We start from the raw sequence: 72,089 nt of genomic DNA on the forward strand, positions 1-72,089 counted from the left end.
TAATCCGGAGGCCCCCACAACGGCGTGCTTCATAATCACGTAGTAGTTTTAGCTAGTAAAACACCAGAATTTCATTAAATAGCAATGAAGCTCCCCTTCGACTTAGTGTAAAATAATTTCTTTCTGCTAAATTTCACCTTCCCGATGGAAATTCTACGCGAAATATTGCTGTATATCATCGTAACAACTGTCTGTACACAGGAAAAAATTCCGGCTTTTTTGCAAGTGTTTATATTTATTTTAACATCTTTAAATGAGAAAATGGGTAATTACTTTAGAAGAGAGAATCAAGTTTGTTGCTTCCAGGAGGGAGGGTAACAGTAATATATATTTTGCTCGACCGTTCTAAGAAGAGACGTCTCAAAGCATGCAGGACATACAGGCCTGCGCGTTATCAGCTTTGTTGTCGATGGCACATGAATGGTAGATTAATTTCTGACTGCAAGGTGTCCACGGAAAGCAATCGAGACTAGACACTGCCGATCGACCAATGTTGCTCCAAACGTACGAAAGACATTGATTGCCATCAGATAATTAGAGTATTCTTGTTTTCCCACTTCGCAGCGTCAGCTTAACGATTTGAATTTACAGCGCTTTTAGTTTCCTTTACATAATCTTACCTCGCTTGCTGCCCTCTGTTGGCACCATCGACACAAGTGGCAAAGGGGGCCTTTACAGGCTACACCGTCATGCACAACAGACGTACACGTGTGAAAACAACTTTTATTAATTTTTTTAGATGACAATTTAATAAGCATGTAGTGCCTACGCGACCTTCATACATCGGCGAGCATTACAGAGCAATACTCGCTGTTCTTATTGTGAAATGCATAAGACTTCCCGCTGATATTCTGAGATCTCCTCTTGAGCCTGCGCACAAGATGCTTGCGACCCGTCACGCTCTCGTATTTCCGAGTGTTGTGCCTGGAAATAGAAAAAAAAAAGGATACGGGGCAGGGGAAAACATTATGGGATAAAAAGGCACGACCTCACAAGCGCAAAATACGATGCTCGTTGACTGCGCGCGTACGTATGCATAAGACACGTTGATGCATGAATGTGGCTTCAAGAAACAACCACTCAGCTAGAAAAGTGCTTCTTTGCCCATTTTATGATATATATATATATATATATATATATATATATATATATATATATATATATATATATATATATATATATATATGGCTAATTTGAATAATAAAGTTACGTACGAGTCGAATCGAATACCTTTTGAATATTTATCGAATGCGAATACTATTCGCTTTTGCTTTTTTTTTCGCTCACCATAGATTAATAAAATCAATGTTATTGCACAGCAAGTAATGCACAACAAAACTATGCTTTATACAATACTATTTCTGCACAAAATCACAACTACAGTTATGTAATGCCGTCATGAAAAAGGGATAGCTGCTCGACATGTTCGGGAAGAAGCGACACCTTCCTGAATGTCAAAATTCACCCGGACATCGAAATTAGCCACTTGTCGCATTAATACCTGTGTTCTGGCTTATCATTGTTATATCCACGTAGCACATTATCGCGATCGGAACGAGCGATATCCGTCGCGAGTGCCTCACTGTAGGTCAGCCCTGAATATTGACAGGTTCCCTTATTTTAAAGCATTCCTTTTTTCATTTCATAATGTTAGCATCATTCTTTCCTTCCAGATAATTTCGCCACTCGGTTGCAACGGTGCGCTCAGCAAAATGCACATTGCCACGAGCTGGTAAGTACGCAAGAACATCGGCGGTCAATGCGAAACATTGGCGTAGCCAGGGGGGGGGGGGGGGGGGGGGGGTTTCGGGGAAGGAGGCGCCTTTTCTGTCGTGTGGTCTTTCTTCCTAACCAAATCCGTGCTCCCCTATGCAAGAGGTTGAATACTTCCCCTACCCCGAAATTTTTCAATTTTGCAAGCGTATATATACATGCGCACATACAAACGCACGCACGAACATACATAAAGCATGGTTGAAACTCCCCCCCCCCCCTTCCTCGAAAAAAAATTCTGGCTACGTCCCTGATGCGAAAGTGCAATAATCGGCTACTATAGCATCGTTAAAGAAGCGGCGCAATTCGTCTGTGACTTCGCAGTTAAAACGTGCCCTGAATATATTATAAAATTTTGGGACGTACGAATATTTCGAATGGTGAAGGTGCATTTCGAATCAAATACCAAAGATTCGAATTGAATATTAAAACATTAACGACCACAGTGTTCCTGTCAGTATTTATGAATTATATATACGGATCGTCGTCAGTGTTTCTAGCTCTTACTTGAACTGGTATAGCGCATCACGGAAACGAAGAAACAGCTGAGCCGTCCAAACGAAACGACAGAGCTAGAAACACAGGATTTCTAGCTCTCCGTGTGTCTGCTTAACGGCAAGTCTCCTTTTCAACGGTGAAAGAAGGTCGATTGTCGGGGTAACTTGCGCGTATAGCAACAAAAAGCGAAGCAAAAATAAAATATAAACAAAAACTGGGCACGTCCGAATTAGGTTAGTAAAAGCGGAGTGTCGCATACATAATTTCTGCACGCGCCGGCTGCTTCACGCTGTTTTTACCTTTACAGTCGCGCAACACGGGCCCCTCACGCGAGTAGTTTTAAATTACATCGCGTCAGAACCAACCGCTTCATTGGGCCGAAAGGATCGGTAAGTAAATTACGCACGCGTATTCATAACAGGCTTACTGTCTACGCATGTACCAGGCATCGCCACCAATGCGCACACTCACTTTCCTGAAGCGCCTTGTCGACCGGCGTCGGAAATCGTAATGGTATCGAGTAATGCACTATAGGGTCGGAGCGACTGCAGCGCGGTTTCGACTGGCGTGAATTCGGTATGGATAGTAACGCCGCTCCTAATAAATGCAATGATCATGTCCCAATTAAATTGCCTAATAACCATAATGGCCTTAATGCACATATTGCCACAGCGCCGACAACGCAGGGCGTTTTTTTTTTTTTAATACAATATAGATATTTTATAAAAACGCTGCGACAGCCAGGCTGTGAAAGCTCCTGTCGTTTTTGCACACGAACTCCGCGCTGAGGCGGAATAACTTTGCCACAGCTAAAATGACATAGAAGTGACTATTCAACAAAAATTCGTTCATTAACTTTTTATTTATTAACTTGAAGGAAGTTATTTATATAGGAATGTTCTAAGGAGTCACAGTTTATGGCATATCCACCTTTTAGAAATTGAAAAAGTTGCATGTAATTCTAGGTATTCATCATCAAATTTTAATGGCGATGCCGAAACTGACCACGTCCGGCGCGCAGGAATGCGCGGCAGCTGTGTTATGTCAGACCGGAACTATATACCGTGACGAAATTTGAATCAACGCGCGACGCGGCAGTATCTGGTCAGGAAAAAACAGCGAGTCCTCTGTAATATAAAAGTAGACCGCTCATTCTTCGCGTGCGATGTGTGGTGCTTATCAGTTTCTTTCGCGCTGTGCGCAATAAAACCGTAATATACATCTTTTCTTTCTCTATTCAGCATAAAACCCAGGGGCAGCCACTGCGGCGCTTCTTGCAGACAGGCGAAGAGCTTCTTGTGCCTGTTTATAGTTTAAGAAAGAAAAAAAGATAAGCGCCACACATCGCGCACAAAGAATAAGCGGTCTACCTGTGCATTTCAGGAAACGTGCCGTTTTTCCTGACTAGATTCTGCTTCGACGCGCCTTTATTTCGATTTCGTCACTTCCTCATCACGGGTATAGTTCCGGTTTCACGCAACAGGGCGGTCACGTTTTCAGCGCGCTGGGCGCGGCCAGTTTCGATATCGCCATTAAAATTTGATTATGCATATCTCAAATTATCTGCAACTTTTCTGATTTTTAAAAAGTGGATGTGCCATAAATTGCGACGGTCTACAAGTTTCCCATATAAAGAACTGTCCTCAAGTCAATAATTAAAAACAGCCTTTGTTAATTGGTTACTTCAACGTTGCTTTATCTGCGGCAAAGTATTTTCGTTTCGATACAGAGTTCGTGGACGAAACCGTCAGGGGATTTTTATTTAAAAAATATGTAGCTTGTAAAAAAAAATCCCGCCCTCGTGCATTTATTCGTGTATTCCAGATAACAACACAGTATTCCTGCAGACGTTACTCAAGCCAGGCGCGACCTGGCGACGCCATAAAAAAGTGCGTTCAAAGCCGCTGTGAAAACGAGACATTTGATCCGTTTCTTCTCGCTTTGCTAAAAGTTATTTGTATATGATATAGGTCCAAATAGGCGGGTAGCACAGCAATATCAATTAACACTTCGTAAGCGCCTCTGGGAATTATATGGTTTATTATGCGGCGTATGTTTTCCGCTGCCGTGCCAAATTGCATTCAAGCTCAAGTCTGCATTTATTAGGTATATCAGGGTTCGCAACCAACGCCAGTTATATATATATATATATATATATATATATATATATATATACACACTCCTACCTTATATATAAATTTTCCTACCGAAGCGCGCTCAATGCTGCAAGCAATTAGGGGCAAAAAATATATATTTTCTGCCCCTCATTGCTTGCAGCATTGAGCGCGCTTCGGTAGGAAAATTTTGTAGGATCATACAATACAAAAATGTAAAACTTTTGCGCGTGCAAAGGTTTCTGCGAGAACGAGGCATATCAGTTAGTTTCCTTTTCAATAATAAAAATGCATTCATATGTTTCTCCCGAATACGACAGAGGAAATATTGTTACGTAATTCTGGCTACAAATCCTGCATGACCACATTTTTTCGCTCGAGAGCCAAGGATGAAAAAAAAAGTCATGGGGCATAAAAATGACAGTAAATTTCATGACCCTAACTACGCCACGAGGCTTAATTGACAAAATGAGTCATTTCGCTGCAGCTGAGCGAAAACCATCGAAAATTATGCTTCCTCTGCATCGCCCCGCGAAACGTGCCAAAAAAAAAAAAAGAAAAATGAAAGAAGCTTCGTTACCTTGAAACGTGCGAAGCTGAATGCAGTTCAGCAGTCAGAAAGTTAAACAAGAAAAACAGTAACTAAAAGACAATAAATGTATTCAAAGAGTACGCAAACTAACTCAGCTTGTTGCATCAACGCATCCTGTCCAAAATTTGTTGAATTTTCATAGTACCAGGAGAAAGACCAACGACAGAGAGATAATGTACACGGCATGGTTGGAAATTGGCAGCCCTGCTATGAACAGCAGCGAGAATAAAATAGAATTACTGAGCAACCAGACGTGCTGCTTGTGTGAACGAAGGTACTGCATGCGTTGCCCACATACCTCTTCGATGCTTCTGCAGCTGGAATTAGGTTTGCTGCACTAAAATTTATTCGAATTCACGGTCTTTTTTTTTTTTTGTCAGCAGTTCATTCCGACAAGCCTCATATCAACGTATATTTTGCTTGCTTTGCAGCAGAATAACAGCCTATATAAACAGAAAGTGTGTTGCGAGGACGCTTAATTTTTTGTTTTTTCTTTTTTTCCCCTTTTGCTAGGAACAACATATAAGCGTCATTAGTTGACGGAGAACATACAGAGAAAATGGAAACAGTGCCCCCGAAAGTTCTAACACGACATTCTCACTTCTAAGTGTACAATAGGCCCGCTAGATTCGGTACACGCAGAGCCTGTGAAAATACAGTTGAAACTCCATTTAAGTAATGGGGGGGGGGGGGGCGCTCGAATTATTTCGTTAAATCGGGAATTTCGTTAAATCGCGAAAGGTATTTTTTGGTCCTTCGAAGTTTAAAATTCTAAGGTAGCTGCACCCAAAAGCAGCCACGGCATTTTTTCTATCGGCAACCCGTGCCTGCGCGTCTGAAAAGTCCGCAAGAGCTGCCCGAGGGTGGCCCAGACGTAAGGGACACCATGTCCGGGTGATGCGGGCCAGGCCACAAGGAGTTATGACCACCTGCCGATATACGATGACACGGAGAACGAATGCAGTGACCGTTTGAGCCGGCCGAGAGAGAAAGATGGGAGGCGGTTATCCGTGCTATCCGTAGCATAAACCATGAAATAACCAAAGCAACTACAGCCGAAGCCAGGGACGTAGCCGGGGGGGGGGGGGGTTCAACCCCCCCCCCCCCCGAAATTTTTCATTTTGCTTGCGTATATATACACGCGCACATACAAACGCACGCACGAACATACATAAAGTATGGTTAAACCCCCCCCCCCCCCCCCGAAAAAAATTTCTGGCTACGGCCCTGGCCGAAGCCATATAGCACCATCCGGTATACGTAAGAACGCTAACGGCTGCCGAGTCTATTGTTCCGTGCATTGGCGTGGCGTGCAGCCTTGTCAAAGAAAAGCTAGGGCTGTAAATATGGCACCTAGAAAGTTTTAACGCGGCAGCGTTCGAGCGCACGCTCGAAGAAAGACCCGTCTCTGTCGATACTTCTTTAGCGCTCAAACATGCACATTGCCGTCTCTGTCAAAATTAGAAGGAGATCACCGCTTTTTCACTCAGTTATTTCAGAAAAAACTTAGGTTAAACTGGGTTTCGTGGCCAAATTAGTTCATTAATTCGGGTTGATGGCAACACCGAACCCTAGGGGTATTTGCCGGGGAATGAAAATTTCTTCGCCTGATCGGGAAGTTCGTAAAAACAGGTTTCGTTAGATCGAGTTTTAACTGTATTGCACTTTCGCCCGGTTTAAATTCAGGCACGCGCGCTCGACCGCAGAGACCGGACGTGCACGCACCTAAGGACGACGCCTGGCTGTGTCATCTGGATGCACATCTTGTACGGCTTCTCGTAGAAGTCGAGGTCGGTGACGAACTCGAGGTGCGTGTCTCCGGCCACGTTCAGCTGGACGTGGCTGGAGGCTGCGTCGCTGTTGAGCGATGCCGACGCCTGGATGACGGCCGCACCGCTGCAGTGGGACCAGCAAAATGAACGTTTAAACAATGGCGGCATTGAACAATAGGTTTTGGCAATCGCACACAGACAACTACGTCCCGTAAATAAAGGGGCGACTATTCGTGTTCACCTATTAACTGTGACTCACATTCACTGTGGGGGATCGGCCAAGAATTGAGCGGTTTTATGCATCTATATGAAACTTAAGAATAGCGTAATTTATAGAGCAGAAACTTGACGAAATTATAGAGGAAATCTTGGAGCACGATAAAATGCATTAAAGAAACAAAGATTTAGTTACAAATAATAGAAATAAATAAATACACAAGTGAATAAATAACCTTAATTTTTACGTAGATAAAAAAACAAGAGTAACGTGTCTAAGTAGTCAACCGATTGGTTCCATTAAGATAAACTTTCGCATTCCAGAACCCAGAAATGGAGGCTCGAAAAGGCAAAACGGCAGAGACAAATTACTCCAATAGCACGCGCAAACAATAAATTTCCTTGGTGGGGCTGTGAATGTGCTATATTGACGTCAAAGAAGCCCACCTGCTCTTCTTCGGGGAGGCGAGAGCGACAATAAAGAAAAACTCGCAGGGTTCCTCATGCATTTGACTATGATGACTCGGAGGCGATAACCACCACCCACCATCACCATCGCCGCAGTTTTCTCACGGTTCCTGTTCGTCAACAATTTATGCCGAGTTTTTTGTTTAGTTTTTGTAATAGGGTGTAGGGCAAAGTGCGAGCCAACGACTCAGTCAAGCTAAACTTGCCTAATATTAACGACCGCGTTTCAGCCGCGATACCGTACGCGACGTCCCTCACATTGTAGAATGTGAAAACAAGGCACACATTTTTTTTTTCTTGCAAGGTGGCCCCGAAATGCGTTGATAATCCGTAGAAATAAATTCTACAAAAGAGGTATTCAAACGCTTTGCGAAATGCATCAAAATGATTGGGCGCACCTGGTCTTAACCACCGAGTGCGAGTTCCTGTTCCACAGGGATATTTGTATGGAACCAGTCATGTCCAGGGAAATGACCCCCTGGAGTTTCAGTTCCAAGACAAGGCCGTTGAGCAGGGCCACATACTGGTGATGGTCCATCATCATGAGGTTGCCCTGCAAGATGATTGCAACTGCGAGTGAGTTTACCTTATTGCACTCCTTCTCGTGGGTTAGAAACCATTGCGAAAAGGTTTTCGGAAAGGCTTGGGAAACGCGTACGAACAAAAATAATGCTGTCAGTTCAAAAGGATTAACATATGCGTTTCGGAACACTCGCGATGTTTCTGCTTGCAATAAACAGGGTGACAGCCGCATTAATTTTTGCCCCGTTCGTTCTAAACAAGTAATCGGTAACGACTTCAAAACGTCATTATTTTTTTTTCAACTTAGTGAGACATGCATTCTTTACTTCTATGTCACCCGACTAGAGCTCATTTAGTCAAACCCACGATAAAATATGCACGTTCGTACTTGCGTTCATGTCGTGCTGGTTATAGTGCTTTTTCGCGGCTCGCTAACGTCAAAACAACAACCGGATAATGTCCAATTGGTTTTATTTCTGCCGCGTGCTCTGAAACCGACTTGAGCAAGCGCGAGACTCGTTTCCCACACTGGAAAACAAAATTCCAGCCTCGAGGTGCGAGTCAGGCATACTTTACGCCGGTGGAAATTGTTGGTCGCAGTTCGTGCACGAACGGCAACGAAGCCAACGCGACTCCGACGAGCGTTCAACCATATACCGCCGCCACATTCCTCGAAGCTTTTTCATCGCGGTTCGCCTTTCGCCGGCGCAGCAGCAGCTCACGAGACCGCCGTAACGGCATGGTCGAAGGAGAAAAAAAAAATGTAGTGGTGGTCAGCACGGCATGCTAGCTTCGGTTTTCAACGGAGCGAGTGCATAGCTCACGTTGGTCGCATACGTGGAACGCTTCGTCAATCAATTATTTCGCTCCATAAAAAAAAAAAACAAGAGGCAAAACCCCTATACCGATCCCGTTTAAGACAGCAGAATGTCGAGACCGAGAGCAGCGCGTATGACTAAAATGGACAAGAGGAGTTAACCGATTTTAATTATGAAGCGCCGATAACAGTTCCGTGAGGTGGGAAAATTGATCGCGCACACTTTATACGAAGATTGTACGTCGTTGCTTATGGCAAGCTATACGTGGCTGAAAACTTTTTTTTATATTTTAACGTCCTGCGCTCCTCACAGTCAACGAACGTACGGCCCTTGCAGAAATAACCATGCGGGTCCATTATCCGAAGCATACCTGTAGCGCCGGCGTGGGCTCGCTGCCAGTTCCGGACCAAACGTGGCTCATGAGCTCAGAGGTGCCCACGAAGAAGACGTACGGCCGCAGCTCGTAACCGAGCAGGCTGAGTCGCATGCCAGCCATGGCCTCTTCCTCCTCCGAACCGCCGGACTCGTCGCCTCCGCCAGCAACACTGTCCAGGCCGCCCGCGAACAGGCCCACCTGAAAGAAGAACGTCCGTGTGAAAACCGTTTGCGGTTTATATGTACATGCAGTCTACGCATCGCGCGTCACCTCGATGGGGGACTATGCACAAGAACTTTCCCGTGAGCGAACGCGCAAACCACGCGTCGCTTCGAGCAGCAGGACAGGCACATTTCTTTGCGACACTTGTCGCGGCCACCTCGGTACATACTATTCTTGCACTTCGCGTGAGGTACACGTTTGTCAATCCCTTCGTTTCTCTTTGGTAACCTAATTAGGGCGGACTTCGCGGTGTGTGTAGATATTTCAAAACAGGTATACATTCTGTAGATGAAACGTGGGCTAATTAATTTTAATAAGCGCGGAATGTCCCATGTCAAATAGAACAGTCAACAACATATACAGGGTGCCCAAGCTACCTCTAGCCAGAGTTTAAAAATATAGCGACGCACTCAAAGACGACGCGATCGAGCGCGATGTTGCACCGCCGCCGATGGATGGGCGATTTGGGGGCAGCATGCATCTGCTACGCCAGTGCTGCAGAGCGCACAACTTCGTTGAATTGATACACAAAATGAGCCGGGGTCCGAGGATCAAGTTCATTCAAGTGAAATAGTCACTATTCAGAAATTCGTTTAACTGAAAGATTTTTGCATAGAATGCATAGGAAAACCGCCGGGGATTTTCTAAAAGTTCGTTATTCTGAAACATTCGTTAAAATGACGTTCGTACAAATGAAAGTTCCCTAGTGTGACTTACTCCATGCAATAGTCGCCAACATGCATTTGGTCGCGCCATCATATAGGGCATCAGCATATTTTTACCCTGGCGAGAGATAGCTGGGGCACCCTGTTTATGCCGCGCAGGAATGCGCCACGAAATGGGCCGCGCGCGCAGTTATGCGCGTCTATTCATTTACCATATTAGATACCCCAATATTTGCGCAGTGCGACCCTTGCTTTGCAGGGTGTTTCCTGGCCAAAAAAAAAAATTATTACTTCTTTATTCTCAGCGTCTGGCCCGAAATCCACGAGGGCGGAATGTAAAAAGGTTCAACCTCAGATAGCCGGAATCCATCCGGAGACCTCGTGGAGTTTGGCATAGCCTCCGAGTTGTTTTGGGACGTTACACACCGTAAGTTCCTCACAAAAGAGAAGAAGCATCAACTACTATAGCGCTCGCGAGAAGAATCGATCTCGATAGACATGGGCGCTGATGAGTCAAGGAGAATACTAGGCCCATTCTCCCAGAATTCGAGTTCGTATTTTCACGATCTGAGGGCAAAGTTGGTAAAGCATCGTCACGCTTCGTACATGCTTACAGAGATTAGGTTGAGGGTTTCGTCTTCAGTTTCGAGGTTAAAGTCCAAGGAGCTCTCCTTGAGCAGTCCACCAGGTATGAGCTCCATGTTGACTGCATAGGTGGAGTTCAGGTCTTCACCCTCTACAAGAGAGAGAGAGAAAAGTCGACAATGTTTGGAACCAACGATCGGACAAGAAGGCAAGCTGCATTGACGTTCACAGACTTACTGCTCAGGTATTTGGTGAATGTGGCAGACGAACCAGAATGAGCCAGGTTGTAATAATTTCCGAAGGTACTATTACTGAGAACCTTGCCGGCAAACGACCTGTGTGCGTAAAAAAAAGAAGAAAAGAAAAAATGCCACTTTTAGACCATAACTTCGAAAGTGCAGCGCGAAGTAGAGACGCGGACGGGAGTTTTGCGCTTAAAGATATGAGGAAATTGAACGCTGGCCTATCAAAGGAAGATTATTAGCAGTGATCAAATTATGACCGTGGTAGTGCGACAAAAAATGAAAATGTTTTGTTTTGAGGGAGGCTCAAAAGTAAAAAAAAAATTGAATAATTAATAGCTATATTTGTGAACGGGCAGCGAGCGAACAATACGAAGAACGATGCACACGAGCGCTGACCCATGCTTGCGTGTTTACGGAAACAACCATGCTTCAATGGAGATGAGTAGACAGCGCAGGATGTTCGCTGAACAGAGCGAGCGATGATTTGGGTGCACCTCAGGCATGATGGCATATGACTTTTATTGAATGAAGCGGAACTGCCCGGACATGGCGTGCAATCGCAGGAGGGCCGCCGGGATAAGTCAACGATCGATTTTGCCAGCCTTTATCGCAACGGTCCACAGAGCACCGTGTTACCGTTATGCAGTCTCAGCTTTCCTCTCTGCACTCCCATGTTAACTGAACCAAAAGCTGGCTCCGCGCAGGGTACTGAAGGTTGTGCGTGCTCTATAGAAATACCGTGACGTCGGGTTCCGTGGTGCGAAATGTTCGGCCGCGCCCTTGAGGCCGCGGTCGATCATCTTCCGCACGAGCCTTTCTGATTGGCACAGCGCATCCCTTAACTGTTATATACTCGTGCCTTAGAGGGCAAAGGCTGTCGGCGAGACAAAAGCAGGGAGAGGCGTTCGTATGGTGCTACACATTATTGAGTAACAAAAAAAAAAAAATGAAGCTAGGTCAATTCTCGAAAACGCTATTATTTTTTTTAAAAAGCCGCAACTGTGAATGTGATGCACTTACGCGCACGAAACTGACCGACCACGCTCTTTGCGTCATAATGTGGCGAACGCGTTGATTGGTAAACAGAGCGCACACGTATGAACGTGTCGCCAACCTGCACAGCCTTTAGACTCCTTCCACGTGTGACAACTATCAATTTCCGTCGCACCGAAAAAAAAAAGGCAATACGAGTATGCCGTATTAAAACACCATTTTGACTGCGCGTTCCATGCACACATGGTCATGCTGCGGCACACTAACAAGGACACCAATACCTGACTCGGTCCGTGCGATCGACCAGTTCGAACAGCTTGCTGGCAATAAAGGTGGCCAGTTCTGGAGCCTCGACCCTGGGAAGAAGCTCCAGCGTGCGCTCGATATGCCGCAGGCTGGAGCTGGAGAAGATGAGCTCGGCGGCTAGCGCACGGGCCGTGGTGTCGTGACGCCGGTCAACCTGCCCGTACACTTTCTCCAATGCGTCGAGCACCTGCGACCAAAGACGGGCGCATATATTTGGAAGTTCAATTGCAGAGCGGCAAATCAGGCCATGCTTTGCCAGCAAAAGTGCTCTCTGTGACTCCTGCAGGCCGTTTCCAGTGCGCTGTGTTTTGCTTGTTATCGTGGTTTATTGTTTTGGAGTGGGAGAGAAAAATAGACGTTGTATCTGCCTCATGTTTGAGCAAGACACCTGAACTACAGTGTACTAGAAAGGGCAGTGAAGCGGGCGGAGGCACCGACCCATAGGGGCAGGTGACGCCGCCGCTGGCGAACGAAGCGGCGGCGCTGCAGTCGCTCAATCTTGAAGGCGGGTGCCTCGTACCGCCGACTCCTTGGCTGGAACGCGCTTGTTTGGAAGTGATTCTCCCGCTTTTCTCTCAATGTGTGATGCTATAACGTGCGAATGGCTCCTAAAAAACAACGCTTGAACCATTTCTTCGCTCCTGGTGCAGCACAGCGTACTCTCGAAGCAAACAAACGGCGAAGCTTTCGTTGTTTAAAGCGCCCGCAGACCCAGAGCGAAGAAACGATTGGGAACGTTATTTGCTACTGAACGTTATTCAGTGGACGCAAACTTCATAGCGAGAGTGTTATGGATGTGTTGCACATGATTCATCATGCTTCCCCATTGCAGGTCGATTAAAAAATTCACGCTAAGAGCCTATAACAGTACGCAGTTTGGGTTTTACGTTATTATATGCTACTGTACTTTTTTTTGTGAAAGGCGGGAATAAGTCTATTCTGCTGAGGAAACAATTTTGCCAAGCACCTCAAACTAAGCAGGCTAAACTAGCTGCATGGCAACTCTCTCAGCATGCATTATACTTTTGCCTTCCTCACCTGCTGTTATTTCTGAGATTTTCTGAGCTTTACCTTGCCAGCTGTGAGGATTTGCTGAATCAAAGCAAGCGGCTTCCCTTTTGTACAGTAATTCAGTTGTTTTTCTACCCATTACTATGGTAATGCTCTCATTGCATTAGTGTGAAAAACAATGTCATATATCAATGCTCTGTGCCCTACTGCCTCATGTGTGTACTCATATTCTGTGATGCATTGTCTGTGATGCATTGTCATATTAATTCACTGATTACGGAGACCATGACCTTGTGTCCCCTTTGTGAAATGCTGTAGCTCGTTTAACTGCTCGCCGAAGCCTGCACGGTCCCTATCAATAAAATCGGCTGCTAATTGCCAGTTTAAGGAAGTTCCCACTTGGCTTTCTGCATGCATCAGTGCTGTGCTAGACCTATTTTTTAGCTTACTTGCCTTGTGTTTCGGGCATGATTTCTATAAATTGTTGCTGTGGGCGTATATGACTGTTCAAATTCGTGCACAAATGTTTTATTATAGCTGTCTCAGCAACGAGACCAGCTGATTCTGCGTGACGTTGTACATTTGCGCGATCACTTTTTTTTTTTCATTTTTTTTTTCAGGCCTTGTGCAAAGAGAACGAGCGCACTGTGTAACTGTTTAGTTTAAACTTACTTTGATAGTTGCGGCGACTAGCTACGTTTTTAATTCTTTTCTCACACGGCTTCCCTATTGCGATTACCCAAGATCCGAATGTACTCGCTCTCAGAGATTCGTCTGCGCTTTCAAGTTCTGTAAGCTAAACAAACTCAATCCTGATTGCTGAAACGGTTGAATATGTTCCAATTGGGCTCAACTGCGATGGAAAGTGTCCGTGTTTTCAAGAGCGTGGCTCTATTCAAGCGGGGAGTACTTTCTCAAAATTCGTTTTCATCTGTGGGAAAACCAATCTCTCTTGTAGCTTCTGGTCCTTAGCAGATAATACAGACTAAATAAGCGAAGTGCTTACGCGCAAACACCTGAACCACAGACACAGCGCGCGCATAGCACATGCGAGCGTCGCCGTGGTTGCTACGTTTCGCGTGCTCCTCTTCAAGATTGGTCGATCGCAGCGCCGCCGCTGCTGGCGACGCCGCCGGAGTCACGCGGAGGCTGCCGCCCGCTTCACTGCCCCTTCTAGTACACTGTACCTGAACTGTTCCGCTATCAGGAAGGGGAAAGTGGAGAGACAAAAGGTGTCCCGAGACCTCAAGCTATATATTCAGGTTTTACAACCTCCTGACTCCATAGAAAGAGGATAAAACTTGATGAGTAAAGAATGACATTATGAATAGACAAATTTTTTCATATGTTCTCACCTTTAGCTTCCAGAGCGATTACGTATATTTTACCTTCTCGGTATATCTTTTGTGTCTTTCGAGATCCTGTATTGGCGATCGCGCATATACGTGTACAGGGGAAATGCGGAAACGGGTTTTTTTTACACTTCAGACAGATTCCCAATACTCAGTATGATGACGGCACCGTCGCTTACACATTCAATTTTTATCCAATCAAACTCGGTCTGTTCTCATTTGTAGTTCCCAAATAGTAATATATCCGTACAGAGCCATTTATTATTTTCCTTTTTTTTTCAGTATTCATAGTATTGTACTTCCGCTAGAATTCTAAATTTAAACCTTTTCGTTACGTACTAGTGTTTCCTTTCAGAAGGAAGGCATACTTTCTGTATTCACGATGTCTGAATGTCGTTATTCAGCAACAAGTGCCTAAACGGCGTAAATTATTTAGAATTCAGTGAATTTGCGCGCTTATGTTTGAACCAACGACATTATGTTGCTATAGATGTTAAACACAGATAAACGCAGATGTACGTGTACCGTTGGCTCAGTTTACGGAGTGCGTGGGTGCCGACAAAATGTACCGCGTCGAGTGCCTGGCCTGCTGTTCAGACATCGTTATGCGCACGCGTATTCCATTTTAATAGCGGGCCACAGTTGTCCTCTGTCATCTCTTCGCAAACATATGAGCATTTTCTTTCCATTAGTACTTCTTGCGAGCATTCCTTCTATCATTATCATTTGTTGCGCCGACAAGAAAAAGCCGCAATAAGAATCAGTGGTTACACCGAGCTCTTCACAGGTCACGCTGATATACACGCTGCTGCGTTTGCTCTTGTGTTCGCGTGTTGCCCAGATGACTGTATAGCGCGTAAACGGGCTACTGCATTGCCGTTGCTTAGAAAGGTATGCAACATACTTTACTAACATGCGAGGACTTGTAATGCGGTCCGTCGTGTCAGAGGAGAGTGGATGCACCTATGCAGTGGCGTAGCCAGCACTCAATTTCATGTCTAGTTTATCCCCACATTGCGCAAGGAAGGGGGTATTTTGAAAACAACTGGAACGCCAGCGCATTTCGCGGCACACTTTTGCGGCGGAATCTCTGAACGGGCTCAAGCCTTGAAATTTAGTATGACGTACTTTGTAACTGCTGGATTCAATTCAGCACTTGCAATATGTATGCTAAAAGGAGTTATAATGTTAATGCACAGTTAATGTTAACGGCACAGTATACACAAGAACAGAGAAAACACGTAAGCGCTGATTCATTATAAAATATAAGAACTTCGATTCGTTGTGCATGCGTTTTTCGCTCGTGTATTCCTTCTTAAGAAAAATTAAGAAAAAAAGTACGCGACGGGATGGCCTTCTGAAACTCTCCCCTGATGGGGAACAGTATGTCATTCAATCATTCAGGTGGCGCAGATGTTCAAAAAATGTGATGAGAACTGCCACTTATTCTACTTGCTTCAAGATGCTAGTGAGCCCCTTCTCTTTTTCGAGCTTTCTATAGTTGGACCTCCTCATCCCTTTGTCTGGATGATTGCTGGCTTGGCCACAACCACGACAACAGTAAGTAAAATGACGCGTTAGAGTAGTTATTGGTGCGTGGAGATTTGCTTTTCTTTTTCTTAGACACGGGGGTCGCGAAATGAGAAGTGAAACAACTGTGTACCTGGTCATTGAAGTGCTCGCTGCCAATCTTCTTGAGTGCGCGCAGGGCGGTAAGGACGGATTTCTTGCCTCCATTGCGGATGGCGTAAAGAAGAGTGGACAGAGTGGACGGCTGCGCCGCGTTCTGCAGCCCACGCAGGTACATCTGCCAGCAGAGCTCGTCCTTGCACTGGCGCAGCTGGCCCTCGAGGAACTTCAGTGCCGCGCCCACAGCCTGCGAAGGCGTCCCGCGCGAATATGAGCTTTGTCCTGTTCCAATCGCCATGAGATGTCGGCGACTACTTCTCTTCCACATCACCATTTAGGTAACGCCTCTTTCGTCTGAAACTTATTTCCTCCTTCCTTCCCGAGTACATAATACCTAAAAAATGCTTAATCATACATTTTTAAACCACGAGATTTTTTTTACGTTATGTTAAAGCTACATAGAAATCTGTCCATAGTCGGTTTACATAATGACACGTTTCGGGACTTCCTAATGACAGACATTTTCAACTCTCTAACTGTTTACGACTTTACTAAACAGAGATGTAGTGATTAATGAAAAAAGATATGCAAAACATTTCCGAAGGCTTTAGCAGGCGGCATTTTGAGAAGCTCGTTCTAGGTGCGAACGCGGGAACGAGCGATCTAACAAGTCTGGTCGACGTTATAGATGCACTTTAACATAGCTCAAAAAGTCGCGTGCGCTACCTCGACACCCAGTGGCATCGAAGTGCAACAAGTGAGAAGGGACGCACCTCGCTCTTTGAGCAGTCCCGGGGCCCCTTGCAGTACACGTTGACCAGGGCTCCGAGAGTGGCCACGGCGGCCGCTTTGTTCTTCACGTTACGCATGTCCTTCTGAGCGACGCCCTGCGAAATTATAATTCACACTGTGTACGAAGCTTTCATCGTGACTTTTTGTAACTGAAGTTGGTGAAATGTTCTTGAAAAGTGCTGGGCGCACAGAACGACAGCGCATATCATCAGCGGTAGTAGGGCGCCTGCAACCTTCTTCACCCAGTCAATATTTCATGAGCTGGGCTTTGAACTGCCAGGGGAATTAAAGAGGCCAAACAATAATCATATCTAGTATATCTGAAGATAAAAAGCATCCGACAAATAGGATTTCACAAACAATTTCTATGTGGTTATGGAGTATGCGCCAAATGAAAACGCTACCAACTAACTCTACAAGTATACCCCACTTGTTCTCGTGCTGTTAGTACAGTTCAGTCGCTAGCGACTCCTGGTGCCACATTGGTTCTCATAAATCAGGGGCGTAGCCAGGATTTTATTTAGGGGGTGGGGGGTCGGACCTCTGCATGATGTGCGGCTGTGAGTGTATATATACGCAAACAAAATGAAATTTGAAAAGAAAAAAAAAAATATATATATATATATATATATATATATATATATATATGCGAAGTGATATCAGTGCTATTGTCGGCGTCAGTCTGCTTACCAGGATTTCAGTAACGATGCCGGAACTTGGGTGAGATGTGGCCAAAAGGCCAACAAGAAAGCGCTCGGCAAGGTCACTCTCGGAGTTGAAATTGAGAAATCTAAGCGCCGCCTTGACGGAGGCCATCGTTTGCGCTGCTGCTGCCAGGTCCAGAAGCTGAGGCCTGCGACACAGGGAAACGGACACGTGCTATTTTGCGGGTGAGACAGCCGCCGTAATGACCACAGCAATGCGTTCATTTACATATTGCTATAAAGCGTGCGGGTTTTTGGGCTAGTTGGTTACAAGCAGTTATTGGGACCATCGAGTTCAAGCAACGTGGACAAGGAAGACGACAAACGACAAGGACGTGTGCCTGTATTTGTCGTCTTTCTTGCCCACGTTAGTTCAGCGCTATGCTTATAATAATCGCTAAAGAAATCGACACACGTACTCAAGATATCTCTTCCAGCGAGAGCACAAAGACGACAACGTTTACTGCTTTTCATCAACCTGAATTTCATGTATGCAGGTGAATCTCAGTGCCGTATTTCGCTGCTGCTCCTTGTAGAGTCAGCTGCTAGAGCTAATATATAGTGGTGCCCGAAAGTACCACCCCATTTCCCCCAAAGCAGATACGTATTTTTGGCGTTACGCACGTACCCATTCTGTGTGCGTCTTTCGCGCTTTTTTCCCCAAACTAGATAGACTGCCCGAGCCTACACGTACGTGATGTGCTTGTTTTTGCTGCTCTTGAGGACGGCATGCACTTCCTTCTCGGAAGCCTCCCGGAAGCTGTCCAGCAGCCTGAGGAACGACACGGCGGACTTGAGGGTGGCCAGGCTTTTCGCGCGGAGATTCGACTCGAACAACTTGATGTTGTCGGCCAGCTGGGAGAAGCAGAGAACAGCGCGGTATTCATTGAAACCGCAGGCGTTCTTCTGGAAACGGACACTTTGGGCAATGTTATACTGGAACGCACTGGAAAGTACCACGTGCGGACAATTCGCTTTGCTCCTGCACGTCGCCCCCCCCCCCCTTCCCACCTCAAGCCCCCTTTCGCTTCCCCGATATTTGAGCCATTGCCCTCCTTGCCCCCCTTTCTCCCATATATGATTCATTGAGTCAAACTGCCAAGCTTTACTAAATGGTCTTCGAAAACTACTTTTATTTAATCGATGTTTGTCATACGTCGTATAAATGAATGCGTGCAGTAACGATACTCTTCATAAAAAGGCTGCGTAAGTAGCCGCTGGAATTTATCGCGCATAGTGAACTGTTCGTAGACTGTGGGCTGGTCTTTCCACATCCTAAAACTTCTAGGTTCTTTTTTTTTCTTCTATTACCGTATTTAATATAGGCACACTAAATTCATAGTGTGGCGAGTTTCGGCAATTTAATTAAGCGAGAACAGTCTATCAATGGCTTGTTTCCCTTAACCGAATATACCTTGTAAGCGTGCACGTTAATGGGTTGTCGGTATGTTAAGCGTAAATTGAAACAGTTTTTTCACATACAGACTTGCAGTTTTTGGTGCACTTCTTCAGCTCCGGCCTTGCGACTACGGTATCCTCAGTGACTTTTTGACCTGCAACAACAGAAATGCCAACCACGCGAAAAAATTACTGCTATAAGTATAAAGAAAGACGTCCATGCACAAAAATTGCGAACTTTTTTTTTGTGTGTGTGTTACTCCGCGATCATGAAAGGGAAAGATTGTTTTCGCACACTTCCCAACTATCTTGCTTCCCAATAAAATTCTCAGCTAATACATAGCTTTTCTGTTGTAGATGCTGTTTGAAATGCGGATGCTGAATTTTGTGATGGTGATACGGCATGACGAAAGCAGGCTTCAAAGACAGACCACAGCAGTATACTATATATGTAAACGAACACAAGTGTTTTATGATGATAACCTTTGCAGCCACGCACCTCACACAAAATAGTCCAATAACATTTTTTTTTTCAATTGAGATCGCAGTTTTCCCCGGAAAACGACGCAATGACAGCGATATCATTGTATTGGACTATAACATGAAGTAAGAATTGTAGTTTTCCCGACATGTATGTTGCAGTAAAAATTACCTTACTAACTAAAGTAATTTACGGCGTCACGCCCGCACAGGCAAACATGAACAGATCCCACTCAGTGACTGCGAACAGACTGCCATGAACAGCGCGGCCAGAGCTGAGCAAGCGCTTCGCGTTTTCTCTCGCGTCAACGCATTTCCTAAACTTTGAGATCACGCAACCTTCAACACAAAAGCACGCGGGAAAACCGCAGACACGAAGTAATCTAGACTAGCCCGCCCTTTGCACTCGTCGCCGATAGATTACCTGCAAGATATGGCGCGCGGGCCGTTATGCGCTAGGGCCCTACGGCCGGGCTAGAAAAAAAAACGGCCACCCACCCACCACCTCTCTGCATCCTCACTGTAGTAGTAGTATCTGGGATTTTACGTCCCAAAACCACGATATGATTATGAGAGACGCCGTAGTGGAGGGCTCCAGAAATTTCGGCCACCTGGGATTCTTTAACGTGCACCTAAATCTAAGTACATGGGCCTCAAACATGTGCATCCTCACTGGTCGCGTTCGAAGACTGCATGCATCAAGCGACCATCCTTGTCCATTCACCCTCGCACGCTTTTCCTCGCACCCACATCATACGGTTCGCTAGGCAAGATAAATTATCTTATCAAGCTCGGTGACGGAGAAAATTCTCTTAAAATGTGTTTGAAAAAATTTGCAGTGGCTTAGCTCGGCTATGCCAGGATATACGTAGCGTTAGCAAAGGTTCAGCTGATTATTCTTAGCTTTCCAGATTGTCTAGGATTATTAGCCTTCTGCTGTTCATTCTTCGTACGCTGAACCGCTAATTGCCAGGCAACTACTTCGGGATCCGATGTGATAAGCTTCTCGGCTCTTCTGCGCCGTCGAGCAGCATTTGCGCTCTCCCTCTCCATGGCGTTACCCACCAGCAAACGCCAGTCAGAGGCGCTATCAAGCGGCTCCAGCCAAGGGCGTAGCCAAGGAAGGGGGGGGGGGGGGTAACCCCCCCCCCCCCCACCGAAATGTTTCAATTTTGCTTGCGTATACACTCTAAGACAAAATCGAGTATTTTGGGAGTGTTTCTGCCACACAACAACGATCGTCATCCACCTTGCGTACTTTGCTCGCGTTATCAGCGCGGTCGCGGCACTTCCCGGTCACGAACGGCACGCGCGTTATCAGCGTGACATAGCATTCTTGACAGGAAAGTGACGAGAGCTGGGTTTTCAAGAAAGGAAACGCGAGCAAGCCAGATGACGATTATTGTTGTGTGGCAGAAATACTCCCCAAATACTCGATTTTGTCTTAGAGTGTATATACACGCACACATACAAACGCACGCACGAACATACATAAAGCATGGTTGAACCCCCCCCCCCCACCCCCGAAAATATTTCTGGCTACGCCCCTGGCTCCAGCACAGTGTCAGACGGCGACTGCACAGCGAAGGCGAATAGCTGCGCGCGCGCCGGCGACACTGTGTCTGGCTACGACGTCACTCCTCTCGAATGCGGCGCAGACCAGCAGCGGCGAGCCGCGCGCGGCGGTGTCGGATAGCGCGTGAGATACCGGCTCCGGTGACCCAGCTGTGTGACATCACTGATTCTCGCGCATGCGCAGCACGGCTCATGACCCTCCATGCGAAATCGGCTCCGGCTAGGCAAGTGTAGCTGGGTGCGTCCAGATAAGATCGAACACGAGGTCCCGGTCACCATTCCCGATTTTGATGAAATTTACTGTAGGTCTAGGCATTACACCCAGAACAATGGTTTTGAAGTTAGTTTTGCGGAAAAAAATTTTGTTCGCCTGAAAAACATATACAAATTTTGGCCACAAAAAACACTTTTCCGCCAATTTCGCAATTTCTGAATGTTGAGCGCACCTAGGGAAAAAACGGTGCACTTCTTCGTCACAATATTTATTCCCCTTAAAGAACAAGCAAAATGCAATCTTATGAGTTTATTATTTCCCTTGCTTGTCGAAGCACTTTTGAAGAAAAAAATCACAAACTTGGCAAATTGCACAAAATACCTGTACTTCAGGAATTTATTGCTGCAAGCAAATTAAAGTGAAAATAATAAAAATCGGTACATAATAACTTTGAGACTTTTGCTCTCTTTTAAAATAATTTTCATGGTTTTATCGCGCTCCGTTTTACTCCATGATTGGGCTGAAACGTGATTTACCAAAAACAGGTATTTTGTGCAATTTGCCAAGTTTGTGATTTTTTTCTTCAAAAGTGCTTCGACAAGCAAGGGAAATAATAAACTGATAAGATTTTATTTCACTTGTTCTTTAAGGGGAATAAATATTGTGAACAAGAAATGCACCGTTTTTTCCCTAGGTGCGCTCAAATTCCAGAAATCGCGAAATTGGCGGAAAACTGTTTTTTGCTGCCAAAATGTGTATATTTTTTTCAGGCGAACAAAATTTCTTTTCGCAAAACTAACTTCGAAACCATTGTTCTGGGTGTAATGCCTAGACCTACAGTAAATTTCATCAAAATCGGGAATGGTGACCGGGACCTCGCGTTCGATCTTATCTGGACACACCCAGCTAATGCTACAAAACTGCACCAACTAGGCGTCCAGCGGATACTTCTAGGCTCCACTAGGTGTACTTCCGAAAAGGATCTGTTTTCTGTGCTAAAGCAAAACAAAAAAAAGAGACTTTCGCCTACCGAAAAAACTGAGCATCTAAATCTCGAACGGTCAGTGTCGTGCGCGGCCGCTTTCACGCATGTATAGTATTCTCGGTTTTCTGCATACACCATCCTTTTCAAGTCAGCGATGGGTGAAGTTGGCATGATGGAACGCATGCAAACGCGGTGGAATCATTTACCGGCGGCCAGCTTCTGGATGACTTCCGCTTCGGTAGCTGCAGTGAATGTTTGACCGGACGGTGACGTGGTTTCAAGCTTGTAGGTATGCCTGTAGAATAAAAGTTCAACCAAAATTAAGTTATCCGCAACAGCCTACAAGGATTCCTATGAACACGAAGACTTACTTTCGCTAAGTGTGCTTTACTATATTTTCTTGCAGGTTTCACGGTTCTCTGAAAGAATCGCTCTTTTTTTTTTATGAACATCAAAATGGCTTTGGCGGAGTTAAATAAAAGCCTGTGGAAGGGAAAGAAGGTCGGCGCCGGGCTCGCAAAGTGGTTTCTATACATGCTAAGTACGATATGCAATAATATACAGCCATAACCATGTGATAGCCATTCATATAGCTGTGGTATCGTAATAGCGCAAAATATTCACACGTGCCAGTAAAGGGACGCAGGAAACAGGCACGGATAGCGTAAGAGCAGCAACCAAGGGAAGGCTTTATTTGAGCGAACTTGTGCCCATGAAAGGAAAACTCAGACGCGAGCCGCAGGGTGGCTGATAAGACAGCCGAGAAGAAGCGTCGACCCACAACTGACTGCCGTCGTTCGAGTCCACAAAAATCGTATATACTGCTCTAGTACACTGCAACTTCTTCATGCTATTTAGTAAACGTACAGTATCGTGTACCACGTAGCAATAGCACACAGGATTATTGCTATGTCAGTGCAAGCCATGCCAGCAGCAGAGCGCACAAGTTGCATTACAACAGGGCTTGTTGCGGAGCTAGATGGTTCATTACTTGATGAAAATAGGTGTGGCGCTAAAAGGACGGGCACCAACTTCCAATACCAACGTGTTCATTATTGGTACTCGGCTACAAAATAATCGTACGGCAGCGCGAGTTATAGACGGGGACGAGGTACACGGTTGGATACACAGTGATCATGCTGCCACAGTAAGGGTGAATTAATAACAATGCGCGCGGTTTTCGATACCGTCATCTGGGAAGTCGTAAATAGCTGAACGATTTCATTTCACGCGATCGTAAGTTTTACGAGATCGTAAGATTTCACGCGATCGTAATAAGTTTTATTCTTGATCTCAACGATCAGAGCAGCATGCAAAAATGCGCAGAGCGAGCGAGCAAGCGAGGAACTTTATTGAAAAAGACCAAAGACTACCCACTTTTTCTGAGGGTTGCCTTTACATATATATAAACCTTTTTCCTCTGGCTCGTACCAGGCATTCATTATTTATTCAATATTCCGCAGCTAAAGCTCAGCTACGCATACTGTGCGGCGATTACGACGTACTACATTCATCTAACCAACGTCGTCTGTCTAGTGGAACAAGCTGTTTTTGGCTTCTGGTTCTGTTCAGACGACTTTGGTTACAAGTGCACTGGCGAAGAAATGCGCGTGTACTCACTCTGCTTTGACTAAGATGCTGGCTTCCTTCAAGATGTTCACATACATTTGAGTTCGTTCACTAATTTTCACGCTCTTCGGAGCTGTCATGTCGGGCAGCAGCTCGTACAATGACGTCGACTCCGTTAGTACCGTAGGCGACTGTATCTGGAAAGCAAACGTTATAAAAGTTCGTTAGTAATCAGCCGTACACTGAACGCAAAACTGAACACGATGCGAACTTCAAGCGCTGAAACTAAATACGTTCAAAGGCGAGCTGCCGAGAATCTGCATCAGTGCGTAGTTATATAAGCAATGTCGAATGCGTTGTATAGTTACGTACGGGATTAGGGTTGATGAACTGCGTTTTGTCAGGGTGCGTACATGAAGATTTGTGCTTCGTAATGACGTTGCGCTCCGTCTTGAAGGACACCGAGCACCGACCGGAGACGTCGACCTAGAACGATGCACAGTTAATACTTTCAGACGGGCAAATCAGACAGAAAAAAAAAGCAGAATCTAGAGAAACGCCCGCGGCAGAGGACGCGAGAACGAAGCGTCTACATATGAAAGTGACGTCGTATTGTTATATATTATATTTTATGCCTGTTTTAGCGGGAAAATCACTGTAACCAGAAATACGTGATAACTGTTGTATGCATTGGATGCGGGGCAGAGCCTTTTGTCAGGCATGCTGCCTTTTGTCCTCGAATTTTCTCCAATCTTTAACAAAATAAATTAATCAATAAATACGTCCGCAGGCGGAAGCATGAGCGCTGTTACACTGTGCTCACGAAACGCAGCGCACTGTATCAAAGCCCAAGATGCAGGGAACAAAATAATAAGGCAAGGTTTAATTCTATCTATGGTGCACATTTCGAGGAATCGCGCACCTTTATTCAAGGTGCAAGGTTAGTCTTCAAGTTGTTTGCAAACCGACACAGATAAGCGGGGTGCGAACCACACTACGAAAGGTGATCAACCTCTGATGTTCTAACTCGCAGAATGGATGCACGATTAAACTAAGACAATTATATGAATAGGTGTACTACACGTGTAGAATGATTTTTCTTGCTTAGCTGCGTCGACATTTTTTGCTAGACAGAAAAAAAAACGCTCATCTGTCTCATCGATTTGCATTCGTTCACTGGCATTCTTTCGAAGCCCATGCGTATATATCATAGCTGGAAAGAGGACCTGGTATTTGTCCTCGGGCGTGAGCTGGTACTGTAGCATGCTCGCCACGGCCTTCTTGATGTTGACGCTGGTGAGCGACTCGGCGTGCGACCAGACCTTGACGATTTCGCTGTTCTGCTGAAGCACATAGAGAGGCAGCGGCGATGCCGCGTCCCATTGCGACGCGTGCTGGCTGCGACCGCCCTCCGGCGTGTCCGCTGGCACAACAGTCAGGTGCACCTGCGACAACTGCACGAGCAAGCCGCAATACACGGCAGCGGTCAGCTCACAAGAAAACGTGCACTGGTAACGCTAAGTATGGGCTTAGAAGCATGCGATTTTGAGTGCGCACGTCCAGACAGGGAACGATTCTGAACACAATGCATTTCGCTCGCCTGTGTGTTTCCTCGTGCAAAACGTATAAGACCGCACTCACATTGGCTGGTAATTTTTCAAGAATGGCTAATTTCTGCATGTGAGGTGAATAAATTTGCGCTATCAATGAGCGCCTGAGACGGTGCCTAAGTCATTAATGGCGAATGGCGCATGTCACGGCAAGGATGAGTGCAAGGATAATGGCGAGGATACCGCAAACAACTTAACGGCGAAACAACTTCCTTCAGTTAGAAAAAAAAATAAAGCTGAGCGTAAAAAGGAGACCAACAATACAGAGCTGACCTGCCACTGCCGGGCTTATTGAGAGAGATCTTCCTTCTCCTCGTCCGGCGCACACGCGCAATGGTTCAAGGGGCTGGCAATATGCATGTAGCAATATCAACACGCAGTTTTGGTGTGCGAATTAGTCCCCCAGATCACCTTTGTGTGCTGAAAGTCTATCTTTTTGCAACTGACGCACGCGATCACGGAAGCGAAAATTCCCATATACCTGCCACTAGTTCGTTACAGTGTGAAGCGAGTCAGGAAGTGTGCGGGTGATGGGGCGATGAAGGTGTGACTACGCGGTGAACAAAGTTATGTTGCTCTGGGGCTATGTCCGAAACAACATGAAGCGCTTAAACAATTCCTACACAAAGTACACATGCAGACAGGCAGCTTCATGCACGAGACACACTTACCTCCACCCGAAATAGCCTGTTAAGTGGATCTTGGGGACTCTTCCAAAGGCAGGTGACTGCAGCGGCCGCCCTGAGACCGTAGCCAACGCTCTTGCTTGTCTCGCCCGCTGGCCGGGGCGTTGCTTCGTTCAGGAAGACGTCGCTTTGCAAGCTGTACTTGTACGTGGTCCCCAGCTCGAACTGTCGGCTCGGAGCTGTTTCACAGAGACGGCGCCAGCTCGTTTAGTATGCGCGCCCATCACCAGTCAGATAGGGAAGCAAGGTGAACATAGAGAGAGGCACGTGGTAAAGAGAGAGAGAGAGAGAGAGTTACAGAGCGTACGAAGTATTCAGCTGCAGTATGACACATATCTCTCTTAATTGACGCCTTCGCGTCTAAACATTACGTTTCACTCGCCAAAACCTGGTCTGATCAGAACAAAGCTTCCGCCTGCTTCATCGATTTGATAATATGTTGTTGTGTTTCATTTCGTGGTACGCTACCAAGCTACAGTCTTCAGTCCAAACGGCTCGAAGCCTTCACGTACAGTGAAAGTGCATACACGTTGTGTGTGCACCGTTGTGCATACAACTTTAATAAAATTTTTTAATAAAAATGCCCCGTACTGCTGCATTCGACTGTCTGCAGCCCAACGTGTGCATCTCTAATAGTCTCAAGTGCGCTTTGTTTATTTACCAGCTGTAACGCCTATCTACACAAAAAGGTGTGAATGTCCACTTCTCTGCAGAAGTGGCTCGTTCCAAGTGCTTCACGTCGAGAAACAATGAAAGGCAATGAACGATAAGACGTCTATTGATAAAGAGCCAGGTCTTTTGTTCTTCCTTTGATAATTAATTACATCACCGCATTGCGATATAGCGACATTATGGAGGAGGAAAAGTGCTTGACGCAAGCTTTCGGGAAGCGCAGTGTACAAACATCGTACGCTTAGCATATACTATACATATGCCCTTTATATATATATATATATATATATATATATATATATATATATATATATATATATATATATATGTGTGTGTGTGTGTGTGTGTGTGTGTGTGTGTGTGTGTGTGTGTGTGTGTGTGTGTGTGTGTGTGTGTGTAGGTGTAGGTAAGCGCAGTACAATTATGAAACAGACAGAGTTCAACTCGTGCCTGATCTATTTTATGTTCAAGTATTCTTAAATCAAATACACATAACCCATTCACAAAAAGGTGCCCTTGACTTGTGGATTGAAACAATGCCCCTGTGCGATGCGCACGACTTTGAAAAGCTTCCTTTCCCTCTTTTTTTTTTCGCTCATTTTCCGCGTGCAAGCAGCAAGTCCTCCGTAACATCACCGCATTAATATTTAGTCATGCAAAAGCTTACGTGACAGAAGCTGTTCTAAATAATATATGTATGACCCCGCCGCTCTCCGACGTATAAACTCCCGAGAAGTCAAAAATTTTACAATTACTCACTTTTACATTTCACAACTACACAGTTTTCATTATGACACCTTTGCGTATACTTGACCTCATACAACCCCCTTGTGCTGATAATATTATTTTCCACCAATAATTATCCAGAACATAAAGTTGGAAGTCCTCCTCCTAACAGTAATGTTCTTCCTTATTTAGCATTTATACGGCCTAAGCTTTCATATTCGGTTTGAGATGCTAAGCTGCACATTCGAAGACAAAAGCTGTCAGGCTTGTTTGTTAACTAAACACAATTATGCTACTACACTGGTGCTTGAATATTTTTTGCGTTGCATTTTGGCGATTGATTCCACGCGGTACATTTTCCAATTACCTAATGACTTGAGCGACATTCTAACATCGTATTTTGCCAGGAGCCGTATCGGTAAATTTTCCTTTTTTTTTTTCGCACCTTATACCCAATTAGAATAATCTCAGCGAACCTTATGACGCACTGCTTGAGCAAATCCTGATCATTTTTTTTTTTGTCTCGCGATATTATGCTTTTTCTATAATGCGGATTATTTTGTTTCTTGTGCTGCCCATCCTGCAGGGTCAAGTTTGGGCAACAGTATGCGACAAATAAAGATTTAAAGAATACGAAAAAGGCCGAGATCGAAATATTTCAATGCGTGAGCCTTCGTTTTGTCATATCTCAATTCATCGGTGAGCCGACATGATTGAAGTAAAAGGTCTTGCTTTAAGGCGTCTGGAAACGATGTTGCGCATTTACAAATCAAATGCCAGGAAATACAGTAGTGTGCAGACAAAGGTGCAAGAGATGAGAGTTCGCCTAACCTGCAAATGAATAAAAGCAGGCAAGACAAAAAAATATATATAAGTACAGTTAAGCTGCATATGAACACGATCTGCAGCTAAATGTTCATCGCAAAGCGTTAGCAGAAACATAGTTTCACTCAGACATACTGACAGGCCTCCACCATGTGTGCTACGGCAAACGAGTGGCGCTGAGAACAGGTGGACACATGCAATGAAAGAGCGTGGTCAGTATAGTATATACAGTGTGCACACTCATGTGACATAAACAAGTCACGTCACCGGAAGAACGACTCGGACAGCGATAGATTAGTGAGGACAGACAGTTCCCAGCGCCAGATACATACCATGCACTCTAAACACGGCTCAACGCACCAAAAACATTCCTCCGTTAGAGTCAGTACGCATTCAGAGCAGGCGTCCGTTGCTATGGTACGTACCTGGAGCTGGGGGCGAGATTACTGAATCTGAAAGGTCCAGAAAAGCACAGAATTGGCCGCTGCGCGCACACGTAGGCGCAGTTGGCCCCACAATTTATGGCGGGCCTCGAGCGCCATATTTTGACAATGATCAGCAAACTGCGGACACCGACAGGCGTGCCGCAGAGACCTTAAATGCGCCCGCTGCAAAAGAAATTCCGACCAGACTACGCGTTGCATTCGTTAAGGCATGGCAACGGACCGCAAACACCCATTGACAGTTCATGAACCTATGACAGCTGCCAGCGGGATGACATAATAGCGTATGCTGCTTTTCTTTTTTTTTTTAAGTTGGAATTTTTGCGACGAGCAATGAAACTCTCAAACAAAAGTGGAAATTGCCTTCCCTTTACGGAAGCAGATTTTCAGACGCTTACATGCACACCATCAATGTCACGTGAAGCCCCTTAACTCTCAGGATTACGCCACGGAAGATTGGCACCGTAAAAGCAGTCACCGTGACAAACTTTTTGCGCGAAATCACGATGAATAGCCGAAACCTTAACTGAACTGAATTAATAAAGTCCACACCAGTTCACCTCGAGCCACACGCCGAAAAGTACTTGATAAGAAAAATATTTGAGAAAATATTTTATCTCTTCCTCATCTCCGCTATACTTGCACTCCTCTCTACGATGAAAAACCTTTTCTGCTGATTTGATCATGCTGTTACATCGGATGCGTCCAGCCATCACGTAAGTATTCGCTTCATACAATGAGGCTTTCGGGGAAACAAAAATATTCAGCTGCAGTAATGATAAAAAGCACCGAATTTCATTGCGAAGCATTTTTTAGCCCTTAATTGTTTATTTCATAGGATGTCAATGCAGAAAGCTCCGAAAATCCTCTGAGGAAGCGCCAACGAGGGAACATGACAATATGTACCAATTCGTTCAGAGAATCGTGTGGACAACTATAATATTGTACACGTGACCAGAATCCACGGCGTCATGTTCGATGACGGTGATATATGGTGTTTTATGGCGCAAGGGCCAATGATAGCCAAGCGTCATGTTCAATATTGCACTCACATGTTTAAAAAAATAACGAAATGTCTTTGAAGGTCACGTTGAAGTCTTCTGAACATAACTTATTGCCGGAAGCTTGAAGTATGACGTGTTAACCCCTTCCGGCATCAGCAAGTGATAATTTCTCTCGACTTTCTCAACACAGCAAACAAATATATGGCGCGTTTACCGTTTGCGACGTGATACAGGTTCATTTTAGATGTGAAGCATCTTATAGCGGAGTTCAATCCGGTGGTGGTGGTGGTGGTGGTGGTGTGCGGCGTGACCACCCTTACTGCGCATGCGCAAACCTTCTCCACTTCCCCTCTCCACTCCCTCTCTCCCCTTTCCCTCTCCACATCACCTATCCCCTTCCCTGTCCCCTTCCCTTCCCCCTCTCATTTCCCTTTCCCACCCCTCTCCACTCCTCCTCCACTCTTCCTCTCCCCTCCCATCTCTCCTCCCCTTCCATTTCCCCCTCTCCCCTCCCCTATCTCCTCCCCTTTCCCCTTCTCCCCTCCCCCTCTCCACATCACCTCCCCCTTCCCCTCCCCCTCTCTTTTCCCCTCTCCACTTCCCCTCTCCCCTTTCCCCCTCACCACTCCCCATCTGAAACGCGGGCTCTACATGCCGAAACACTGCTTCGCATCGCCTCATGGTCCCCTTTAACGGGAGATGGTGTGATTTTTTTACTCAGTTTAACTGCACAAACCATTGGAATAAATAAGGAATAAACAATAACCAGGCCAGAAACAGGCAACGGCCCCAACAACGTCCACCTGAACAAAAGGGTTTCAACGGATAATCATCTAACACCAAAGCAAATGTAGGCAGCATGACAGCAAGAACAAGGAGGATAGTAGTACATGTTCGAAACGGGCGGCGCAAAAACGAGGACAAAGGAAAGACTACACACCACAGAGCGCCTTCTCACAACTAACTTTATTAGACAGAACATACACTATTTGAACCTTCACCAAGTCCCACGTGCTCTTACATCATTGATAGCCGACAGGACACATAGACATGTGTTGCTGGAAAGATTAGGAACGGTTACAAAATGATGACCACATGTACACTTTTTTTTTCTATGTGATGAACCGATTGAGGAAACAAATTTCATCGTCATGCAGTGCTATTGATGGCATGCTTACACATAGATTTCCTTTTTTGTTAATGTGATGAGCCTCAACAATTTCTCTAGTAGCTTGATTGTTATGCCTGAAAATACATATGGTGTCATGAAAGTTGGGGGTGCATCCGTGTTGTGCACAGTGTCGAGCAACGTGCGAGTAGGCATTGCCGTCCAATGAACGCTTGTGTTCGGACAGCCTTACATTGAGGCAACGGCCAGTTTGCCCAATGTAAACATGACCGCAGGAAAAAGGAAGCTGGTATACAACTCCCGTTGTGCAAGGCACAACGGTGTGTAGTCTTTCCTTTGTCCTCGTTTTTGCGCCGCCCGTTTTGAACATGCATAACCAATTCCAACTTGCCCAGGCATCAATTCTTCTGAGGATAGTAGTGTTAAATCAACGCACGAAACCATAAGCGAACAATGAAAACAGAAGAATATAAGAAGATTTATATGTCACACGGTCCCTTATGATTTCAAGACGACTCGTACGCGGATGCCATGTTCTGCCAGTCAATTGTACTGCACCCCCCCCCCCCCCCCCGGCCTGCCGATGAAAGCTTTCTGCACCTAACGCGGTTTTGCAGTGCCTCCGGGATCTCTCCATCTTTGACCAAGCGATGGGCACACGACCTAATTGCACGGGTTCAAATCCAGCGGAGCCGTCGAAAAAAAAATTTTCCTCGTGCTCCGGCAATGGTGCAGTTAAGTGTGACGAGCTGTCCGAACGACGTCAAAAATCGTCGCTACGTGTCGTAGATGTCGATAGCTGTCGTCGTCAGCCTAACGGAAAAGACGGACGGCACATATGGACACAAGTCAATCCCAAATTCGAGCGCTTAACAACTGTACCAATAATAAAAACCCACAGGGTTTTGCATTCGCCTAAGACGAAGGCGAAAGCCATCCGGTGTGGCTATTTTACCGTGACGTCCAACGTTAACTAATTACCTCTTACTAGGTCATTGTCACTAATGTCATTTGCACTTTTTAACTCAGTACTCACTTAATTTGCTTTGATTACCATATAAACGCGCAGTCATGCTTTCCATAGATTTTGTATGGCTTTCGCTCCCCTAGACGTCAGTAAGCCGAGCCAAATGAACGCCGGTGTTTTTGTTTGTTTTTTGTATACTCTGCAAGCGGTCGCCGCCGCTCCGTGGAAGCCTTCCATGATGCCTGCTGGGCCAGGGGCTAGTCTTGTTTATCGCCCGTGTCTCACGTTTTCGCAAAGATCAAGTGAGAGTCACGCGAACGCCGCAAAGACGAAGTGAGCGCTGAGCTCGCGCGCATGGAGCTACGAGGCACGCGGGTTGCTCCAAGCTTTTCAAAAGCTTGGAGCAACCTGCGTTATAAAGTAAGTTTTATTTGTTGGCTTTCTTGTACACACGTCGGCTTCTCGCCACATGATCCTTCTCATGAGACACATAAGACCATTGCGTTAAAAATAAATCTGATTCCTTGCAATGTTAATCAGTAATTAGTTCATCAGTTCAGATTATGCATGAGTTATGGCGACTGTATATAATCCTCGCCACAAGTAAGTACACCGTTAAAGCACCTTTGCTAGATATATATTATACTGTACATTGCAGACTACTGTATGCGGAACGAACGAGTTCACATAAGTGGGCTTTTCCCCACATGAACCTTTATTGTGGGAAGGCCGACTTTAAACAGTGCTTGTTAAATTGCGCGCGCATGATGAAGGCATTGCATGAGAAGCTCCTGAGACGTGTTGTAAGTGTCATGCACAGGCTCGTCCACTCCAACACGTCTCACCGTGGCCGCGTAAAGTCACTGTAACGGGAAAAGTACCGCGACCGTCCTGCCCGCCGCCATATTTGGTCCACCGCGGCCGAAGCTGCGGCGGTGCGGTGTTGATTTCACACGGAGTAACGCATGTTTTACGCATTACGTACGCTTTTGCAGCCCCGAGTGAAGCATACCGTTGTTCTCTAACTGATCAGGGAAGAAATAGCGGCAGTTTTCACTTGCCTACACGCGCAAGCACGCGTACTAACGCGATGAAGAAATGCGAACTGCGCGGCATTTACGCGCTCGGCTGTCGGCATTTATTAAATGCGAAGCATTTCTTAGCGAACTTGTGCTATCTATCTATCTATCTATCTATCTATCTATCTATCTATCTATCTATCTATCTATCTATCTATCTATCTATCTATCTATCTATCTATCTATCTATCTATCTATCTATCTATCTATCTATCTATCTATCTATCTATCTATCTATCTATCTATCTATCTATCTATCTATCTATCTATCTATCTATCTATCTATCTATCTATCTATCTATCTATCTATCTATCTATCTATCTATCTATCTATCTATCTATCTAACCGTCCACGACTTCGCGCTCTTCTGGCCATTTCGTTAATGGGATGTATACCAAATTTGGTATGGCATAACATGACTGTATGACGAATATAAATTACAGGTGATAACATGAAAATAATGATATGCATGACATGTACGGCATGATGTACATGCCACGCTCATGGTGCGCTCGCGGCCGCTTCGCTAGCTTGATACACGCAAAAATTGGTATGGCGTGACAAGAGTGTATGACGAACATTAGTTACCGTTTATAACGTGCATATCGTGACAGGTATGCCATGTAAAACATGATTTACATGACATGGTCTCGGAGCGCTCGTGGTCGTTTAATGATATGCATATATACGAAAATTGATATGACGAGATGTTTCTGTATGACGAACGTTAGTGACAGGTGATAACATGTACATACATCATGCGTGCCTTACATGACATGCGTGCCATTATATTCATGTTACCACCTGTTATTTATGTTCGTTATACAGTCACGTCACGCAATACCAATATGTAGCAGTCAGATTTCACGGCGCGTTCATCGTTATATGTGAGCCCAAAGGCTTCAATTTTACGCCAAACATAAGAGCTGCCCGGCAATGTTATTATGCATGAACCTTCAGCGGCAACCACGCAGAACAAGCTGCACTGGTGCAGGGGAGGCGCAAACATTTTTCGAAAGAACAGTCGCGAATTCTCAATGAAACGCTTTTCTCACAAGGGCGGGTATCAGTTGTGGGAACAAATTTTTCCCGCCGTACTATGTGCAGCCACACAGCCCGTCGCTTGGCAACATTTTTCCCGCTGGGAATAGCAAAGAGGGCTTTGCCCATTTCCCGCCGATCGCTGCACCCAAAAGCGCAGCACCTAGGCATTCTTCTCGACAGGCTTGCGATGAAGTGTCAAAACAATACGAGATGTCGTAATGTTCCTGCACGCTTTTCTGAGGCTATAAAAGCAATCCACCTCCAAAGCGCCGAGCGTCGGCGGTCGGGAAACACTGGCGAGGCTAGCGAGCTGGACCACTTATGTGGCGAAGCCGCCGAAAGGGCGCGGCGATGAAGAGAAAATGAATGCGGTACTTTTCCCGTTTCGGCGACTTTATGGCCGCGCTCCGCGGAGCGCCAGTGCATCCGGCGCGGCCGCGCAGGATGCTTCGCGTCGTCTGCTTGCTACCGCGCTGGAGCGCGCCGATGTTGCTTTGCTGTGATGTACAGCAAGAGCAGCATGTCCTTGTGCGCCTGCGCCGCTTCAGTTCGATGCGCCACCGTGACGGATGCATTGGCTCTCCGCGGAGCGCTCCCACACTGTGCAGTAAGAGTGGACGAGCCTGCACGGGCGCGCTTCTGTAAAAAAGTCACAGTTTCGCCGCAAGGGCAAAGCAATGAATGCGATAGCAAGAAACTAATGCTATACGAAGTGAGGCTCGCCAATGGATACTCTCAGTTTGAACAGCGCTCCTGTTGCAAAGGCGGCCGAAGCAGCGAAGCAAACTAGCGTGCTTCAAGTGTCGAGCTGTGACACTTGATAGTTCGCGCTCATCGTCTGTTTGTTCATTTAGCGGCGTCCCTTCAGCTCGAGTGACTTTTGTACGCTCCGTAACATGAGCGCGGACACCACGGTGAAAGCTTGAAACAACCCTCTTCCCCTCACCGCCAGAAAACCGCGCGAGCAGACAGCGGAAGGGCAAGGTTCTCCCTGCGCAATGAGAAGAAGCGAGCGAGCTCGCCGACGACTTTTAAATGCGTCCGTCGTGCTCCTAGCGCCATCTCGCTGTAATGAAGAAACGCTTATAAGCGCCGGCCGTCTCCGAGTCCGTCCAGCGGTAAAGGGTGTGTATATAACGCTCGCCGTTAGCTACGTGGAGGATCTACGTTTCGTGGCGTAGCGGTTAGCGCCGCTCGCTGCGGAGCAAGAGGTCCCTGGTTCGATTCCGCGCTTCGGAAGCATTTTTCTTTGCGGATTTTTTATATATACATACTTATACATATACGGTGCATGACGGCGACGGCAAAATTCAGCCGAGACTGTCCATATAATTGCTATCGCAATAAAAGCTAGCCTCGCGTGTCAGAAATGGCATGATCTGATCAAATGCATGTACTTCACTGTATTCACGTGCATGTGTATCGCATATGCAGTTGGAATAGGAGCGCAAAAGGCATGATCGAATGCCTTTCAGAGCTCGCTAAATACGTGAAGGTACAGACAAGTGCTACTAACTTTACAGCGACCGCTGTTACGGCCACTTCACTTGTTCTACACTATGTACTGCTTTAATCAATACGAGCCGCAGTGTTAAGAAAAAAAAATCAGGAGCCCTTGCCCTATCGGTAAAGTGGGGGCAAGCGAAGACTTGCGTCTGCGTGCCTGACGTACTACCTTTCTTTCTTTCTTTCTTTCTTTCTTTCTTTCTTTCTTTCTTTCTTTCTTTCTTTCTTTCTTTCTTTCTTTCTTTCTATGGAACTTCGCAATGCTCCCTCCTAACTGCTTCCTTCCTCCATGCCGGGAAGTGGAAGTGGATCTCCATCCACGTGCTTAGCAGTGCAACACTTCAGTTGCTACAAGCAACGACGGACATGCGTTCATATCCAGGCAACAATGAAATGTGGCAATGGGAAATGACAAGTCACCTCGATAAAATATCAGATTGCCATATCAGAAACTGCTGATCACCAACAAGCCCACAATAGAGAGAGCATCAATTGTTGGAAAACGTCGCATACATATACGCATGTGACCGGCGCACCTTCGAGAGCTGCATTTCTGCATTCTCTCCGGAACCGAGTTATTCGCGCAAGACTCCGAAATCTGCGAGTTATAAAAGCTTATGCTTAACAAGTGACGTCACAGCGCTTTAAAATTTGGTCTCGGATGCGCTTCGGGGCGACATAGAGCGCAGCCACAGAGATTCGCCAGTTGCTTGAAATGCCCCACAAATGACACTTCTTGTTGGGCTCTGTAACGAATGCCAAACATATAAACAGAATATAAGACGACATTGTCGGCACACTTCTCTTGCTTATCATGCGAAGAGTTGCTTGTAAGAACGGCATATCAGCGTGTGTCAACGAGCAGTGTTGTGTTTGAGGTCAATTCCAACAACCAAATCCTACCCACAATGCCGGGTGAGACGACAAAATTTCAATGCTCCTCTTCGCCGGAAAATGGCCAACGAAAAAGAAGGGCAAATGCAAGGCGGGAGGATTAACCAGGTTACACCTGAAGAGAAGCGGACAGAAAGAGAACAAGGAAACGGAGAAGGAAACAGAGAACGAGCGATGCGCACGCCCGCATAACAACGTTAATCGCACAATCACAGAAGGTCACAGATCTTGGTTGTCTTTAGGAAGTGTAGCAGTGCTCTTATGGTCCGCAGCTCATGACGATCGAGGCCATGGTCCCAGTATTTTTTTCCTTCGGTGATTATGTTCCAGTTCCAGGCATATAGGCGGCATACAATGTCTTTCGTTTTTAACACGAAAATGTTTTACGCCGGGGTCCACGAAGACATTCATGACGTATTTCCGTCACGGAAATACGTCAGCAAAATGAACGCCATCAGATGGCAAAGAAAAAACTAAGAAAAATTTTCTTTGATAGGAGTCGAACCCACGACCCCTCGGTCCGCGAGAATGGCTGGCGGGCGTTTAGCCCATACCGCCAAACACATAACGGAGCGTACATGAACGCTCCCTTTATCTTTGACACTTTCCTCTCACAGGGCTCTTGGATGGATGGATGGATGGACGGATGCTATGAGCGTCCCCTTTATAACGGGGCGATGACATGTCTGCCACCAGGGTCGAAAAAAAAAAAAGACGCCAGGCCTGCGCTGAAATCGCAGCACAGTCACAGCGAAAGCTGGAAGAGCGTCGTTTCTAGAGCCCGTTGTAAGCTCTCTTGGGGCTACAATAGAAGTACACTAGAATGGTACCCACTAGGCCATAAATCACAATTTTTGTGAAGTTGGAAAGCACCTACTGAGACATTATTCGTCATTCTGCGGAGAAGCGAGGCACCAGCTACACGTCTGTAAGGCATTATGTGCATTTTGTTGACACGACGACTGATGACGATGAAGAATTATGGCTCAGCCCTTTGTAATGGGTTGGAAGCTTTAAACGGCCCACCAGTTATGCAATTTGCATTGGGTGACGCCCGGTCGCTATTTCCCTCTCCCATCATGCTGTATAACATACGTTGACGTGGGAGAGAGACGGAGAGGGGGCTAAGACTTTTACTGAGACCCCGAGGAAATGGATCATGCGCTTATGGGCTTCCTTGGCAACCAATACAAGTGCACTTGCGAGGAACCCACTACGCTATAAATCATTGTAACTTTACTGAGACCCCGAGGAAATGGATCATGCGCTTATGGGCTTCCTTGGCAACCAATACAAGTGCACTTGCGAGGAACCCACTACGCTCTAAATCATTGTAATTTTACTGAGACCCCGAGGAAATGGATCATGCGCTTATGGGCTTCCTTGGCAACGAATACAAGTGCACTTGTCAGGAACCCACTACGCTATAAATCATTGTAGTTTTCGAGAAGTAGGGCAGCAGACACTGTGCCATTTTTCGTCATTCTACGGAGAGCCGTGGTACCTGCTAAATACATGTAAGGCATTATGCGCACTTTGTTGATGCTGTGCCTAATGACAACGAAGAATTATGGCAGAGTCCTTTGTAATGGGTTGGAAGCATTCAACAACCTACTCGTTGCGCAATTTGCATTGTGTGACGCCCCGTTACAGAATTCGCGTTGTGCGACGCTTGGTGCTTATTTTACTCTTCTACCACGCTATATTGCATATGCTAATGTGGTTCCTTCCCGACATGAAGCCTGTATAGGACCTTTTCGCAGAGCAGTTTCAAGCACCGGCATGGCTCTACGAATTTAAATCGAGTTGTTTTTTAAAAGCCCTTTGTAGAACGTCCCAGAAGAGTATGGCGTCTTTACAGCTGATGAAGCAATGTTCTATAGTTTCCGGAACTTCACAGAGGCGACAGTTAACTGAAGATACAAAGATGCCTTTGCTGCTTAACCAGGTCTTCACAGGCAGCGTCTGTGTATGCACTTTGTAGAAGAATGTCTTGGATGTTGGTGAAATAGGCATTTTCTTCACACGCACAAGCACGTCGTGTCCAGGTAATCCAGCATATAGTGAGCGGTACAAAATTCGTATAGCATACGTTATCTCATGCCACCCAAAAGCCATTCTATACCTGTTGACATGCTATTACTAATGGGTATGCACAGTTTATGGAAAACTCGCATGTTAGACAGGCATGCGGAACCCATGGTATCATCGCGGTTGCATCTCATTCAAATGGCTCTTCAGCTAAAAGACTTTTACGAACAATTAGAGTTTCAACCGGACTGGTATCCACTCTTCATGAAAATGTGTAGCTTTAATACCCTTTTAGGACTTCTGTGTAACGCTTGTGCGCTGGTAGAGGCCGCCTTGAGTATTTTGTTCGCTATGTATGCTAATTACACACATTTGTAATAAATACCATGAAAGAAAAAAAAAAAAAAAGCACCGGCATGGCTCAGAGGTTGAATACTGGGCTCCCACGCAGAGGGCCCAGGTTCGAACCTCGTTCCATCCTGGAATTTTTTTCTTATTTAGTTTTTTTTTTCTTATTTCGAGCGGTACTGGTTACGGACACCGGCGGCGGCGGCGGCGGCGGCGGACAACTACGGCGCCAAAAACGGCCGGTGAAATGATCTCATAACAGCTTTCGCTGTAAAAAAAACTTCGTTGCCTCCGCCATTAGCTCCTGCAACGCGCCGTTGCTACGACCATCCCATTCGGCGAATTTCCAATGGGAGAAGTGTAATTTTGTCAACGCGTTAACACACCACGAGGTGGCGGCTTTAGCCCAAGCCTCGCTCATAAGGGATCCATCCATATCGGAGAATAGCTCTCCTACGCTCGCCTGGGTGTCGCACCGCTTTCCCCGCTGGCCATGTGAGAATTAACGGCCAGGCTAGAGGGAAGACTCGACGCTCGTCGAGTTTCTCTTCGCGTTTCACGGCGCTTTCAAGGAGTGCATATCGAGTATCAGTGGTCACTATGTGCTTGTCGATGCCATATTTACGCGGGATTCGCCATATGCGGTGTACAGGTATATCTTTACAACTTCAGCTACTGCAAGGGTTAAATCATGATCATGGGGGTTAGTCGTCGGTACGGAGATGTGCCACTAGGCGTCAACGTAGGTGCGTCTACATCAAGCGGTGCTATATCTGCCAAACAACAATAAACATTGTACAAACTCTCATATACCAGTGCACTATAAATAATCAACCACATGTGTGACGACACGCTTTACTTTTGTGCTGCAACAAGACGGCGAGATGGGCTAGTTGGCGAACATTCATGTTAAAGCAAAAGCGTTTTAAGCGCACAAAAAACGAGGACAGAAGAACTAAGACTTTGACAGGACAGCGCTTAACTCACAACTGAATTTTTATTGAACAGAATAACATTTAAAAGCACAAGAGAACCAATTACACATGCGTAGTCGAGCAAGAGGCCTTCAGAACCAGGACAATGATAACAGCATAGTGAAACTAACAGTTTTACTTATCAAGAAAGTCAAACTCCTTATCGTGTAACGTGATGTAAGGATGGTTAACACAGTCACGGCCCCTTTTTCTAATATGAAACGCCTCCAGTATTTCACGTGTTGCCTGATCCTCATGCCTAAACAGTATCTAGGTTTCATGCAACACCACGCTTCCTTGAAAGCTTCACCCCATTCGCATCTCGCAATGCATTGCCATAAGTGCGGACGTTATCCTGTCTTTCACGTCTTTCGTCTTTCACGCATTCGAGAAGGGCAAACGACAGCGGCTTCTGCGGAACATGGATAGAAAAAAATTGTTTGTAGTTGAACACTTTGGACTAACGCCTCAGCATCGCATCAGTGCCGCTAGAGCATGCATTAAGCTTACTTGCTTTCAATAAAGTGGACAGAACATATATGCGAGTTTTTCGTGGAAGTCAATTTGTCTCTTTTGATCGGCCGCAATCCGGGTGCACTTTCGAGAAACAATGTTTTCACTTGCAAAAGCGCTGATCGAGCATCCTCAGCAACGCCCGAGTATCAAGCGCTTCGTTGTAATCATTCTAACCACGAAAAACGTTGCAGAAACAAGCAGCATTGGCCAGCAAAGCATATGAAAACTAGCACAACCGGTACTTTCTAGGCTGCGTTTCCGGTGGAGGCGCAATGTTGCCAAAGAACGGGTTTTAGTCCCCATCGCAAACACTGCAGGAAGCACTGTCCGTCGTGCCGATACAGAAACAGCAGGCGTTGAAATGACGCCCAACCACAAGCGCCACGGTAAAGTTGCGTCGCATCGAAATAGACCAGGTGGCAGTCGAAGCGGTAATTATCTAGGCCAGGGCTGGGCAAAGATACTTTGAAATTGTATCGCGATACAAGATACTCGGACAAGAAGTATTCGAGATACAGATACAAGATAATACCGCAATTATTGTATCCGATACGATACCTTCCAAATGTATCTTAATTAAGATACCTTCGATACATTCGTAAATTTGTTGTTATAGATCTACATAGTGTAGCAGCAAAGACGTATACATAAATACACAGAAATGTTTGTTTGAAAATTTCTTAACTGCGACCACTTTTTGTTTCATCTGAATGAAATGTATGTTAGCATCTGAACTGTTCCGTATTTATTGCTCAAAGTGCATCTGTTTGATTCCGAATGAACTTATTGGGATGTCGTTAGCTCCAGGGGCGTAGCCAGGGGGGGGGGGAGGTTCAAACCCCCCGAAATTTTTCATTTTTGTTTGCGTATATACACACGCACACACACTTTATACACTGCGGTTTTTGCGCGTCGCTTTAGTAAACGCCCTGCTTACCGGCCAGCTTGCGGGTTGCGATCTAATCACAAGAACTTCAATATGAAGCCTCCGAGCGATGGCCCGAATACCGGTGTGAAGCTTTACCTCGTCCGCAAACGTACTGTACACCGTTTACGCCAGGGTTGTCAAACACGTGGCCCGCGGACCTTTCTATAGCGGTCCTCAACTTCACAAGGAATAAGATGTTTGTGACTCCGCGCGGCTATTGACGCCTTGTTCAGGTAAGCTACAGAAACGGGACTGGTATCAAGCATTTTTTTTGTGAGGCACCCCATGCGGTCACCATGTGTTGAAACATAACCGTGGAATAAAATATCTGTATTTCAGAATCGGTCGTCCACATTTGAGTCACACTGGAGAGCAGTACCTATATGTTTCTCGAATCCTGACGCAAGATCCCCTTTAGAAATGGTGCATATATGAAATATGGGAAATGCGTTGTGACATTTTGTTCAAGCCCCTTTCCCTTCCCCCCGCTATTGTCCCGGCCCATCCAGGACTAATTTTTGTGAGTGCAGCCCGCTAGCTGAGGCGAGTTTGAAACACCTGGTTTACGCAATACTGGATCATCGGGCAGGTGTACAGCGGCAACAAAGCTGATAGATAGCGACATATTTTGCGATGAATCGTGTATATGTACAGGACGCAAAACTGCAATGAATTTTCATGTTCTACTCATCTGCTAGCGTAAAGCGTTCGTTTGTAAAATAATCACTAAAGAGCAATGTTCCAACAATTCCTATGAGAGAACATGTGCATCTGCAGAATCCTCTGAGACGTATTCTATAGTTGCACAAAGCGTCGCAGGCAACCGCCGCTATTCGCGCTCTTGCAACTAGGTAATAGCACTGATTACTTGGTGATTACTAATAGTAAAAACAATCAGGGAGGCGTACAACAGGAAACATATATATCTAAGTAAAATGGAAAGAATGTTCCGTATCGAACAATCACAGTGCATAAGTATATAGATAGACGATACAGGCGGTACCTTTAATTGCTATCACAATTAGGCATGAGGCATTCTGAGCTCATCTGTCAAGGTAAGACAAAAGAAAATTCAGTGCCTATAAAAATAGCCTAAAATGGCTCGTCGCACCCCTCACGATAAAAACGGAGGATTTGGTAAAGCGATGTTTCTGGAAAACCCTTCGTAACACATTTAAGATGGCTTATAACATTTTCCGTTACTACAACGCAAACTCCGCAACACCACCTCCTCCTGGCGGGTAAGACTTCGTGTGGGGGCGGCACTTACTCCGTCGGTCACATATGCCTGGCCACAACATCTGCATGGACCATTTGGGGATACTTGCCCACCTGTTGTGGACATGCCCTGGCCTGAATCAGATACGGCGGCGCTACCTGAGAACAGTGGGCCTTCATCCGACAAGACCATCGGATTATGATTTGTGGCTCTATGGGCCCCACCATAGAGCATTGTTGATGTATATAGCGGAAGCCGGCCTCTACCAGTATATTTAACTATGTATGCCATTGGGCAAACTCTCGAAATTAAAAAAAAAAACGCAAACTCAATGTCGCTATTTTACTAAGTAGTATTCAGAGTTTTTGTTTTATTCCACGCCCGCCCAGGTTATTATATATGCGTCCTCAACATCACTTTGACATAACAGACAACCCAAGTGGAATGTAAATATGTAAATAGCAGTCGAAATGACGCAGACAGTTATAGTAAGAATAAAGCCGGGAGCTTATTTTTGCAGCACGTTACAAGAGACATTACAGTAAACAGACCAGAAAAAACGATACAGAGACCTAGGTAACACACACGAAGGACGCCTAACAAAGCACTTATCTTGCTGACAATCAAATTATGTTTAAGGACTCTTACGAATAAAGATAGCAGGAATGAAAACATGCGGTACGTCAAGATATCTTCTGTTAGGTAAACGCTAGTTCTATTAAATCTAGCACCGCTACCAATGGTGCCATAGATGTGAAAACCTCATGTACATATAGCTCGTCTCATAGCGTGTAAGTCAAACTTAAATCCACTAGATCCTTCAAATCACTGGTGCGTGAAAGCTACAAGATCCAAAGCAACCCCATTCTTAAATTGTTCAGACTTCGTAAAGAAGAGCCATGCGCAAGAGTACTTTGATAACAACAATACCGGGATGGCAATTTGCCATAGGCGCCCCACGGCAGAGGACAGTGGCTAAAAGCAAATGACCCAGATAAAAGAAGAAAAAAAAAGGTCAGCTGGGCGTCGTTCGCGCGCTTGTATTTTTCGAGACTGCGCGAGTGCCACCACGTGGCTCGGTTCCAGGGACGCGCAGACCTCATCGCCTGTCCTCTCTGGGGGACTCTGGCGGAAAGATAACAGAATATGTCACTCCCTTTAGTTTTATTCAGGTGACTTGAGTTTTGCCAATGTTTATTCTTTCACACGGTGGTGGGGCGATCGATGTATCTTGTACCTTAAGATACACGATAGATTCTTTAATGTATTGGAAATACAGATACTGATACACAATTTGCGAGACGCATCGCGATACAGATGCAAAATACTCAAATAGTATCTAAGATAGTGTCTAAGATACACGTATCTTCGATACTGCCCAGCACTGACCTAGGCACTGCACGGTTGGCACATTTCGATGAATTCCACTGTGAAAATGTACTGCGACGGGAAAGCATGCGAAGCTCCCGCGTTGACCCAGGCTTTTACAACGGCACAGGTACACAGTGGGCTTCTTCGTGGGCAGAACACGCTCGAATTCGCCCCTTCGTCGGCCCAGCTGCCGCGAAGTAGGCTTGATTGCCGTGTTTGGAGGGCTGCCTGATAATCACGTCAATATTTTTAAGGCTACAACGTTTGCTTTGCACTGGGAATCTCACAAAAGTGGCAAATTTTTTTTAATATATGCGTTATGGTTTACTTTTGACATGCCTTCAAAGTCCCGATGTTCTTTCACAGCCCCTTCCATGCTACGACGTACGGTGAGTATACCATGTACAATCCTAGGTTCATTATGATTTTATAACATCAAGAAACTGATGAACTACATGAGGACTAAACCAAGCATACCTCGCCAGGAATTTATACGATGCATATACTCTATGGTTGGGAGTAGCTTGCCATACGGACAGGTAGCAATAGCAGATAATCAAAATTAAAAAATTGATGGACATCATTTATACAAGCACTTCGTTGGCGCATTTATTTAAACACATGTTGCCGCGCGTACGTTTTACATTTTGCAACGGCGACCCTTTACATTAAGTTATCACTTATGTTATCGCTATCGCGGAAGACACGCTTGTTGCATCGGAAACGTCGCCAACATTGTCCCCCTTAAGATTGCGAGATGGGGCCCATGGTTCACCTGATTGCACGCATGCATGTAGCGAACACAATATTCTCAAACCGAGTCCCATGAGCACACCATACTGTCTAGCTAAAACGTATGACGACGGATATATGTGCTCACGGATTGAAACGAGACGTCAAAACTTTCAACATAACGAGTGGTATGCGCAATTGCTCCACGTAACGGCATCAATTCGCTACGAATCTGGCTGCTAAAGGTAATGTTGGCTAAAGGTAATGTTGACTACGCCGACATGACAGAAACTGAATACGGTGGAAACAAAATTACGGGCATTGCATAGCCCTAAGTTGTCGCATTTAAATCTGTGAGCACTGTACCTGTAAATAACCGAGAAAGTTGAGCTGCACCGTTCGATTAGGCGACAATATTCGGACCTATATACTACGATTCAAGAAGGAACAGTGCACCCGAGCGAATGGGATTTAAAGGACCGCGGTCTACCTGCATTATTCGCAAATACCATAGCATGCTCGAGTTTATGTGGCGGTTCGCCTCCTTGCCATTCACTCTCAGTTTCTTTCTCTCACGTGTGACCACCAGCACGAGACCAGAAGCAGTACGCCTCATCCAGTACATTATCACTAGTGAAGAGCTCAGTTTCGCAAACGGCTATACATCGAAATGACGCAACGCTATCGCCATAAAAAAAAAAGAAGAAAAAGTGCAGGCGCGCCGGGCCCGTTGAAGAGATTTGGCTTTGAAGCACCGGTTATTACACGCGTCTCGTCGAAGGTGTTCCTCGCGCGCGTATCACGCAGCGGCGAAACGCCTTGACCCACGTGCAGTCACGGTTCTTTGTTTTGCTCTCCGCCGTTTAATAAAGACGACGACCGCGAAACTAGTTTCTCTGACGACCCGCGTGCTTCTGCCGAAAGCGAGTTCAAATGCGTGGCCAAGAAGTAACGAGCGGCGCTGGGCGGCAGAGGCCGGCTGCGCGCATGCTCGCGGGCCCCGGGAAGAGCGTGGCGAAAGTGGCCCGCTTTGGGGCGCGTGGCTTCCCGCGACGGCGCTGCCACGTCGACGCAGCTAATCAGGACCACTTATCGACAAGTGTTTTCGGAGCCCGCCAGTGCCGCTGTCGCGCTGACATCGCCCCGACGAGACGCGAACGTCAACGGCCCGAGAGTCTCCGTGCCCTGCCAGCCTCAGCTCTTTCAAGCTCCACTCAGTGCTAATGTTTTCTGATAGCAGAGGTTATTCCCACAGCTGGGTGATATCACTAATAATTTGAGCGTTTATAAAAAATGAAAAGCCTGTGGCTAATAACGCAGAGGAAAGCGCTAATTAACTGTGCCTTTGAAGAGTATTTTAGCCTTAGAATCGTTTTCTTTCTTTTTTTGTTGGAGATAAGGGATCAAAATTCCCCTCCACGGTGGTCTAGTGGTTATGGCGCTCGACTGCTGACCCGAAGGTCGCGGGATCGAATCCCAGCCGCGGCGGCTGCATTTTCGATGGAGGCGAAAATGCTTGAGGCCCGTGTACGTAGATTTAGGTGCACGTTAAAGAACCCCAGGTAGTCGAAATTTCCGGAGCCCTCCCCTACGGTGTCCCTCATGATGATATCGTGGTTTTGGGACGTTAAACCTCAGATATTATTATTAATAAGGGATCAAAATTAGAGGTACATTTAATACTGAATGAACAAAAAAAGAATAAAATAATGACATTCCACAATGCAGTAACAAAATTGAGTTCGATATCAATTCTATACCTCAATTCCAAAGGTGAAGTTGCACCGCGATTGCTTAGCATATTTCGGAATCACTCTTATTTACTCGATAAAATCTATTTCTTGAGTTGTATGCACAATATAGAGAATTCCACTTCCTTTTATTTTCTCACAAAGCCTTTTTCGAGATGTCCAGGAGCGTATATATATATATATATATATATATATATATATATATATATATATATATATATATATATATATATATATATATATATATATATATATATATAGTATATGCAAACACACATAAGGGTAAAATATTGTAGATGGCCTACGGCAACACATTGTTACAAATCGTACATTGTTTTTAGCATGTTTAACACAAGGGTGTAGCGTCTTTGTTTGGTACGTGAACGGTGTTTTGACAAATGCTACAATGACTACAGGCACGGACAAGCAGGCCGCTCACGGTAAGCAAACTTTCTGGACAGCTGCCTACGAGTTGTAGTATACTCTATATCAACAACGATAGATTCGCACTCAAGCGACACTTGACAATTTCTGCTGCGCATAGATAGCGTTATTTTTATGTTGTTGAACGCTGTATGTCCCACTGGCTGCGATATACCTTCCAGGCAGAGGTCAACGCCTCAGAAGGAGGTAGGGTAGAGGTAGAGGTAGGCCTATAACACGAAGAAGCACATGGTATTATCTGACATTATAGATAGTTCCCTTTCGGGTGCTTCCTCTGACATCTTCTGAGCAATTCCAGGGTGCTCCAACGCGGAGGCGCTCTTAAGCTGCACTGCCTTCATTACCGGCTCCACAGGAGTGTGCATGGTGTCAGGCTATGGTTTACTCCCTTATAAGCCTGATGGTGCCTCCCTCCATGCACTGCCGCTTAGGACTGCTCGATCATTTGCAAATGAAAATTCCCTTGGGAGAGTGCGCAACAATAATTAACGTTACAGTCAAATGTGCTTTTCTTTTCCCACTGTTCCAGAGAACATTATAGCTGGCCCCATCCTGCTTAAGGGTGACGAGGAGAGCAGAGCCTGCAACGCGGAATGTAAGCGCAGTTACATGCACAAAAGGCACGGTGTGGGAAGCAACTGCGGGCAGGAGAGCTTCTCTGCAAGGCAGCCAGTTTTCGCAACGCCGCTCAACCTGATGTCTTCAATCCGAGGCGAGCACGGGCAAAGTGGACAAGCAGCACATTTTCGGCGCTCTTGGCTGTCGAAATCCGGGCGAAGGCCAACTGTTTTTCCTGGCAACGTGCGACGTGTGCAGGCACATCAGTTGTATTATGTGCGTGGCTGCTACGAATGAGAGAATGTTTACCTGTAGTTGGTAGGAATTCGTATTAGAATATGTTAGGCGTGTAGACACACAACGAGAGGGAAACGGGCAGCATAAATTCCGACCTGTCAACGTCGAAGTCCCAGAAGGGTGGAACCGAAGGTAAACACTAGACATTCGCAGATAGCTTTTGTGTTTAGCTTTGTCGCCCTACAGTGCAACCTTTCAGTTGATATAGTCGGCGTTCGTATTACGCGCTTCCCTCTACTTGCATCAGTCTCTGCACGCCTAACCTTTTTTTTTCTAACACGGATGACTGCTTCGCCGATGAACGCCGATGCTTTCGCTGATGAACGCCTAAGACCGAAATGCTTGTTTAGTTACCTTGCAATAACGCAGTGATCTAGTGAGTCTGTTTTAACTGACAAAAAAAAAAATGAGCAGCTTGTCCTGGTGGCGCAAGGCTGGAACCATCAGCGGAGCTAGTGTTCTACCTAGCTAGGTTTTGCAAGTATTGCCAATCTTTTGCTGAGAGAGTAAGTTTTTACTAGTAGTACTAAGTATGCCTAGACTTGGCTACCTGTTACTAAGTATGTCACGTGACTACCTGTTACGTGATGTGATTTTAGTAACGTGACTAGCTGTTACGTGGTTTTTAGTGGGAATATGTCCCACGTGGCTAGCTGTTACGTGGTTTATATGGTGGGGACATGTCCCGTGACTAGCCATTACGCGACGTTGCGTAATTTTAGTCGCGTGACAAAATGTTACGTGACTAGATGTTGCGTGATGTTATGCGATTTTTAGACACTCGAGCAGTGACATGATGTTACATGATTCTAGTCACGTGGCTAGTTATAGTTACGTCATGTTTCATGATTTTAGTCACGTGAGTGTTACGTGGTTTTTATTCACGCGCGTGATGCTTCGCACTAGTGGTGCCAAGCCTGAAGGGAGTGCGGGGGCTGGGCGGCCTTTTATTTCTCTTTAATTTTATGTTTCTTTCTTCCTCTCTTCTTTTTTCTTTCATCTCTCTGTTTATTCTATGTCTTTTTCATCTCTGTTTATTTGTATTTTTTTCTTTCTCTATGTATTTTTTTGTCTTTCTCGCACTTTCTACCTTTCTCCTTCTTGCCCTTCTTTATTTCTCTCTCTCTATTTATCGCTTCCTTTTTTCTTTTATCTCTCTCTTTATATCTGTCTCTATCTTACTTTCTCTTGCTTTCTCTATTTCCATCTATGCTATGCTTTACTCTCTCCCATCCTCCAATTCTCTCCTCACCCTCACTTCCCTTTCCCGTCACCTCGTTGTACTATATGCTATACGAGGCTATGTTATGCACTGCTAGCGTGCCCGGATAGCCGAGTGGTTAGGACGCTCGCCTTCGGATCGTGGGTTCGAATCCCGCCCCTCATGAGAAATCTTTTTTCGCCATGATTTTCTCTTCCTTTATATATTTATTTGCCTCTCTCTTTCTTTTTCTTTCTTTCTTTCTGTGTGCTCGTTCTCTCCCCTCACCCATCAGTGTTGTTACAGGCCCCGCCGGAGAAACCGGCGCACGTGTTTTGGGAGTGAGGATGAAGACGACAAATTGGTGCACGTGTCGTGGGAGCGAAGCAGAATGTGAAGAGGACGAAGCGAGCGCGCACCGGTTCTTGAGGACGACAATTACTGTTCGCACTGAACCCACTCAACGAAAAGCTTATTTTTTTTTTTCGTACCACCGCCATCGGAATGCAATCGATGATGGGGGGACATAACTCACCTCGGCAGAAAAAACGCCTTATAACGTCTAACCCAACGCGGCGAGTTACAGAAAAAAGCCGACTGACTCGTGGGGTTTCGCCCAGTGGCATATCGATGTGGCCACCGAACACTCTCGTCTGTTTCGAAAGGAGGCTGCCACTGCATCAGTGTGACTGTGTTGAATGAAGCAGGCATGTTTGAAGACCGCAATCTCTGCTTATAAGGATTCTCGACACGCGATATCACCGCTTTATCTGGAACGTGCCCTGAAAGGCCCCGCACAGGCCTCTGACCAAAGGGTCTCCCGGTACTCGAGTCGATCGGCCAAGACACGACTGCGAGTAGCTGATAAGATTCTAAAGGCGCATGACTCCTCCTTGGGCTAAGGGGAGTCGGGGAGCACAGGGACACAGCGCACGACAGGGAATTAAGTGCCCGCCACACACGCACGTGGCAATAAAACCGGCAACTATGGACGACGAAGCAGCACACTTGTCTGTCTTTGTGTGACATGTCATGCCGCACAAGCTATACTACACGTATGTATGTACATTTGGTTGCGTTGCCGTTTGTAGCCGGAAATATTTGAGTGAACTACAGCAGAAAACATTTTCTTCTTCCCACCTCCTAAATTAACCTTCTTGAAGTCAATATTGTGTCACAAATGAAAAATATTATTGAAAGCATGGTTACTATACGATATGTATGTGTGTATGTGCGTGCGCGCACGCGCGCGAGCGTGTGTGTGTGTCGCTGCACACCTCCTACCGCAAAGATATGATAGGAAATGGGAAGCAAATGTCAGCAATGAATGCGCCCGGACTTCTATTTCCATCGTAGCACTCACTGGCACCCCCTTTCACTCTTACAGCGCGAATTCTGAAACACGTGGGGGCTGTTTGTATGTACATACGTCGATGTAATGAAGATTATGACAGCGGCAAGGTTGGCTGATATTTGCGCATTTCACATCTCTCTTTGGCATAAAGGAAACGGCGCGTGCACATGCTCTCGCGCATGCGCTAGCAATGTCACACGCATGGCGATCATCTCAAAGAGATGGCTGGCATTGACATGACCGAGGTATGCGTGCGATTGTGGCGAAATTGTTGGATCACTGAACTGTTGTGATCCGGGACCGAGGCTCGATCCGTTTTTCGGGCACGGAAGTATGAGCTATGCGGCAAGATGGAATCCATAAGCGCGGTCACAAAAGTCCAGGACGGTTCGCAAAGAAGGCTTCGTTTTAATACCGTCCCGAGGCCCCTCGCACATTATATTGCACATTGGCTTCAATCATGCCCTAGTTCATTATGACAGAACTGTGTAAATTAGCGGATATCAAGTCAGATGCCGGCACAAGTGAATGACCGCGGTTTAATTGAATATACTCTTACGAACAGCTTTCTGAGAATTTCGACGCAGGCCGTAACGACGTCGAAATGCGACCCCGTCGTGTTTCGAGTACTACGAAATGACATGAAAATCCAGGATGCAGCGCAAACATGGCACTCCGTCACACGACGTTGAACCTTCATCACTGTTTATGCAAATAAAGTTTTTACGATATCAAACACGTAAATGCGTGTCTACGTACACGGAGGCCCTGCTTTTCTAGCCCATATCCTGGATATTTAAACATTTTTATTTTTTGACGTTCGTAAAAAGCAATCACTTCAAAAAAAAAAAAAAACCCCGACTTGCAAAACGATTATGTCCTTGAGCTGCTTTGAGGTCGTAGTAGGACCGTCGGCGTCATCGAAATGCGGTTGTTTTTCAGTCGCCGAAATCGGAGTAGCATCGCAGCTTCTCCCAATGTGGCCAGACGGACAGTGACACGTATAACACGCTATCGTAGCACTGCGCTCGTGGACTTGAATATATACACTTACTGCGCTATCTCCATCGCAGAGATAAACGCCTGCAGCATACCGGAATACGTTCTTTTTTTTTTCTTAATGATCAGACTGTTTAGTCTGTTGTGAGTAGACGCGCTAAGCGGGCAACACGTCGCACGCGGTAATAAGAGCTTCGTTTCTCCTGCAGCGTGAACTCTAGTTCGTGGCTCCCGGCAGCAGAAAAAGCAACAGATAGCGGTGGGTGAGAAACGATAGTGGTTCGAAGCCCGCTGGTTTCCGCTGCTGGCGCAGGAAATTCGCCAACGGAGCTTCCCCTCTCGCCCTGTTTTCTATCGCTGCAGTCGACGTCTAGACACGAAGAAGAGGGTGCCGAGACGCTGGCAGGACGAATTTCAAGACGCTCGACACGCTACAGCGCTCCGCATTTACGTCCGCGATCCCCGTACAGGCATTCCTGAATAAATAACACGCGACATCGACAGAGCTTAGAAGGTGCCTGTAGAAGGCTGGGAACAATTACGGAGGCCACTCTTGAAAGAAGCAGTTTGGTCGAGGAGAAGCGACTAAGAGAAGGCTATCCGATTCCCGTTGTAATGTAGAGTTTAAACAACTTTACATGGGCACGCAATATTTGAGCGCCTATTGTGGGACGCAACACCCACTGTACAACACGTATACTACACTTCTCTGCGTTTTCCTTAGACTTGAAAGGCACGACGTGCTACGACGGCCGACAAGAAAAAAAAAAAGGATATATATTTGGACAGTATATTATAAGGAGCTGCATAAAGCGCGATCCCAAACACGTGGACTGAGCATGCTGGGCGGACAACCGTTCCCGCGTGCAATGTCGTAGCTGTCTATAGTTATAACAATCGCAGTTAAAAATTGTATCGTTTCTTCAAAATTAGTGACCAACAATCTGTTAAACGTTGAGCGACGCACCAACCTTCTCGATTATGACAGTTTTATAGGACCGGCCCTGCGTACTTCAGAGCTCATCTTTGGCCATCAAATTCAACTGCGAAATATAAGCGCACTTCTGCAGAGCGCGCTAAAGCTACAATTTCTGGTGCATGCAGCATTATGCCTGGGATACCCCTATAATAATAATATCTGGGGTTTAACGTCCCCAAACCACGATATGATTATGAGGGACGCCGTAGTAGAGGGCTCCGGAAATTTCGACCACCTGGGGTTCTTTAACGTGCACCTAAATCTAAGTACATAGCGCTCAGACATTTTCGCCTCCATCGAAAATGTAGCCGCCGCCGCGGCCGGGATTCGATCCCGCGTCAGCAGTCGAGCGCCATAACCACTACACCACCGTGGCGAGGCCTGAAATACCCCTTACAGTCTGAAAACTAAAATGAAGTACCGGCTCGGCGACAGCCACCCCGTTAAGCTCACGTGTATCCGCCTTTTGTCCTCTACTATAAGTTCATTGGCACGAGGCTTCCTTCAGAGGCGTGTTTTTGCTTAACTGGGAAGAAGAATGTGAAATCGGCAACGTGCACAGCGGATGTGAGTGCATGTGTAGTGGCAGCATTGGCGCTTATTCTTTTCGAACTATATTGCTCTCGGTGCGCGTTCTCTGGTGGAAAACAGCAGGCATTAACGGGGAGCACTTTTTGAAAGCAATCATTCCATGAAGCCAACCACCACACACGCCCACTTATTTAAAGCGTTTCTATTATATTTGACCAGCTGAGCATGATTTCAATTACTGAATCAACGTAACGCTGCTGGCACGCAGCTAACCATCGCTTGGTGTGTCGTGAGCTCATGTGTTGCTGCACGTGTGTGGGTGCACACGTGAGTGTCACAGCACATCACGCAGTTGTGGCCGCTTCTGTCAACGTTGACCGATGCCATCAAAAATGTTACAAAATCAACGAGTTTGTAGCGCGTGCTTACGCACTGGATTGACAGAGCACGCACGTCAGAATAAATCAGGATCATTCTCAAGGAATGCAAGATTTCGCGGGAGCACCTGCCCAAGCTCGTGCGGGATAACCGAACGCATCGAAGATGTAAAGCCCGACTTCACGGCGGCTTCATATCTTCCACAAACAGGTGGCATATATGCGAGCATGCGCTCGTGAATCCACGTGCATAATTATTTTCAAACAGTGCATGCAGCAGGCAAAGCCAGAGCTGGTCGCTGTGGCCTCGCCGGGTGTGTAGAACGTAAGACGACGAGTGAGACTCACCGGCGAGACAGGCGAGCGCCGCCAGCAGCCAGGGCAGCAGCCGGGTTCGGGCCATGGTGGTAGTGGCAGCGGCGTGTGGAGCCGCAAAGAACCTATCGCCTCTGGGCGCTCGACTTGCGCCGCGTGGCGGAGGCAGGGGCCGCCGGTTGGTTGACCTTCAGATAAGGGCGGCCCGGATCGCGATGATATTTCACCGAGGCTCGATGGCGCGGCTGATAGGCGCTGAGTGCGGGCTCCTGCGCCTGCTGGACCATCGCATCCGAGCCGCGGCCGGTCGTGCTGACGGCGGGCGGCCGAACAGCGGGCTTGCCCCGATCTGGCCTTGGCCTTGCGGGCGACGACGATCGGGAGGTGGGGGGCCAGCGGCCGAAAAAGGCAAAAGTGGTCCTGCCAGTTCGCCCGGGCTTCTTCCGGGTGAGGGCCGCTCGGTCGGCACCGTTGCGCGCTCCTCGCCCGGCCGGAATGCCGATGCTAATAGACTAGAGGGGGCTGCGACGCTCCGACGACGCGCCGCTACCATGACTGCGCAGCCTAGATCATTGGGCCGCGCGGTCGCGCACTGCCTCAAGGGCGCCCGAAGGCCCCTGCGCGCAACAGGACGCGCTGAGTCAGCTTCCTCGCACACGTTCCACCAATCATTGCATTCGCTATCCTCCAACGAAAGAAACAGCGCGTCGCTTCGTCACAGCGTTATTTCCGCTATCATTATATGCGCGAATGTGGACCGACACATATTCCGTAGACTATATCCAGTAAAGGGGGAGAAAATCGGAAATAGTGACGTATCAAAGCTGCAAAATAAGGGACGCCATAGTGGAGGGCTCCGGATGAACTTTGACCTCTTTAAAGAGCTCCAAAAATATGGCACACGAGCGCACGCCCTGGCATTCTGGCGCGGCCGTCAACACACTTTTGCAGTGCTACGCCAAAGTCATGGTGCACTGTGTGGGGAAAAAGATCATATAAGTGACCGAAAGCTAATTGGTGGAGCGACGGAAGTTTATCTATTTGTTTGTTTATTTATTATGTACAAACTACCCATCAGGCGCTTGTTCCGAGTTCCTAAACTGGCTCGTTTTTTCCGTGCTCTTTTTACCAAAGCAGTCTGTCACGGAAGATAGCGAAAAGATACAGCACTAATTCCGGCTTGCGCCACGTATCAGTGTCAGTGCCAATATCATAACGGCGACTCGATGACACTCCGTCGACTCCCTCAACGTTGCGAAAACGTGCCAAGCATCTGAACGCGCCTGCTTGCATGCGGGATATTCTTAAAGGCGTTCTATTCCGCTAAATGAGGTATGTCACTGTGAAGTATAGAGCATCGGGCTTCGGTACTAGAGTTCCAAACTCAAATTCCCCTACCAGCACTGACGTCACTCGGCTTGCGTGTGGGCGGCGTCACAAACGAAGGTCGATCGTCCACCTATCGGGAGTCGCTAGCCAGAGAAAAGCTATTCGCGTTTATAAGGCGATACTATTCAGCATGATTCGGCCAGTGCAAGGAAATAATTTACAGTCCCTTTAGCCAACGTTAAAGACAGCACAGGTGAAAGCCTATGCTCTCAATAGACACTTGATCCGACGCCGGAGTTTTAGATGCGAAGCAGCTTTTGCTCGGGGCTGTGTCCGTCCTTCCATTGGCGACCGTCCGCTCAAGAACCATATGTGCTGGCACGCGCTAGCGCGTTCGGGCCTGTGTAAGGGGCTGGGTAAGACGCTGTGGCCTCTCCCCCTTACACTCTCAGCAATCACGTGATAGCGTCGGGGAACGATATTCTGCAGACGCGCGATGAGCGCACGTGCTCCCGCGTGGCGTGTCGATGAACCCGCGTGGCGTGCTCCAACAATAGTTCGGGACGAGTAACAGCAACAGCAACTACAGTGAATTCATGGTGTGCTCCACTTGCAAGGACGCGTTAACATCGGGCAAGGTGCCTGCGATGAACGGAACATTAAGTCGGCCCATGCGCTGCTTCGCATCCCCACATGGTTCCCTTTAGTGGGAGATGGTGTAATTTTTTTTTACTCATGAGCCATACCCTGATATGCCGATTGTTGTGGTGGGGGGTGTTGCACAACTCTCGGGATCAGACCACCATAATTATTGGCGCCATCCATGTTCACGATCCCAACACCAGGTTTTTTTACTCATGAGCCACATCAGGCCTTAATAAAGCGTTCTGCCTAAACTGACGTTTCAATGCTCAATATAGGAAAGCATAGATGAGTAATTATGGAAAATAAACTTAACTCTGGAGTTTTACGTACCGAAATTACTATATAAGGCACGCCTTTAAGCTTATTTAACGAGCGCCCAAATCTACGCACACGGACGTTTTTGCGTTTCGCCATCGTCAAAATGAGCCCTTCCACTACTGTGAAGGGGAAGCCAGCGAAGCTCTGACTATGGTGCATGGTCACACCGACGCTTTTGTTCACGTCGGCGCTCCTGGCGGGCAAGCTGCTCTTCTTCCATGAGGGAGTCGCAGCTATACGTGTGGAACTCGAAGCTGCGGCTGCGGCTGCACGTTCTGTGGCAGCGGCTTCACGTCGTTTTCGCGCTTCTGTGCGCTCTTTCCTTAACTTGCCGCTCGTCTTCCTCCGAGCGAACGACACGCGTCTGTCCCATAACGAGTTCAAAGGGCAACTGCTGATAACAGCGCTAGCGCAATCTCTGCGTGACGAGGCAAAGTGGCACAACGATTGGCGGCAACTACCGCCGCCGAAGTACCGCGACATTTGTGAAAGAGACATTGGCAGTGGCGAGAAGCACCTGCAATAAGGCACTTTATACATAAACCGATGTATATCCGCCGCCAAAAATCACTCACACGTTGTTTTGTCCGCGGACGCGATCCGCCCGCCAGAACCTAGAATTACACAGCTTTGCTGTAAAAAACTCATGAGCTATTCCACTCTGTGAAGGTTCATGACGAGCGAAGCTGCACGTTACGCAAAGTTCCCCGCCACATAACACAAGTGGCGGTATTTTGTAAGCATTCCTAAAACGGACGGAGGCGGTCCGTCCGTTTGAGTCGCACGTGACTAGTCAATGCGAGCGCGCGATTCGTCGCGGCGCTCGTCACGGCTCACATTGACCAATCGCGTGCGACTCAAACGGACGGACCGCCTCCGTCCGTTTTTGGAATGCTTACAAAATATCGCCACAGGAGGGTTCCTCCCCGTCTTCGCACTTTCTCGCGGAAGAGGGCACCCAAAGTACTAGTGTATTCGTCGCTGCTACATTTACTTGGAGCGAGAGGGACGCAGGGATGAAAGAGCAGCAGCTGCAGCGTCCGAGCTGGCCGAGAGCCAAGAACGTTCTCCTATTTCTCTGGCTCGAGCCATGCGGCTCTACTCTTACTAAGGCCGGCCGGACGCGCCTCACATTGTGTTCATGGTTGCGCTACACCCTTACTGTCACATACATATATATAGGCTTCCAAAGCAACATCGAGCGGTGCCACTGCTCTTGATGGGAAATGCCAAGGAGGGAAGTGCCATCTATGGCAGAAATATCTAAGTAGGAATATCTACTGCTCGTCTCCTTTCGCCACAGCACACTTGCCCCCTCCCCCCGCTTCCGCGCAGAGCTCTCGGATTACATCTGTGGTGCGTCACAATGTAACTTTCGCTGACTAGCCGGCCGTTACGGAGTCGATGTTGTTAAAACAACCTCGAAACGTTGACCGGAGTGGCGTAGCCACGGGGTGGCCCACCGAACACGTGCCCCCCCCCCCCTCCGATATTTGTTTTTCTGCTATGGGATGCAGAGCACAATATGACACGGCCCCCACTTCAGATCAAGGACATGCCCCCTCTCGAAACAAATTTCTGCATACGCCCCTCGTTGAACGACGGCTTAGCCATCGGAGAAATGTATATCGCGAGCAGAGGGCCCAAAAAGGGTTGTTCGTCTTCGCCCGCGCAGGCTTTGTGCGTATGTCGTTGAAAACATAAATGATAATCTCTTTGCCGAGAACAATCTAGTTAGACGCGCGAGTTGGGAACGAAGAAAACGCTGGTTTCTTATAAAAGGTTTGGCTAAGTATTGCAAGGCTTGGCTATGTGGAACGTAGAGCTATACTGCTTGTTGACGTCTCGTCGTGGCGACGTGAAAGATTAATTAGCATGTCCTTAATTATCTCGATCTGAATTACCAATGCGTCAATTAGTGAGGTCGTAATTAATCATAATTAGCAAGTCATTAATTATTGATTAACCTTAATTAGCGAGGTCTTAAGAAGATGAAAAATACGAAGAGAGAGCGCGCCGGCCGAGCAACGCGCTAGAAGGTAGAGGCCGATCATGATAATTTTTTGTTCACTCTGCGCGGTCTAACCTTGAGCTTAAACAGCTCCGCTGCTAAAATTGTCGCTGTCAAGTGACGTTGGTGCTTACATGAAGTTGCAGAACTATTGCTTTTCAGAAGTGTAATCCACGGGAACAACCTAATTCATTGTAATCGCTCGAATCTGATAAAGTACCTATAGTTCTTAATTATTCATCCCCGCTTCGGCGGAGCAGCTTCTATAGTGCCGCGACGCCGTGCTGCTGCCGAATCCGGCGACAAAGCGCCTTCGCCAGCAGCGTTTATCTCCAGATAGCTCGGCCGTGCCAGCGTCATTGGGGCGGGGTCGTCGGGCGCCCAAATTTGAGCTTGGGATCCCTTGATTTTCTCGCGGCTCTGCGCAGTCGGGATGAGAACCCTCCTTTCCCACGCTCGTTGCGGCTGCTCGCACACAGCAGTTTCGCCGTAAAAACATATTCTACGAACAGCAAAGGTTAGCCAAATTTTGTAGTCGTGCGTGGCACGTAGAGTTTACAAGCGGAGCGCGAAGTTGCCACTTTCTCAAGTGCCCTCTCTTTGTGCAGAGGCCCGTCCTCACTATCTTCAAAGCTGCCGGCGTCGGCTCTATTATCGTCATTAGAGCACGTTGCTACAGGTGGCCGATAGTTGACATAAATCAAGAGCGGCGTTTGGATCAGATGCGCTTATTGCCTCTGGGTGCCGCCACGTGCCGGCGCCGTACTCTATAGTGCGCTAAAATTACACAGTAGCATCACAACAGCCATAGGTATGCGCATGGGGAGGGGGAGGGGGGAAGTGGCGCCAATTCCGCCCCACACTTTTACGCAGTCGGACCTTTCACGTCATTTTATTGCGATAGCAATTATATGGACAGTCTCGGCTGGAAAATGTCCGTCCCCGTCGCCGTCATTCACCGTATATGTATAAGTATGTATATATATATAGAAAGGCCACAAAGAACGCGAACTAATGCGTCACAGATCGACACTTGAAGCGCACTGCTCAAACATAAAGCAGGACGCACGAAACAAACGAACAGGTACACACAAGACGAGCGCGAACTAATTGTCACAGTTGTTACTTATGTCTGTTTGAACAGCGCGCTCCTTTCGCAAACGCGGCCGCTGCAGCGAGCGAAGCGAAGCACCCCACCGGCCGCCCCTTCTTTCCTTGAGATAAGCGCACGAAAGCGACGACGCCCTGTAGAGCGAACAGCAACAGCGTTCGCAGGGGCGGGGCGACGACCTTTAAAGCGCGCAACACGCGCGCACGTCGCGGCACCTATGTGGCCACTAAGAAAGCATGCTGAATTACATGGTATATATAAATAGCTCGCCGTTAGCAGGCTGAGAGACGATGCTGTCGTGGCCTAACGTCTAACGCGGCGGGCTGCAAACCGAAATGTCGCCCGTTCGATTCCGCGCGTCGGAAAGAATTTCTTAATTATTTTTCTTTGTGGCCTTTCTATATATATACATACTTATACATATACGGTGAATGACGGCGACGGGGACGGACATTTTCCAGCCGAGACTGTCCATATAATTGCTATCGCAATAAATTGCTATCGAATATAGGTCGACCCATATTTTTTGAGAAGCGGAAAAATTGGAACATGGTGCACCTTTTTGTACAATATGCACGCACAAAGCACATTACACTGCAGTTTTCAGCGAGCAAAAGCCTATCTGAATGAAACTTGCAGATTTTTATCAGTCGACGCAAGATCTTGACTGAGCATGCCGGCGTGTGCAGCTGCGGTGGCTGAGCAGGGACTGTTCGGCAGCAGTCAAGGTGCCTTCCGCACATTTTTGTTAAAGCTATTAATGCTATTCTTCCTTTTATTGCGATAGCAATTATATGGACAGTCTCGGCTGGAAAATGTCCGTCCCCGTCGCCGTCATTCACCGTATATGTATAAGTATGTATATATATAGAAAGGCCACAAAGAAAAATAATTAAGAAATTCTTTCCGACGCGCGGAATCGAACGGGCGACATTTCGGTTTGCAGCCCGCCGCGTTAGACGTTAGGCCACGACAGCACCGTCTCTCAGCCTGCTAACGGCGAGCTATTTATATACACCATGTAATTCAGCATGCTTTCTTAGTGGCCATATAGATGGCGCGACGTGGGCGCGTGTTGCGCGCTTTAAAGATCGTCGCCCCGCCCCTGCGAACGCCGTTGCTGCCGTTGCTGTTCGCTCTACAGGGCGTCGTCGCTTTCGTGCGCTTATCTCAAGGAAAGAAGGGGCGGCCGGTGGGGTGCTTCGCTTCGCTCGCTGCAGCGGCCGCGTTTGCGAAAGGAGCGCGCTGTTCAAACAGAAATAAGTAACAACTGCGACAATTAGTTCGCGCTCGTCTTGTGTCTACCTGTTCGTTTGTTTCGTGCGTCCTGCTTTATGTTTGAGCAGTGCGCTTCAAGTGTCGAGCTGTGACGCATTAGTTCGTGCTCGTCCTGTGTGCGTTCTTTTCGTGCGTCCTTTGGGCTCGAGCGATGCGCTGGCAATTTCGAGCTGCTTTCCGTTCTTCGCGTTACATTACAATTTATTGCTATCGCAATAATTGCTTCGCCGTTGCGGCGAAACTGTGACTTTTTTATTCTTGTGGTGTGTCAATTTACTACAAATATACACATGTAAAGAACCAATCTTGCTGGCGCTGCTTAAAGAACGGCGGGCGCGACAGTGTAACTCCATTTGCTCGGCACGTTTGCTAGCTTTGATCACGAATATAAGTCTATTGTCTTTAGCCACGAATATAGTGTGATAGCTAATTACGGCTGACATTTCCGGAAAAAAAAATGTCGACATATACAATTTCAGGGAGCAACAGGCCTTCATCACGTGATATAGGCAAGCATTACTATTGGTCGGCTCGCTTTGGTTGCGTCTCGTACGGGCGCCTAGTCCTAGGAGGCTGGGTTCCGACAGCGGGAGGGGCGGCGTCAGACGAGGTTGGCTTGCCGAGCCTATACCGGAATCACGTGACCAAGGAGCGTCGTGTGTGTTTATGTGTGTGTGTGTGTTTTTTAACGCTGGCGCGTCCATCAAAGAGCGTCAAGCCCTGTACAATGTGGCGATGAACGAATGCAGCCCTGTATCAACCAAAGAACGCTTGGAAGCGCTTGAGTAACGACGCGCGAGCGCGCGTCGACATCTGGCGTGTTTCGCTGGCTTTTATTTTTCCTCGGAAAAAAACTACCGGGCAGATTTCAGTACAAAATAAATGTTTAATACTGAGGTTATTTGAGCGGCCTACATCTTAAAGTTTATATATTTCTTTCGATTCAAGCAAGAATTAAAAAGTTGGCTAGTTAAGGCTAATTAATTAATACTGAGTAAAAAACAAATATAGGTTGTAAGTACACACAGCTTTCCCAGAGCACATGTTTTTCTTTTTTTTATCTTGGTCAGAGTTAGCTGGGACACCCGGATATAACGAACTCGTTAAAATCTGTACAGTATCACTTCGTTATATCAAAACTTCGTTAAATTGAAATTCGCCCTTTTATGCAACGTATAGTCCCAGAAGGATTCATTCTTACGCGGAAGGTGTCGCAAGAATGTTCGAATAATAAGTAAGTACGAAAAAAAAAAACTAATTTCAATGACGTAACAAAAATATCGAAACCGCGATTCGGCTACCATTACATCATGCAGCGCCGGAGAAGTCTTCTCCACAGCACCCGTACGTTACGCGTAAAGACGAAAGAAACGCGAAGGTCAAACGCCCTGTGGTAATATGGGTTGAGCGAAGCTATCGCGCCTATTCTGCATCCGCGGCTTGTCATCAAAACGTTGTGTGTTGCCCAGAGTGGTGCGGCACCAATGCTATCATGTGAACTAAACCGAACCACTTACTCTTAAACTCAGCCCGATGAATGCGCAACATCGAAATGCGTCGTACGCCGAGAAGAAAAAGAAAAAAAAACAGGTGCAGCGCAAAATCGCATGAAAGCCACACGACCACGTGAATTACGACGCCTTCGTTTACGGCGGCTACGTTTCATTTTGCGCCGTCGCGTGCCGAATTATGAACCGAGTAAGACACATTACGGTCGCCGGCTTTATCATAGAATATACAACGATTTTTGTAAGCAGTGCGGTAACTGTTCGCGGTTAATGCGTCTTTTAGTTCCGGTTGCTTTCCCTAGAAATTCAGTCTGTCGTTGACAGAGCCAGAGTAGCTTCTTTCGAGTTCGGGGTGACGGAGAGTGAGGTCCATGATATTTAAACAAGCGGCGACGTCCTTTTTTCCCTCGCCGATCGAGATCACTTGCAAGATATAGCCTTGTCGACCACGTCCGACTCCTGAACGAATCCGCCACGGTGGTCCAGTGGTTATGGTGCTCGACTGCTGACCCGAAGGTCGCCGAATCGGATCCCGGCCACGGCATTTTCGATGGAGGCGAGAATGCTTGCGGGCCGTGTACCTTGATTTAGGTGCACGTTAAAGAACCGCAGGTTGTCGAAATTTCCAGAGCTCTCCACTACGGCGTCCGTCATAATCATATCGTACTTTTGGGGCATGCAAAGTTTCGCTTGCCCCCGTTTTCCCTATAGCCTATAGGGGAACGGCTCCTGAAGAAAGCAAGAAACAAAGGTGGTAGGTCAGGCACGCACATGCAAAGTTTCGCTTTCCCGCATTTTCTCTATAGGGTACCAGCGCTGGAGTTTCTGCGGTGTGGGCAGTGCCGCCCTGGCGGTCAAAGAGCACATACTCCAGCCGCTCCCGCGGACGAGAGTGGCGACTGGTTGAGGCGATGCGGGCGCGTATCGCCGAAACAAAACAAGAGGATGCTGGCGCTACTGTTGCGCATTGAAGTGTCACAATACGTATAAATGAGGGAGGACGTATCCTTCTATGCTTTTCTTCCGAAAACATATGAATAGGAACGGATGCGGCGTTGCATCCCGGCTGTCAGGCGAGCACAGTATGTTCTGCTCTTGCCCTCCTGTCTAGTGGCGTCGGGCTGGTCTCTAAACCAAATTGCGCGTGTCTGCTAGATTTATTGGTTAGTGAGGGCCACCAGTGGAAACCGGGGCCAACGAGCAGAATTTAATCGGTGTTTTGTCGTAAATAAAGCATACATATTATTGCAGTATGCGGCATATGTAACAATCTTTTCATCTTACCGCCACCAAGCTCCTTCTGATGCCACCGCGTGCAGTGAATATGATACGATAGGCAGGTAGTCTACATTATTTGCAAACGGTTACGCAGAAGGAAAGCTGTCTGTCTACGAGATGCGTATGGGCGCACGTTCACCAAAGCCGCTGAACTGTTATGAGAAATACGCACGCGATGGATGCCTCCGTTGAGCTTCACTTGTGCTACAGACAGAGTTCTTGTCACGAACAAAGCAGCGGACTACTCGAAGCTTAGCTTTCTGGAGTCAGCCGATGCGGTAAAGCTTCTTTGTGCATTGGCTGCCGCGGCGAAGTGACATCGCAATTTATGCCTCGCTAGAAAAGGGTCAAATGTCTTGGATTTTTACTCGCCGTTTAATTCGCCTAACGTACTGTGTTAGTTCGTTCGCTTGCCTGTGCCTGCTTATTGAATAAACGTGTTTGATCAGCATCGACAATTGCTGAACTTTTACGTGCAAAACAAGGTATGATTATGAGGCACGCCGTAGTGTGGGAATCAGGATTAATTTTGACCGCTTGGGGTTCTTTAATATGCACATAAATCTCAGTACACTCTAAGAAAAAATCGAGTACTTGGGGAGTATTTTTGCCACACACCAATCATTGTCATCCACCTCGCGTACTTTCCTCGCGTTATCACCGCGGTCGCACTTTCCGGTCACGAACGGCGCTAGTTATCAGCATAACATAGCATTCTTGATAGTAAAGTGACGAGAGCCGGGTAGCCGGGTTTCAGGAAAGAAAACGCGACCAAGCCAGATGACGATTATTGTTGTGTGGCAGAAATACTCCCCAAATACTCGATTTTTTCTTGGAGTGTACGCGGGTGTTTTGTATTTCAACTCCATCGAAATGCGGCCACCGTGGCCGGGAATCTATCCCGCGCCCTCGATAACAGCGCGACACCACACATGCTATGCTAGCACGCGTGGTTTGCTTGATCAACGTCCGCATGCATACATACCGCTGGCTGGGCATACATACCACGGCAGAAAAACGTTGACGCAGCTATCCCTTACCTCTTACTTTCTTTTTACTGCAGTAGTGGGCAGCTGGTATCGACGCAGCACGTACATTTTAATGGAGGCTTGTGAGCCTACACAAATCCCAGGACGCAGCCAGAAAATGGTGACGACGGAGGCACAGCACTGCCTCTTCGACGCCGTATGCACACACGTAGTCTGCTTTGCAGGGCTTCTCTCCGTTTTCCAGTGCTTTCCTGAGAAAGTAGCCTTCAGACAAAGTTATTTTTTTTCTAAACCATAGATCAGTATTACTGGCGCAATGGCTGCTCGAGCTGTTTGTGCCAAAATGAAGCACGGGAACGGCGCACGCGCGTGCGCTCACCGCGGTACAGTGCGGCCGGTCGTCTGAGCGCGAGCGGCATGGCCTCCGAGATTAGCTGGTGGCGGGGAGGCCATGCGAGCGGCTGAGTTATGTCGCGACTCCCCGCCAGGCGCCCTTTTTCGGCGCGCCACCTATCCAGCGCTGGGAACTTTTATTGCGATAGCACTAATATGGACACTCTCGGCAGATTTTTGCCGTCGCCGTCCCCATCGCCGTCATGTCCCGTATATGTATACGTATGTATATATACATAAAAGTCCCAAATAAAAATAATTCAGAAGAAAAAATTTCCGAAGCGCGCGACTGGGTATTCGAGTTTGCGACCCCTCGCTCCGCAGCGCGCTGCCTTAGACAATTACGCCATGCGCCATTCGTTATCCAGGATACTATAGCGGCAGAACACAAACGCGCGCGGCGTTGGGTCAAACGCACGGGACGTCACACGTGGCGAAATTAAAATTATGCGAGACGCGGGCCATGCTGCATCGTTGCCCGCGTTGCGTTGGCATCGTATCGCTGGCGACGCACGCTAGTTTTCGATTTTCGGGTTGTAGTGCTGCGCCACTCGTGGCCAGTCGGCCAGGGAAAAAGAAGAGCGCCACGTGGCTCGTGGTGGCGCGAGCTAGTGGGAACGCTTTGGCTCTTGTAGGCTTATGCCACAGGAGGGAAGGAACGAGACGGCTTAACTAGAATCACAGTGCATATCAGACAGATGTGTCAGTGACCAGTATCGACGCCAGCAGGGAAAGCCAGCCGTGGCTTCACGTGCCATCGCCAAGCTCTATCTTTCTTTTCTTCTGTTGAGGTCGCGCGCTCCCCGGTTTTGTTCGCCCACCAGAGGAGGGCGCTGCAGGGTGTTGGGATATAAAGTATTGGGACAACGCGAGCGCAAGAGTCCGAGAGTGGCTTGCATTCTGCGCATGCGCCCTGGCGGCTTACAAATTTCTTGGGTCCTCTTGCTCCTTGGGTTCCCACTTCTAAAACTCTCTAGTGTTTCGCCGGAGTTGGGATGTGCGCCTCCGACTTGTAGTCTGACATACAGGGGCGTAGTCGCCCGTGCTCGCACGCTTATCTCTTGCAGGCGAGGTTTGTACGTCTTGTGCTTTCACAGCAAAGTTTGCGTTCAATCTATAGACTGCACGAAGGTCATTTCGCTCACTGCAGCGGCCGCGTTTGCAAAAGGAGTGAGCTGCTAGCTAGAAGAGCCAAAGTGGGGGCTAGTTGAAGTAACAACTGTGACACTTCGCGTTCATCCTGTGTATACCTGTGCGTTATTTTCGTGCGTCCTTCTTTGTGTTTGTGCAGCGCGCTGCAAGTGTCGAGCTTTGATAACTGTTAGTTCGCATTCGCCCTGTGTGTGTTCTTCTCCTGCGTCCTTTGTGCTTGAACAGCGCGCAGCAAGTTTCGAGCTGCTTGAAGTTATTCGTGTGACATTCCAATTTGTTGCTATCGCATTCATTGCTTCGCCCTTGAGGCGAAGCTGTGTCATTTCTGAATGCATTTTTCAAATCTCGCGCCAAACCACGGATAACGGCCGCCGAAGCGGAGCAGCGTGTTTTCCGGCAGCGGGAAAAGGGTGCTCATCCATGCATAGCGTTTCCTAAAATTAACTAGACGGGATTCTGGCGCTGCGATCGTTCAGCCACCATGGGAATTATGGGTAGTACACGGACCTGCCTAATATTCGTGCTTACGGCTTCGAACGCACTTGTGGCTGTACTTTGGCGTTCGTTTCGAATAAGAGAATTGACCGTTCTGAACTTCATGACCAGGTTGAAGAGTTTGCCCAACGGCATACATAGTTAAATATACAGGTAGAGGCCGGCTTCCGCTATATACATCAGCAATGCTCTATGGTAGGGCCCATAGAGCCACAAATCATAATCTGATGGTCTTGTCGGATGAAGGCCCACTGTTCTCAGGTAGCGCCGCCGTATCTGATTCAGGCCAGGGCATGTCCACAACAGGTGCTTGATTGTAACCGCGGACGCTTAAGTGATACAGAATGGGCAAGTATCCCCAAATGGTCCATGCAGATGTTGTGGCCAGGCATATGTGACCGACGGAGTAAGTGCCGCCCCCACACGAAATCTCCGCAACGCCATCTCCTCCTGGCGGGTAAACCCGCCTGGGAGGTTTGAACCACACGGTGGAATTAAATCTCGTGTGGTGCGGCGGAGAATCTCGTTGCAGTGGAGGAACTCACCCAAGGCTCCTCATTTCTTTTTCCCACCCCTTGCTATGCTATACTATGACAGCTCAACTAACGTGAAACCTGGGAAGGTGCGAAGCACCGGTGTTTCCCATAGGGACACGCCAATAGCAGTGAGAGGACAGCGTCCTCTTATTCCTACAGACAGCGTCCAGCGCCCATCGCAGACAACGTCCATTGCAGAAACAGAGCTTTTCCTGAGGCAACGCGCCGTGTATTTGCCACTCGGAGAAGCGCACGTGGCGTTGTCTCTCGCGGGCGAGCGCGAGAATTCTTGCGAGCTTTTCCTGAGCGAACGCGCTCTCTTATTTGCCTCTTGCTTTACCGTGACGGGCGACACCGTGACGGGCTACGACGACAGGAGACGCCGACAGCCCGAGCGCATGAGGTGCTTCGAACGTAAAATATTCCATGAGGGCAAAGGGCACTTGTGCTCTGCACGATGTCCCGATGGTACATCTTGAATTAATGAATTAGCTAAGGATTCAGAGCCGGACATGCAGGCTACTTCAAGGACTGCTACACTACACCAGAAGTTTATAATCTACTTACACACCTTCCAGTCACTTCCCTACCGCGCATGCGCTGACGGTTACTCTTCTGAACCTTGAAAGAATCCAAATCTATGCGCCGACATTGAGCCAATTGAGCCACGCAGTGGTTGCCTTCCATCTTTATAATGCCAAACTACTACCCAATGCTTTGGCAGTAGTCTGGAACTAACCGATGGAAGATGGTCTTCTAATGATTACACATTGCGCTTTTTGGATTTGCAGTAGTACTTGAACTGTTACAGTTAGCGCCGTTACCAAAAGCGCGATTCGAAGTATATTGTCATGAAATACACAGAGCTGCAGTAATATACGAGTGTTTTGCGCCTCTCCCTTAAGTAATGATTGATTCAGAAGTTGACAAGTACTGCCGATTGGGCGAGTTGCTGCATCATATTCTTGAACTGCATTAGCGCAACTCAGTTTGAACGTTAAGAAAAGGGACATAAGCAAGGAAGGAAACAGATAGGCGACGGGATGAGTCCTCTAATCGAATGCGGGTGCTTTCATTTCATCCAAAGGACCCTAGCGTTTGTATGCGAAAATGGAATGGGAGATACGGTATGTACAACCGGAGGGAATCAGCATGCATACACCAGTCGTTTATGCACGCTAATTGCACAACAAGATGCACAACTAAAAATGTCCATGCAAATCTATATATATATATATCGTTCGCGTACGGAAAAATGCCAAAAATGTAAGTTCTGAGAAAATCAACAAACAAGATTTGGAACAGGTGCAGCGCTTACACAAGGAGATCAGGAGCGCCAAAATCATCGATATTTGTGGCTAGTTGCATCCTGGACCTTTGCTCGAGCCGCACCTCGCCATTTTTTTTTTCTAGCTCTCTCTGCAGCATCAATGCTGTGACGGGATGCTTTCACGGTGCGGTGCCAATCATTTGCAAGGCATATATATATATATATATATATATATATATATATATATATATATATATATATATATATATATATATATATATATATATATATATATGCACCGCAAAGCATCCCGTCACAGCATTGATGCTGCAGAGCGAGCTAGAAAAAAAAATGGTGAGGTGCGGCTCGAGCAAAGGTCCAGGATGCAACTAGCTACAAATATCGATGATTTTAGCGCTCCAGATCTCCTTGTGTAAGCGCTGCACCAGTTCCAAATCTTTTTTGTTGATTTTCTCAGAACTTACATTTTTTGGCATTTTTCCGTACGCGAACGATAACTTTTTTGCTAAAAAAGATTTTTCATTGAAACATAGCACACTTCCTTACCACATTAGTAGGTGTGCAATGAACTTTAATAAGCAAAATCGTGCCACAAGATTTAATATGGCTGCCTGTTACACGAAGGTGCCCCTAGTGTTAGTGCATAATGTTTTGGTTATTTAATCACTATGTATTTAATAACTATCTGATCTCATTTGTTTTAGTTCGTTGCACTGAACACAGCTTCTTTTATGTCCCTACAAAAAACGTGGTTTTCGTTGAGAGGAATTTTAGTTAAGTGTGTTCGCATAAGGCCCATTTGTAATGAAATTTTCAATTATGAAAAATTAACAAAAAATAGGACTTGCTTTATAATGCTCACATTTGCGAAAAAGGTGTGCTTTATAAAGTAGACTAATAGTCTCTAGTGCTGATCACTTTTTAAAAAAAAATTTTCCGACACTTGGCCTCATACCTTAAAGACAGGGCTGGGCAAAGATACTTTGAAATTATATCGCGATACGATACAAGATGCTCAGGCAAGAAGTATTTGAGATACAGATACAAGATACTTCCGGAATAATTGTATCCGATACGATACTTCCCAATTGTATCTTAAGATACTTCAATTGCAAATTTGCTCTTATATATCGATATACTGAAGCAGGAGATGCTTATGAACAAAAATCTTTAATCGGAATTTTTTTTAACTGCGACCAACTTTGTTTAATTTTGAGAAAATATCTCTTTGTGTCCCCAGATTTCTGTCTTACTTGCTCAAGATATATTAGTTTCATTCCGAAACAACCCGGCTCAACATGAGAGTTTGTTATACGCTGCGCTGTCAATGCTTCTTGTTTGACACTTGTGTAATTAATGAGTGCCGCTTCTCTAGCTGCCGACCAGCTAGCGGGTTGCCATCTGAATACAAGAACGTCAATAAGAAGCCTCCGCACGATGGCGAAAATACCGTTGTGCAGTTCTACCTTATCCGTAAGCGTATTACCGTTTTCGCAATACCGGATCACCCGAAATGCAGGAACAACGCTGGTAGCGATATTTTTTCGTGATGCATCATGCTTACATTGAGGGCTTAAAACTGCAATGATTTTTATATTCTACTTATCTGCTGGCGTAAAGCGTTCGTTAGCGACATATTCACTAACGTGTAATCTTTTGAAGTTTCTTCTCCGAGAGAACTAGTGCCGTCGAGAATTGTCTCAGGCGTATTGTAGTGGGCACAAAGCGTTGCAGGATACCACTTCTCTTGCCACTTATGGCTCCGACTATCTCGTGATTTGCAACAGCGAAAACTTTACGGTGACCTCAAAAAAGAAAACCAACATATCTTAGTCAAATAGCAAAGCGGTTCCGTATCAATCACAGTGAATACGTTTACAGGTCACTTCACGTAACTATAGAATTAAATATCTAAAAAAGTGGTTAAAGGGACACTAAATAGCAAAACGATTTTTCTCCTTTTAGTAAACTACTCTTTCCCGATACCAAAAACACCATGCTTGCTGCGAGAAGACGCTTAGTGAGCGAGAAATCGCGCAAAAAGAAAACGTGGGTGGCGAAGCCACCTTGAAGTTCCCGCACCATTCACCGTGACGTCATATATTTTGACGGCGCGTACTAGGTCCTACGTAGTTCCTAAACGGTAAAAATGTCCTCTGAGGGGGCCATAGAGTTAACATACCAAGTTTGGGGTAATTTTGTTGAGCCAATGGCGCCAAAATACGATACGTACACTTTGAAGTGCGTGACGTCACGCGTGGGGATTATGCGCGAAATTTAAAAATGAAACTTTGAACCATTTCCTCCTTTATTAATACACCTACAATGGTGGAATTAACGACATTATGGTTCTGAAAGTACAATTTATCAATCTAAACCGATTTATTGTTTCTCTTTAGTGTCTCTTTAACCGCGACTGAATGAAACCAATGGAGTATAGTTTACCGTCATGTGGCGCTCCTTATAATATGCTTTATACTTTATTGCGCTTAATTGGTTGATCAACTGAGGTCAGTTATGATTAACTAAGGTCACAAATGATTTTTAATATTCATTTAGGACTAAGTGGGTGCCATCACGTCGTAGAGGGCATTCGAAAACGACCGGTCCAATTTTTGGTGGCGACGTACATGCTGCGTGGTGATTTTTTTCCGATTTTAAAAGAAAGCGCACGAAATATCAAACGAAACCACGTGACTGCGTCACTCGTGCGCTACCCTACATCAGCGCTCTCAAACGTGCTTGGAGCATAACAACCGGCGCGCGAACTGTCAGCATATCGAGGACGACGGCATTTCCTTGCCGTGTGCGGTCGTCAGAAATGTTGACACACTGTGAAGCCGATGCTTAACTCCGCGGCCGGTCATTTCGCTATGGTACACGCGCCGGTTGTTTCGCTCGAAGCGGGTTTGAGAGCGCTGCAGTACGGCAGCGCACGAGGGCAATCACGTGGTCGTGTTTCGCGGGCTTTCTTTAAATGGATGCAAACGGAGGACAGAAAAAATAGCACTCATGCTGACAATCAAATTATGACCAAAATAACCGCCTGAATAATTGAGCAGGAAGAACAAAGATATAGTACGCCAAGATGTCTTACGTTACGTAAGTGCTTGTTCTACGGCATCTAGCATCAGCACCGATGGAGCGACAGTCTTTAGAATCTCATTTGCATATAAGTCAATCTCATCGTATGTAAGTCAAACTTACATCCACGAGATCTTTTAAATCACTGTCGTGTGAAAGCCGCGAGACGCAAAGAAACCCCATTCGTGCATTCTTCAGACATCGTAACGAAGCACCACGCAAGGGAAACTTCGATAACGACACTATAGGAGCATCAGAATTTTCGCGAAAGGTGCCGTACGCGTTAGAGTACGTAGAACAGTATGTTTACGAGGAAGTGCCATGGTACCGACACAAGTAAAAAGAAAGAAAAAATTGCGAAAAAGCGAAGTTCGTCTGCTCGTAGACGTTCGCGGGCTTGTTTTTGTCGAGATCACGCGAGCGCCACCACGTGACTTTGCTCCAACATTGGGACGCGCTGGCCTTATCGCCAGCCCTCGCTGGAGAATTCTGGCAGATATATAAAAGAATGTCACTGTCGTTAGTTATATTCAAGCAGCTTAGTAGCAGCAGTACCAGCTTGAGAAGAGTAGTTAAGCCACCGTTAATTGTTTCGCTCGGTCTTTCTATAGCAGTATCTTGTATCTTAAGATACACGATACATTATTGAATGTATCGGAAATACAGATACAGATACTTGTGTTGCGAGACGTATCGCGATAGAGATACAAGATACCCAAGGGGTATCTAAGATAGAATCTAAGACGATACTGCCCAGCACTGCTTAAAGATATATGAGCTGAAAGCAGATAACTCTAGCTGCAACGCAGAATATGCATTAGTTGAGTCACTGCACTGAGAACCCCAGGCACGACAACGCTATATTTCTTTCACACCTGCTTGCATAAAAAAATAGGGAAAATGCATGTGTCTTTGGCATTATACCAGGCGCGCAAACTAAAGGAATGAAAATTGACTGGTAACCTACCAAGACCGTGGTCAACCTTCACTGATTCACGATGAGGTACGTAACTCCACGCTCACATGCCTCGTGAAACAGTATGCTGTGCCAAGAAGCTTATTCGAACAGGGAGGTAACCTGTGGTGTTCAGTGTCTCAGGGAACTGCATTCAGCTCTACGACAATACGTGTTTTGTTGTTGTTGTTTTTTTGCTGACGCCACGTCAGCCGAACAATCGCGATTAAATCATTATTCCGAAAATTGGGGAGTTATCCGCACAAATTATTACTGGTAAAAAAAAATAAATAAGCACCAGCGCTTATCAAATGGGTGCTGCAGACCTAGA

General features: G+C 46.7%; 1 protein-coding gene across 2 annotated transcripts; it reads right to left on the reverse strand.

Moving 5' to 3' along the window:
• Positions 1-703: 703 nt before the first annotated feature.
• Positions 704-53,864, reverse strand: LOC119402440 (microsomal triglyceride transfer protein large subunit). 2 transcript variants are annotated; one of them, XM_037669598.2, is made up of 19 exons: positions 53,419-53,864; positions 28,819-28,845; positions 26,156-26,349; positions 25,101-25,328; positions 24,247-24,360; positions 23,926-24,071; positions 22,512-22,600; positions 19,136-19,206; positions 18,348-18,508; positions 17,640-17,802; positions 16,931-17,044; positions 16,192-16,404; positions 12,141-12,352; positions 10,859-10,956; positions 10,651-10,772; positions 9,144-9,347; positions 7,832-7,986; positions 6,703-6,873; positions 704-924 (listed from the first exon to the last, which is right to left on the reverse strand). In XM_037669598.2, exons 1-19 carry the CDS (start codon positions 53,471-53,473, stop codon positions 777-779), a joined length of 2,685 nt encoding a protein of 894 aa, XP_037525526.1. In that variant the 5' UTR covers positions 53,474-53,864; the 3' UTR covers positions 704-776. The 2 variants fall into 2 exon arrangements, with proteins under 2 accessions (XP_037525526.1, XP_037525531.1); XM_037669603.2 differs by lacking the exon at positions 28,819-28,845 and having other exon boundaries at positions 53,419-53,863.
• Positions 53,865-72,089: the final 18,225 nt, after the last annotated feature.

The sequence above is a fragment of the Rhipicephalus sanguineus genome, chromosome 1, assembly GCF_013339695.2.
Source record: "Rhipicephalus sanguineus isolate Rsan-2018 chromosome 1, BIME_Rsan_1.4, whole genome shotgun sequence".
Lineage (NCBI taxonomy): Eukaryota > Metazoa > Arthropoda > Arachnida > Ixodida > Ixodidae > Rhipicephalus > Rhipicephalus sanguineus.

What these genes read in the sequence shown, in the direction of transcription:
- LOC119402440 (XM_037669598.2), bottom strand. Translation starts at nt 53,473, where the DNA reads ATGGCCCGAACCCGGCTGCTGCCCTGGCTGCTGGCGGCGCTCGCCTGT. An exon ending in AAACCCTCAACCTAATCTCT is followed by an intron (nt 9,348 to 10,650) that starts GTAAGCATGTAC and finishes TTCTTCTTTCAG; the next exon opens with GTGGGCCTGTTCGCGGGCGG. An exon ending in CACTCGGTGGTTAAGACCAG is followed by an intron (nt 6,874 to 7,831) that starts GTGCGCCCAATC and finishes GTCCCACTGCAG; the next exon opens with CGGTGCGGCCGTCATCCAGG.